Raw genomic sequence first — 61796 nt, 5'->3', positions numbered from 1 at the left:
TTTCTCATAGACTGAATTTATGGTTTTAACTTTTTGTTGAGCAGCCACATAATAGGACAAATAATCAGCATCTTGTGGTAATAGTATTATTAAAAGTGTAAAACTAAATGTTTTTCACTGAGATAATTATATAATCAAGTTATCATCTTGAGATATATCACAAGTAATCAGGAAATGTTACAAAGAACAATGGCTGCTTCTCAGGGTCTGTACTTTAAGCAGCTGTAATAAGTGATGTCTCCCTACAAAACATTTAATTTCAGCCTTTTCTTAGATTGCTATCATAAAGGATGAATTATAACATTTATATATTGTGCAACAGTTAAAGTAGAAATGTTTGTTAAAGGCTGTTGCACAAATGAGCTTGTTTGGTTTTATTTCAGTCCTTTGCAGTGTGTTCAGAGGGTTTATCAGTCTCACAACAGGTTCTTTCCACATAATTAGACTCCATCAGCTGATTTATATCAAACTAATTTATTTTCTTAACATATAAATGAGTGTTAATATAGTGATAGGCACTCATTTCATAGCAGGTGTTTCCTTTTTTGTAAAAAAAAAAAAATTATATATTTGATGTACTGTATAATTCCAACTGACGCGGTACAATTTCGTTTTTAATTACAGACTAACTTAAAACAGCAGATGAAGATGAACTAGATGAGCTGCTTTTTTATTTCATTCATCTTATTTCACATCCCATAAATGAGTCCTATATGCACAAATACATTTTTTCTCACCACTTTTGCACAATCAGGCAATTTAATGTTTGAACAAAAATAATAGTAATAATAATAATAATAATAATAATAATAATAATAAGTTCCAGACCTCTGCATATTAGTCAAAATAAATGTTCCCAACCTGTCTGTTCATGTTGGGAGGTAACCAGTAACCAGACCAGAGAGACAGTTTGGCTGTGAAGAAAGAAGACTTCAGTGTGACATAAGGAGGCGCATTAGTTGCTTTGTGCTTCCAGATGCTGAACATCGTCTCCAACATACTGGGGGCATGCGCTCAGAGAAATGTTGGTTGTCTTGCTTATTTGAAATACCTGTTCACATTCATGTCGCGACTGTGTCAGACAGGTGTTGATTGATTGATAAGTGTTTCTTAACCTGATTGTTTTTGTCTCATTTTTAAATATATCTGTAATTGACTGCTAACAGATAACACAGAGAAACTCTAAACATAAGACAAAACAACAAAAACAGATAAAATAGAACATAACATGAAACAGTAGATTAATATGGGTATCAGGGTGACATTAGTTGGGTTAAATTGTTTTACACAGATCCCAAGTCAAGAGTTAGGATTAGTGGTAGTTGTTAAGTTTTTTAGTCATTGGAGGGGAGATGCATTGTCACAAGTTTTATTTAAATGGCCCTATTTCCAGGCAACATATTGTTATTATTTAATTTCTGCACTTATGAAATGCACACAAATGGCTCATTTTCAGGATTCAAAATTGATGAAGGAAAATCAGAGGCAATAGTGTCTCTTATTTGGTCGTTATTATTTGGAGGAATAGAACAGGGCTGCAACTAATGATTATTTTCATTATTGATTAATCTGACGATTATTTTCTTTATCAATCGATCAATCATTAATGAAAAAAGGACATTCCCAATTTCTCAGAACACATGAAGATGTCTTCAGTTCAGTTCAGTTCAGCTTATTTTGTCTGACTAACAGTCCAATACCTTAAGATCTTAAGTTTACCGTCATATATGACAAAGTAAAACAGCATATTATCACATTTAAGAAGCTGGAACCTTTGGAAATGTATGGATTGGATAATGTAGCCTAAATATATGTAAAATATGTTACTTTCAAATAATGTTTTCACTGCCCATAGCACAGGTACCCTGATGCAGTGTATCTGTGGAGGTTTGATAGAGCTGTTGTTTGCTGCCAGTGACTCAATGATTATTTCACTACAGCTGAAACTTCTATTTGTTCCTGTATCCATGGATGTGCCATGGTGTTTTGGTTGAAGAGGCTAACTCTGTGTTGTTGCAATTAAAGACTGGAGAGTGTGTGTGCCTCCCTGTGTTTATTTCTAGGTGTTGTGATCTGTGTGAAGTGATACACTGTGGAAGGATGCAGAGAAAAGAGGAAATAATTGATTGCTGATCTTTTCTCTGGGGTGGCAACATTCTTCTAATTTCAAAGTCTTTGACATTTCCAAAGGTTAAATACATAACTTACAGTACTTTGTTATGACTGAACCTGGAATTTGGGGAGTAAAATACTTCTGAATAGTTTGGTTCACAGAAGGCAACAGTGGTTTTCTGCATCTGGTGGCAGAAACATTACTTAATATGAAACATGTTAAAGCAAACTAATATTTAGTCATTATTGAAAATCCATCTATTTCATTCTCTATTTTGATGTTTAAATACACTATTTCATTCTGGATCACTTTTTAAGGAAAAATATAAGAATTATAAGGTAATTTCAAGTGAAGAAAGTACACAGGAAATGAAGAAAAACTATATTTTGCATACTTTTTTTTGCACCATTCATGCACCAATTTTCGCATAGTTAAACACACAAAGACATATGATGCAAGCATGTGAGACTGGATCAGGATTGTTCCTGTCCTCAAGTTTAAACCACTTTTTTACATAAAAGTAGGATTTTGGCTTCTTGCAGCAATATTCTGGACATTCAAAATTTAATTCCTTCATTTTTTGGTGGCAATAAACAATGTTATATATTCCTATGATCTGTTAATAAAAATCTAACCATGTAATATAATATCTATTGTACATCATTTAAATCTAATATTGATGTTGAATATATATTTATATGACATACATAAACACATGCACACACACACAAATACACACACTCAGAGAGAAAGTTCTATTCTGACATCACATCTAATTGTGATTGTGACCTGTCATAGAACATTTTTATTCACCAACTGTAGAATCCAGCACTTCAGTCACTTGTAGATTGAGCTGAGAGAAAGTTCTCAAAGTGGTTTCTCCTTGTTGACAGTTTAGTGGTGTTTTTCTAATTCTCATGGATAATCGCAAGACATCGAACATGTTCCATCGATTCTGGAAGTGGGCACAGAGGAAGTGCAATGATGATGATGTAAGTAACCAACTCTACAAATCTCTGACTTTCCTCTGTTATTGTCTGAAAGTTTTCCATGGATGCATACAGAGCAGTTGATTGCTCTAAAATGTTGAAGAATTATCATCTTGTCAAGAACTGAGTCAAACTAGATGAACTCAGTGGTTATTCCTGATTTACTCAATTATATTATTGTTTTTTGTTGTTTTTTTTGCAGCAAACTGGGAGCCAAAGAAGACAGGTAGACCCTGATGGCTTCACCAGTGAGTCCAGGATCCTGGACACACAGAGGGCTAGGAGGGATGCATTGATTGAACATGCAGAAAGGCTGTGCAATATGGAGAAAGCACGTAATGATGCTGTTCTGGAGAGACTGGGACTCTCCAGACAAGACGTCACCCAGCCTTCACCTCCACCACCAGCTGCTTGCAGAGGGAACCCAAAATCCTCTCTGCATCGAAGAGGGAGACTCAGCCCTCTTCGAAATGCACCTCGCCTGAACGCAGAGCATCTCAACAGGCACCAGAGGAGTCCTGAAAGTCTGGATGAGGAGGACACCTTCTGGGATGAGGTGCTTCTTGGAAGTCAGATGGCTGTCCATGCTTTTAAAGAGGCTCAAATGGCAGACAGAGACCAAAGCCCAACTGCTTCCATCAGTTCTGTGTACAGCCTCAGCTCAGTAGATACTCACACTCCCAGTGAGCTGAGGGAGCTTTCTCTGATGGGAAACCCTGTTGAGGTGACGCCATTGAGACCTACTCCTCCTCCTCCTCGAACGACCCCTCTAACCAGAAGAAGAGTGAGTCGTCTCCCTGTGCCTTCCTTTGCAGCAGGTCAGTACTGTCAAGAAAGACTGTTGTTTTTTCTCTCAGGTTGAAAAACAGATATGGAAACATAGGTAATGATTTGAATATAGTTAAGTGGTAGTAATTTGAGTGATTTTTTTTTGTTCATTTCAACAGGTAAGGAGGCTACAAAGAAAGTTGAGGCTATCGTGGAAAGTCTAGAGCGCTTCCAACTCAGCTCCATCCTTTCACCTCGACCCCCAGCGACAGCTAAGAAGATCCCTGCGGTGGTCAAAACGGCTGCCAGGAAGATCCCTGCAGTGGTGCCAGCAGTTGCCAAGAAGACCTGTGATCCTGCAGTGGAGCCAAATTCACAACCGCAGGGGTCTTCCACGATGGCGCCTTTGGCTCCAACCACTCGAAAAGGTCCTCAAAACAAAAAAAGAGGATCTCGACCTGGGAAAATTCTGCGCCCTGCAAAGGCTTTCAGTGGAACTGGTAAGTTCCTCTATACACATCTTGAATAACTATCAAGTTTTTGTAGAGTTATGGCACCTACAGGAAGTACAATACTTTGAATGAAAACAAAGGTGAGTAACGAACAAAGTTCTGTTTACCAGGCAAGAAGACCACCAGTGACTGCAGCCGCCAGACTGTGAAGGATGAGAAGGATGAGTTTCAGCCGTTGAGTAACCCTGTGGAGAGCCTGTCTCTCTCCTTCCAGCTGCTCTCCTCAGACGACTGGTAAGGTACAGACAGAGAACAGTCTGTTGTACCAGCTCACAGAATGCTTGATCTCATGTCAGTGTTACATTGCAACTTGATAGTTTGACATGAAATCTGTCTCTAAAGTTTTAGTTTTTAGTTTGCAATGCATCAATGTCCTCTGATAACAGCTATTTTATAGAACTTTAGTGTGCAGCCAGTAAACATTGTGAGCTGAAACTTGTATCAGTTGATGCAAAACTAACCATAAAGCATAAAATTACAGTTATTTATACTTTACTTTCAAACTGAGCAACATTTGCAGTAGTATTACGGGTATTTGTGTCGTTCCTGAAGTGATGTACATTGCTGTTAATTAATTCTTGTCATGTAAACATACAGGATGAAGAAAATGGAGGGCTTGAAGACACTTCGCGTTCTGGTGAGGCACCATCCGGAGACCCTGAAGACCAAACTCCACGAAGTGTGTTTGGTCCTCATAGAGGAGGTATTGTAGACACTTTCCTTTTTCGCTCATCTTTTTTTGTTCCATGAATTTATCATGTGTCTATGAATGTGCACAATGCTGATAATGTTTATTCCCACTATACAGGTGAAAAACCTGCGCTCTGCATTGTCCTGTGCGGCTATGAACACCTTAGGTGATCTATATCTTCATCTCCAAAAGATAATGGACCCTGAGGTGGAGCGAACAGGCCGGGCCTTGCTGTTGAAACTGGCACAAACCACAAATGCTTTTATTCATCAGCAGGCCAATCTTGCACTGGACGCCATGGTGGAAAATTGCAGCTATGGTCGGACTCTCAGCGCTCTGTTGAACACAGGGCTGAGGTAGGAGGAGAGAAGAAGTGCCATTTATTTTATTGGCAGAAGCATACTGATAAATGGAATTATATGAAACCTGGTCACTTGATGTGTTTGTCTCATATTCCCCTGTATTTGTCCTTCCTCAGCCACCTTTGTGTTGCAGTAAGAGGGAGCATGGCACAACACCTGCACCAGCTGGTTGATCACTGTGGAACAGCTCACATCTTCACATCAGGGAGAATCTTCACTGAGCGATTCTTCACTGCTGTCTCCAAGATGTTTGTGGATTGTGCACCAGAAGTGAGGTGGGTCATCAAATTTTATATATGTAGTTTACAAGATTACTCTTGTTTGTTCTTTTTGAGCATTCCACTAAATGAGAAATGTATTCCACTACAGGCATCATGGACAAATAATCCTGCAGGAACTGGTCCTCCACAAGGATTTTCTGAGCCTTTGGACAAAAATCGTCCCAGAAAAGGATCGACGTGCCCTGGACAAGATCTTAAAGGCCAAGAAGTAATAATGGAAGAGATCTGCAATATTGCAATATCTCATAGATATACATGAGATATTGCAATATTGCTATTCCATTATTACTAAGATCATATTTCTCCCATTAGCTTCCTGTAAAATCCAGAATTTAATGTAAAATCCTTCCCCTCACCTACAAAGCCCTTAATGGTCAGGCACCATTATACCTCTAAGAGCTCATAGTAGCCTATTACATAACATAACTAAGGGCTGGCCAGGCTAGCCTTGGACCAGCCCTTAGTTATGCTGCAATAACCCAACCGGTCAAAGCTAGACCTGCTCTATTTGAAAAGTGCCCTTAGACTTAACTTTTATTAACTTTATTATTATATAAATAAATAAATAAATATATAAATAATATATAAATAAAACTGAATTGAATTGAATTGAATTAATAAATGCCTCATGAACAAATTTGCTGTCTTTTCAATCATTTTTGAAAGATGGTTCATGAATTGCCTTAAAAAATAACTTGCAGTACTGAGAATACAGCACAAAACAAACACATACTTAAGCTTCTCTTTAAATTGTGAATCATTCAAGAAATTGTATATGGAATAAGGCCCAACAAAAGGGATAGGGTGTACATTTAACATGGAGTCATGCAAATATTGAAAATAAATGTTCATGAATATAAATTTTCATAAAGTTGCTCATGAAAATGCAAAAACATACTTTGACAGGAAAATAACTTTCTTATAAAGTAAAGGATATAACTCCCATGTGGTTTTAAAGTCATTTGATACAAATGTGAATGATGGAGTGAGAAATTTTCAGAATCAGGGAGATCATGGCAAAGTTGATTATTCTGAGGAAAAGCATTTAAAGGTTGTAGCACATGCAAATTTGATAACATGAGGTCAAAATCAGAGAATAATGGCCAGGGCACTACTGGTTTTAGAGAGAGGTGATATTAAGTGCTGCAAAATATTGAGTGTCCAACATTTCATAACAATTCAACAGAGAATCAGTCCATTACTGATACTCATTAATTACAGTCTAAAATAGTTGGTGATTAATCAATGAATCCGCAAGGATGAGAACACAATTACAGAAAAATAAAAGTACAACAAGTACAGACAAGCTGTGAGAAGAAGAAAACTAAAGCAACACATTTCAACTGCTCGGAAGAAGTGGCAACTGATACAATGATGATGACATTTATGATATAACGATAAAAATGATAAAGTATTCAAGCTACATAAAGGGACTTAAATATATGGTATATACAGACATGTAGATATCTGGTAGGGTTGCTACAGGGTCTGCTGCCATAGCTCCAAGTTAAATACAGTCCAAAGATACAGTCCAGACATGCAATGAAGAGAATGAACAAGCTATCTAAACAAACATTTCAGATTACACTTTCAAAATCACTGAGGAGAGTCAATAAAGAGCAGCAACAGTACTGAGACAGAGAAACAAAGGTTGTTTTGTCTTCAGGAAGTAGAGGGAAGAACATGAAAGAGGATACAGTAATAGTAAAACTGAAAAAATAGGACTTGATGTGCATGCAGGAAATACGTAGCAGAGAGGCTGGACATGCAGCTGAGAAAATATGCTCTAAAAGAAACATCTGTATTGAGTTATGGAGGGAGACGGCAAGGCACAAGATGATATTTATTTAACTACATATGTATTTTGTTGCCTGTTAATTGATAGGGTTAATGGAAAAGGAAAGGGGCATCATGAGCTAATTAACTCCAGAGGGTGGCAGTAATGCAACAACATGCACGCAGAAGAAGAAGAAGAAGAAGAAGAAGAAGAGCAGGAAGAAGGCGTCTCAAATCCCTGGCAGAAAGACTGAAACACATTGCCAGCCAGTGGCTACGTGCTCTCAAAGGGACAGCACTATGGAGATTTTTGCCCACAGTAATGTAAAGAAGGAGCTTTTCTGCGCTCTGTGCGCTGCTCTCCTGCTCCTCTCCACGGTGACATCTGCAGAAGAAAGCGCTCAGGTGAAGAACTCCCAGTGTCACAACTACGCGGGAGGACACGTCTATCCTGGAGAGGCTTTCCGTGTGCCTGTGTCCGACCATTCCCTTCACCTCAGTAAAGCCAAGAGTGAGTTCATAACCTGATTTTATCCATAAGTGGCAAGTTAGTATTTGCAGAGTGAAAGTGCGCAGTGATTTTCTTGTCTTAGACGCAGCGGCCGCAGCAGCTGCTGCAGCTCCAGCGTGGTGCTGTCAGGACAATAGAAACAAACTGTCAGGGTCTGTCTGCAGCTTGTGGTATAATCTGAGTGGTTGTGTCTTATGGTTTCATTCTCATGTGATAGTTTAAGAGGTTAAGGTCACTTACACATTAGGCCTAACTTTTAATCAGATGTTTTTTGTAGGACACGTCATTCTATGAAATTCATTGGATTGTGTTCCTCCCACCGCCCCTTCAGCACATGACTGTGTGTGGCATAGCACTAACACTGGCTAATACAGACATGTTATCACCAGGTGGTGGGACTTGTAAACTATTACTAGAGGTATTCATTAAACTCCATATAATATAGGCCATATAATGTATATGCCCTGTAAACAAATGCAAGTCTTTGAGGGCTCTGTTCCTCTGCAGTTTTTTCTCTGTTTGTCATGTGTCATCATAAGTTTTGAGACTTTACCCCATGCGTCTGTGCACCAGCAGCCACTGGCCCATGCTTACAGTGTGCTGCCCATTGTATTTGAGACAAACATAATGCAAACTGATGTAATGTGTACGATGTGGGAGAGGAAATGTCATATGGCATAGAGAACAACTGAAAATAGATTTATTGATCACAATCATAGTAGTAAAATGCTTATAAGCTAATTTGTTCTTCTCAAGGACTTGCAACACTGTAAAATGCTGACTTTTAAAAAAAAAAGTACAATGTTTCAAGCTATATGGGCTCATCTTCATCAGCTAGAGAGGCAACAAAAAGGCCTCTCTACCCGATGAATATTTTAAAAGAGAATACTCTACAGTGTTGTATCCGCAGGAAGCCGAAATTATCTACAAATATTTTGGATTCTTGACAAGACAGGATGTGCATGTGTTCTGCACAATGATTGTGAAATGCTTTGTCACCATCTCCATACACTGTGCGTAGGGCATTTATGTATAATACAATTGTGAAAAATAGAGAAGACAGTGAAAACACAGTAAATCTAGGCAAAAGAAAATAATGAAAACAAAGAGCTAACGTATGTACAGAGCAGTAAATAGTACAATACATGTAAGTGATTAAATAGTGGATATGGAACATATATATAGAATATGAAATGTTGATCAATATGGTTCATGCGAATGCAAAAAAACCTGAATATAAACATTGTAATGGATAAAAATAAAGACATAAGGTGAAAAATGAATAAATTAAAGTACCTCTGAGAATTATGTTAGATATGTACACTTAACAACCTTCTGGTCTCAAAACTTATTGGAGTTAAATAGGGCTGCAACTAATGATTATTTTTATTTTTGATTCATCTATTATTTTCTCGATTTAATCAATTAGTTGTTTGGTCTGTAAAATGTCAGGAAAAGGTGAAAAATGATGATCACTGTTTACCAAAGCCCAAGGTGACGTCCACAAATGTTGTTTTGTCCCGACCAACAATCCATAAACCAAAGATATTCAGTTAGTTTAGTATTGTAGAAGACTAACGAAACCAGAAAATACTCATATTTAAGAAGGTGGATCCAGAATTTTTTTTTTCTCCTATTTTGATGATCAAAAGTCTAAAGATGCTGAAGATTATCAATCTCAATATGGCATTTAAAAGCTTAAGCACTACTGTAATCTCCCATTTACCCCCCCCCCCCCTCGGCATTTTTTTTCTGAAATACATACTGTATGTCACATTCAGTGATTTGCAGTAATCTAAAGCATGAGATTTATATTCCAAATTACATATACAGTAAGAATTCCTGGTTTGATAAATCTTTATATTTTTCCTGCTACTCTTTCCAGTTTCAAAGCCGTCACCACACTGGGAAGGAACAGCTGTGATCAACGGTGAATTCAAGGAGCTGAAGCTGTCCGACTACAGAGGCAAATATCTGGTCTTTTTCTTCTATCCTCTGGACTTGTGAGTAACATCTGAGACCCACATTACATAACCACTTCATTTGAGTTCCTGGGACTGCTGCACAACAGAGTATATTCTTCTTTAAACATGTTTGTTGTGTCTTTTGCAGCACTTTTGTCTGCCCCACTGAGATCATTGCATTCAGTGATCGTGTGCATGAGTTTCAAGCCATCAACACAGAGGTTGTCGCCTGCTCAGTTGACTCCCAGTTTACCCACCTGGCCTGGTAAGACTGCTAAGCCCATTACACCCACAAAATGCTATCAGACTTAATAACAAATGTCAAGTAATCCAAATTCTTTTTGGATTTCAATAAATACATTTTAGGGATTCAGGAGGTGATTTATTTAATTTCTGAAGGGGTGGGGGCTTTTTTCTCTTTTTGGTTAGATCATTTTGTTCTCCAGACTTTTTTATGTATTATATAAAGAGGGTGAATTAATTTACTAAACACAACAGTACAGAGCTTTGTTTTTCTCACCTTTCTTATTTTTAACAGGATCAATACACCCAGGAAGCAGGGTGGACTTGGACAAATGAAAATCCCTCTGTTGTCTGACCTCACTCACCAGATTTCAAAAGACTATGGAGTCTACCTGGAGGACCAGGGACACACACTAAGGTACAGCTTCACTTTTACATTCCTGGACGTTATCAAAGTTTTGATTAACTTAATGGAACATGTCTTGTAATATAACACGTCTTGTAATATAACACTGACGCCAAACTGACGCCACGTCAGATTGGCGTCAGTGAAAAAAAGCAGGTAAGTGACAGGAGCAGCTGTGAAAAAAACTAGTTTGGGTGGGATGTTTGTTTTCCTATAGCAGTTAAAGGACCAGTGTGTATGATTTAGTGGCATCTAGTGGTGAGGTTGCAGATTGCAACCAACTGAACTCTCCCTCCCCTTCCAAGCATGTAGGAGAACCTACGATGGCGGTGAAACTCACAGAAGGCTCTCTCTAGAGCCAGTATTTGGTTTGTCTGTTCTGGGCTACTGTAGAAATATGGTGGTGCAACATGGCGGGCTCCGTGGAAGAGGACCCGCTCCCTATGTAGATATAAAGATAGATATATAAAGGGCTCATTCTAAGGTAACGAAAACACAATTCTTATTTTCAGGTGATTATAAACTAATTGAAACATACTTATGAATATTATATTCCATTTCTGCTGAGTCCGTTCCGCTAGATCCCACTAAATTCTACACACTGGACCTTAAATTCATTTTAATGAATTAATTTAATTCCTATGACTCACATTTGATGCTTCTACAAATGTGCTTCATAAGTCATAACTCACTGGGTATTTTAACAACCACATAGACGTTAACATTAAGTCCTGCATGTATCCAACTTGTCTGTCTCTCTCAGAGGACTCTTCATCATCGATGACAAAGGCATCCTGAGGCAGATCACTATGAACGATCTTCCTGTGGGACGATCTGTGGATGAGACTCTTCGGCTGGTCCAGGCCTTCCAGTACACTGACAAACACGGAGAAGGTACAAACATCTCATCTGCTGTCAATTTTAAAACACTCACACACCTAATTTGGCATTTTTGTTATTAATTAATGTTTTTTTTTTATATATAACTATAGTGACTAAGTGGCCTTTGTACTGTCTTGACGTATCTTTGAATGCAGATTTGAAGGCTAGTTGCCCTTTGTTAAAATTAATTAATGGCTAAGATAGAATAACGCAGCAGTACCTGCTAACTAATATCTGGTCAGTGGATTCTTTGTGTTTCTTAAAGTGCTGACTGGGATTATGTAATTTTTCACAGTGTGTCCAGCAGGATGGAAGCCAGGCAGTGACACAGTGAGTATCACTGGGGTTGTGATTAATCTGGATGCTTTGTCATTAACTAGTGTTGTCCTACAGCAGATAGAAATTCCCATATAGGGTACCATGTATGTATGTGCAAATTAGTGAATGATGTCTTAGGGTTAGGCCAGTATTTGTTAAAGCACCAGCTGTGTACAGCTCTTTAAACAGATTGAAAACTAGAAAATAAAGCAATAGCGGGCTAGTTTGTTGTCAGGGATCTACATCAGTCACAGTGTGGTTTAGAGCATATTCTACTATATTTCTATTGACTACTTTATTTCATTGTATCATTGGAACTATTTATTGTGCACTAATTTAATCAATTCTTTCCCACAGATCATTCCCGACCCTTCAGGCAAGCTGAAGTATTTTGATAAACTGAACTGATTTGCGTCTCTATTTTCTGAGTCTGTGAAATCCTCCACTTACTGACAGTTCAAATAAAATGTGTTTTCCTAATTTCTGTCTGTCTTTTCCTGATGATTCATCTGACTGAGTGACTACACAAAATGGCGGTTTTAGCTTAGTTTGTACATTTGTTTCAAGCTGAAAAAAGAGCTGAAAATTTCAACCTTTGCAGCACACTGAGAATGACCAGCTGTCACTGATGTAAAATTTACTCAGTGGCTGCCAGATTCTCACAAGCAACAGCTGATTACAAAATAGTGAAGAAAGAAATATGTGTTAATTATCACCAGAGATGTTACCATACTGCCACAGAGTCTGTTCTTGAATTTGCTAGAGTGCAAACATATGAATACAACAGGTTTTACATATCCTGTCTTATAAAATAGCTTCAGGTACTGCACATCATGTGGACAGCTTAGTTTGCATCGGGAGTGGTCTGAGTGCAACCAAATTCTAGCAAAGAGTAAGTGAGGAGTGTATTCTTAAATTTAACATCACCTCAGAGGGAGTTAAGCTAGTAAACAAAGCATCCGTGTTTTGTGCTAAATAATAAAGGAACAGTAAATTGAAAATGCCATAAAAATGCAACAGTGTGTGAAACATGTCCATGCTGAGGTTTCGCATGTGGAAACATTAACTGAAAGTTTCTGATTAATGACTTGGACAGCTTGTGGAGAAAATGGTATCAGAATTTTCTGCACCTGAATTAATGTATAGCTAAATGTTCAAGAGTGTATAAATACAGATGTAGTCACTTTGAAACTGCCTGCAAACAAGGAAAGGCATGACTGACTTACTGCACAAAACGGATATGCATGCAAAAGCATAAATGTCATGTTTATGAGGGAGGTTTGTGGTTTGTCCATAGCAGCGGAAACATTGCTGTTGAGCAACTGAGATAAAGCTTGTTTAAAGGACAGATAATGAAAACTCAACACTGACTTAACTCGGTGTCCCCCTGCTGTTATTGTCATTTAACTACACCATCCTTGAAAACACTGAAAGGTCAGTATGTTTTTAAACGCCCTTGCACAGCACTGGGCAGATCACAAAGTCTCAAAACATGTGACTAAAAAAGTTCCTTTCGTGGCTTACCATCACACCAAAAGATGTCACTATGTCGCAGCCTTGTCAACCACATTAAGATCTATCCCCTGCTGACTCCTGGCAAATGATAACCTGAAATGTCCAACATTTTTTATTGGAGGTTGAACCCATTATCTACATATTATATAAAGGAGCACATCAATAGATCAATAAAAGTTTTATTTTTTCAATCTCTGTAATACAAATTAGTGCAAATGTGACCTACTGAAGAACTGTCAGTTTAGCATTTAATGTGTGAGAAATATAAATTTCACAATCATTTACTCATATAGGTTATTCTTTACACAGCTTTACAGACATTATGTGCACTTGTCGTGTTTTTTTCCAGGTCTGGTTAATTATTACCTTTTAAACAACATTCAAGTACAGAGAGATCCAACAGGACATAAATTGCTGTTTGCCCATATATGGATTAGTGAACATGTTTACGTCCTCGGGGGATACATAAAGAGAGCAGGAAAGTTACTGAAGCTACCACTCTGTGCGACACGGCCAATGCAGTTCATCATATGCTGGTTTTCTAAATTCATTGTCGGGGGGTGAGCTCCTGAGGATCGGATGAAGAAACAAATTTTGCTTTTGTTCACATTCAGAGGACTAGTAAGCAAAGGAAAAAAGGGTAAAAAGAGAAAATGGCCAGTTTTATATTACGGAAAGCTGAACCCAAGGACGTGTCTGATATCTTGCGACTCATAAAGGTAAGCAAAAAGTTATTTCGGCCATTTGATTCAAAATCTGTCATCTGTAATTGTTGTTCCAGTTAAAAACATAATTCACTGTCATTCTTTCTTTATGCCTTTAAGGAACTGGCTAAGTTTGAAGAGATGGAGGAGCAGGTCATACTGACCGAAAAAGGTGCTTCATTTTTATCTACATTATGTTTAACTGTGATTACATTTTTGACATAAAGTATCTGGATTTTCAGTAAACATTTTCAAACATTTATATAAAGTGAATGTCCCACTTGTAGAACTACTTGAAGATGGCTTTGGAGATCATCCGTTCTACCACTGTTTAGTTGCTGAAATCCCAAAAGAACAGCAGACCTCAGAAGGTAAAAACAACGCTTTTCACATTTCACAATTCAAGATTTATCCATAAATTAACAGGATTATCCTTTAAATCCAACCCTGACTCACGATCTCTTCTTCTAGGGTACACTGTGATTGGTTTTGCTATGTACTACTTCACTTATGACCCTTGGATTGGAAAGCTGCTCTACTTAGAAGACTTCTATGTCATGCAGGATTTTCGGGGTAAAGTTGTTGACAAGTGCTGTTATATGATGGTGATAAAGGTTAATCAGTTACAGAGGAAACATTTTGCAATGTTAAGAGGCATTTCTACACCAACACTAATTGCCTTCTGTACATTTAATCTTTCACCAGGTTTTGGCATTGGTTCAGAAATCCTGAAGGTTCTCAGTGAGGTACCGTAAAACTCCTTGTTTAGCAACAGGTCTCCACTGCATTCAACACTTCATGTGTACTTGTGTTTTATACTTGGATGCGTTTTGTTTTCCTCTAGACGGCAGTGAAGACGCGCTGCAGCAGCATGCACTTCATTGTAGCAGAAAACAACAAGAAGTCTATTGAGTTCTACAAGCGAAGAGGAGCAGCTGACCTCTCCTTTCAGGAGGGCTGGCGTCTTTTTGCGATCGAGAAGCAGGGGCTGCTGAAAATGACGGCCAAATAGAGTTTACTGTTAATCAACTTGTACTGACTGTTGCTGATAGCAATAATTCTGTTTTGTCTGGTCACTGATTTTAAAACACATTACATACATACATTTTAAATGCATTTATCAATCAACTGTTACCTTTGATAAACAATTTCTGCTGATCTGAAATCTAGAAAGACTTCTGCTCATTTTAAGAATGAGCAATGAGGTTTGGGAATCATATCATAATAACACTAAATATATGCTGTTAATGATTTTACTTAATGATTTTTTGCCATTGTGTGATTTAAAGGGCACATACAATGCAAACAAAAGCTCTGCATGTTTTATATATGCAACATACACTAAAATATTGTTCTAATTTCTGCTTTGTTTTCCAATGTTATGTCATGTTCAGTACAAATGGCTCAAATATGGCACCAGAAAAAAGTATAAAATTCCTAAAATATGTTTTTAACTCCAGTCAGCTTTGCTTTACTTAAAGATACATATTTGTACTTTCGTTTATACACTCAAAGTTGATACCTGATATACTGCTTGGGTAGCAGTTTGTGAATAATAAGGGCAAAGTTCCCTCATAAAGTACTTTGATGAATAAACAAAATGAGTGTGTGTTTTTTTATAAGCTTTGCGTGTATAACATGATAAGAGTATTTGTACTTGCATAACCTGATGACCTGATTTTGACACCTAAGAAAGGATTATACAACTTTGATTCATTTCCTGGTTTCTATAACCTTTCAGTTAGTCACTCTTTATAGCTGCAATGTGTTCTTGTGACCCCTCATCACTGCTTACATGAGCTATATGAGCTGTCCAACTGAAGAGTGATGTTTCCTGCTTAGATTGTTTCATTTGAATATTTTTAGAGGCCTGTAAAGGTAAAATTCTTCTAGTCTAGCAATTTTTTTGTGTGTTAAAAATATTTTGTTGTTTTTCCCTCTTCTTTCTCTAACTTATTGATCATTTTGTGATCTGTTGGAGGATATTCTGCTTTGCAACATATTTTGAATCAATTAAAACAAATCCACAATTTTGAAATAATGTCTGAAATAAGGGAACCTTGAGCTATGTTATTACAAACCATGTTACAATATGAATCCTCATGTGCCAGTAAGATTAGAATAAGTGCTGAAAGTTTTCAGATCCTTTACTTGGATAAGAGTAGTAATGCACAAACTACTCCAATAAGAGAAAAAAAAAATCCTTCTTTCAAAATGTTGCTTAAGTAAAAATTACCAGCAAAATGTACTTAAAGTACCAAAAGTAAAAGTATATATATATATATATATACTGTATTAACATGTAAGCAGCAGTTCAGTGTTGCATCTGGTTGGGGTGGAACTAATGCTAACAATTTTATACTGTTGAGTGGGTTAATTTAAAACAAATATATAGTCTGATCATTATTTTGTGTATATATATTAATTAATTAACTATCTACAAACTACAGCTGTCAGATAAATGTAGCATAAAAGATACAATATTAGTACTTATTAGTAGGCCTATATCAAACTTGCAGAACAGTAATTTATTCCAAAACTGCTCAAAACTGTACTTTAAATACAGCAGATGGGTAAATGTGGGATATGATTTTACTTACTAAAAGAAGGGTTTTCAAAATCTTATAGTCAACAATATCTCAATTTATAGCCTGGGTATAAATAAAAAATTCAAAAGCCTTATTTATCTGGAAAGTGAAGAGACTAATTTCTTAAAGTTAAACATTTGTGAAGAAACACGTAATGAAAGTGATACTGATGCAGTAATTACTTTGAATGGAAACCAGTCAGCGGTTTGTTTAAATGCTCTCCATCTATCTGGAGGTCAGAGTTTAACTACCTTTTGTATTTTGCACCTCAGTGCTGCTGTTGGTTGGAGAACTGAAGCTGTGCTCTGTCTGAAACTTGCAACCTCGGGGTACAAACTAATTAAAGTCGCCACTGCATTGCGCGTTTTGAACAGCGGGGCTTCAGATTATGGCCTGTTTGGTGCCTGCCGGTGTGATTTCCACCACAACCCTTCCGCATTTTCCTGCTGCTCTCGGGCTGTGACGTGTCGTGCTGACGGCGGCCTCGGAGCTGGAGGAGCGGGGGGCTGTAGCAGGACAAGATCTGGCTCCAGACGTCCTGCTTTGCTTTCAGCGGAGCTCCAGAAACAACCACATAACCCCTCCTTCTCTGCTCCTCTCCGGCCCGCCCAAATAACACACAATTCCCGACTGAATCGTGCCCGAGTCTGGGGGAACCAGGCGGCCTGGGAAGCCGAGGAGCGGACGGAGGCCATCCCTGCAGCATACATCTGGTACGCGGGTTGTTTTTGCCCGTTTGCAGAGCTATGTTTGCATCTGTGTGTGTCCGCGACTCTTTGTTTTTGCATGCATGTGGTATTTTAATTTATTTCTTTATTCTCACTGAGAGGCCGCAAAGGGTTGGGCCTTTTCTTCTCGGGCCCGGGCCTCAATAGAGGCCATAATTGGTAATTCAGGCCTATCCGGTTAGCTAGCCAGCCTCTTTAATGCAGGGGTTTTTACTCGCTAGTCGTCGTCGTTGGTTAACGTCGCTGTAAGTGGTTAAAGCAGTCGTTTTGTAGTGAAGTATTTACCCGCAGTGTAATTCACATTTTTTAATCGCCGAGGGGTATTTTCCAGTAAGTGTTAAAATTAGCATTCTTTCAGATACCAAGCTAACAAAATGGCGGACGCTAGTGTGGTGAAAATCGATTATGGAGGTGTGTGTATGTGTGTGTGTGTTTAGCTCCTCTCCCGCTAGCTGGCTATTACAGAAACCACAGCAGTGCAGTCCTTTCTTTTGTAGTAACATTATTACCTCCCAGCACATGTGTGTATCAGTGCAGTCAGCTGTTCCTTAAATGTATGTGTTTTGGTGGCGTCTGGACTTTGCGTGTGTAAATCTGCGGTCCGTTGAAGACGTTACTGTGACTCATCTTCATCGGGTTTTACACCTCGTGTTCAGTCTTGCATGAATGAGTAGCCTAGTAAGTCCTCCCCCCCCAAATACCTGAGTTGATATTATTGTATTTGCAGCATCTTCCAGCACATTGACGCACTATGTTGTGCGCCACATGTCCACACATCATTTTCCACCTGGAGGTGGGGGATGGTACATGCAGTGGAAATTAAATGGCACCCCGGCTGCATCGTCCACACCACTGTTTACATCTCTGCATCCCCGTGTGTGTGTGCTTCTCTGAGTGTGTGTATGTGAGAGAGATATTTGTCGCACATTGTTTCACCGTCATCTCCTCGACGAAGGTGGTGCCAGCTGGGCTGCAGGGATTGTGTTTTGTTATAAACATTTGCTTCATATTGGTAGCAGAAGTGGTGATGCAGTCACTTGCTTCCCCCTGCTGCAGACACAAGCCAACACTGCAAAAAACAATTTTCTTAATTGTAATTTAATCCATTATTGAGATTTTTCCCTCGAACAAAATCAGTAAAATTTGCAAGTGAGGCTGGACTTCTTTTCTGTGCAATCTTTTTTTTTATTAAGCTATCATATCTTGTTTGTGTGTGAAATATGTGAATAAAAGGTTAAAACAGATGATCTACACGGAGAAACTGGTCTATGGCAGCAGCTAAAACATGATGCGACAAAGTGAAATGGGATATAAAACAAAGCAATTGTATGGTTTAAGAATAATATAGTTGACAGTTTTAATATCTAAATAGGGTAGGGTTTTGTTTTGAGAAGTTTCTATACACAGTTGTACCAAAAAAGGGTACAAGTTTGATACCCAGCCTTATTTCTTATAGGAAATACCAAGTGTGCACAGTGTTTATGTGATCAAACCCACAGAAATCAATACACACAGTATTTACTGCACAATGACCTGACAACAGTCCTGTTAAGATGGATATGTGATAGTTGTGAAGGCCTCGGTCAAGCTGCAGTCCTTTAGTTGTGTAGCACAAGGCCAGTGGTCTGTATCATGTGAATCACATTTTAATGTCAAATTAACAACACACACACACAGTTTTCCCTCAACTAGCAAAGGATAAGTCTCATTGAGACTTTCTCTGTGTACGTTTGGGGAAAAGAAATGACTTGACTCTGTATAGGTTAACACTTAATGCTTGAATCATTTTTAATGTTCTGCATCATCTGTTCTGTTATATAATTCATATTGTTTAAATCAACATTAATTACCATGAACGTATGAATTTTGCTCACGTCTGGGTGCAGATTCAATTACTTGAGTTTCATAGTTGTCCATACATATAACTTATTATGCAGTTGATATATTGTTGTGTGAAAATGGACTCGGGTGACCTGCTATGCTTTGCTCCAATCTGCAGTGTAGACTAGAGCTGCAACAATTAGTTGATCACCAGAAAATTGCCAACCATTTTAATAACTGATTAAGGCAGTATGAGTCCCATTTTTCAGTCATTTTTTTAAAAGGAAAAAATACAAAGATTCTCTCATTCTAGCATCACAAATGTGAATATTTTCTGGTTTCTTTAGCTCTCCGTGATGATAAACTGAATATCTTATGGTTGTGGACTGTTGATCAGGACAAAACAAGAGATTTGAGGTTGCACCTTGGGCTTTAGGAAACAGTGATTGACATTCTTTTCACCATTTTCTGATTTCATAGACCAAATGCCTGTGGATTAATCAAGAAAATAAAAAAAACACAGATTATTCAATAATGAAAATAATCATTAATTGCAGCCCTGATGTTGACCTCATACTGAAACGAATGTCTAGTGTAAAATAATGTGTGCAGAAGATGCGCCAGACTGATTTAAGTTACTTCAGTGAGTAACAGTGTGATAACTGATAATAACTAATCAATCAGTCACGTTTATTGTTGAGATTGTCGGGGTTTACATGGTTCCTCTAATTAGCTTTATTCCTGACAATTTGGGACACCAAAGATCTAAGCTTTTTATTATTTGCTTTCAGCTCTACAGTAACAGATGCAGTGCGAGGACAATGGATGAGGATGTCACCAGGCTTGCAATACATTCTGAAGAGCCTAAAATAATATTACACGGATCGGGTAATTATATTAATGTTTGTATACATTTACTACATAAAGCTTGTGAGAGTTCTGATAAACATGGTAGTATTGGGCTATATCAAGAAGCACTATTCATTGGTTAGACAGATAACTTGAAATATTTGAATGACATAAGTAAAGTATTGTTCATAATGAGACGTTATGTCAAGCATGATGCTTAACATTTAACACACCATTTAAAACATCCACACACAATAAACAGTTGCTCTTGACTATCTGGTTAACTGGGAAATCCTGCTTCTTCCAGATGAGGGTGGTGCCGGCGGGCAGGAGTTTGTTGTGGAGCTTCAAGAGACTGTGTTGGTGTCAGAAGGCGAGGGGGAAGGAATGGCGGTTCACAGGTTCGCCCCAGACGAGTTAGTCATCCAGGATGCCGTTGAGGACGTGGTCTCAGAGTATGTGCACTGCGATGAAGACGAAGATGTTGCTGTAGAAACCTGCGTGATGGCCCTGGAGGGCGAGGAGGAAGGTGTTGCCATGGGAGACATCCCTGAAGATGGGCTGGACCCAGAGCAGCAGGACGACGACCAAGATGGCTGTGGAGATTATCTAATGATATCCTGTAAGTTTACTGCTCTGCTGTGCTGGGATTGGAATGAAATGTGCCATTGCTCCTCTGGAAGCCACGATTACATGTGGATAAAGGGTGTACAGTGCTTGAACAACACAGTTTTAAAAAGTGCATTCATTTTGATCTGTTTCATATAATTATAGGTATACAGAAATATTAAAATTAAATCCAAATTGCACTTTAAATAAGTATAAATAGCAGGGAGGTACTAAAGCATTTTATATTGATACACTAAACGGTAATAAAAATATTAAAACAGCAGCAATAACGTGTGTTGTCAGAACTTACACCGTCACCAGCTCATGGCTAGTAGATCCCACATACTTGCACGTGTTGAATGAGATGTTGCGTGTGTCGCCCTCACTAGTGGACGAAGCCGGTAAAATGGTGTCTGAGGATGGGACGGAGGTAACTGTAGAGGGAGCTGTAGAGGACCAGGAAGTGGAGAAGGATGAGGACGGACAGGAGGTGATAAAGGTTTACATCTTCAAGGCGGATTCGGGGGAGGATGACATGGGTGAGTAGCAATTAACCTTCAATCTCTTTTAGGAATAATGAAGGGTCAAATTTTAGTTGAAGTACCAGTGATTGACGCAGAATTTGTTACATCAACCTATGAAGCACAGGTTAAAAAACTAATTAAATGAGACATTTCTTTATCTTGTGAAACGTTTTTTTATAAACATTAAATCTTGATTAGAATAATTTGTTCTCTGTGGAGGTAAATACAACTTTCTCTGTCCTTGACCTGAAAAAGTTTGAAGGCTGTGTTGTATGAGCGGAGGGATTTTAAAGATGTTTTTATTCTTCAGGCGAATCTGTTGACATCAGCGACGGAGACACGGAGAGTGTGGCGTTAACGGAGTCTTCAGGCCAAACGCTCAGAGAGAAGATGGTTTACATGTCTGTCGGGGATTCTCATCATCAAGGAAACCACGGTGAGTCATTTCGATCCAGTGAGCGGGGATGTCTGTCATGAAAGTAAACGTCACTCGTTTTTTGGTTTTGTACATGTTGGGCTCATCTACAGGTGGGTCCAAGGTGACTGATGAGGTTTATATGGAGGTGGTGGTAGGAGGTGAAGAGCCAGTAACTCACGACCGCTCGTATGACAGCGTGTCTCTAAGCAAGGACTTCATGCCTGTGGCCTGGGCAGCTGCTTATGGTCAGCACCCCTGTCTATTAAATTGCTATTATTAAAAAAAAAACAACACTGGAAACCTGTGCATCAGCCACGTCTCTGAGTGTCTTGGCTTAAGCTTTACAGATGCTGGTTTTGTTTATTTTTGTTTATTTAAAGACCTTCTGTTGCTCCCACAGGCGCAGACGATAGCGAGAGTTGTGAAAACCGAAACGGTGCAGCCAGTGCACTGCTGCACATCGATGAATCGGACGGGGTTGATGAAATCAATAGACAGCGCAACAAGAGCAAGAGACGGTCGGAACCTCGGCAGGTCCAAACAGGTAAAAGCAACACAAAGTTATTGGATATGGAAGTTGCTGTTCCAGGCCAGTTTTCAATGTAATCGATCTCTGAACACACCACGAAGAAGACCTTTAGATCATTAAGGATTAAAGCTGCAGCCACATTATTTTCATTTTCATTAAGTTGATATTATTTTTATTTAATTGATCAATAACATAGGCGCATTTCAGTGATCAGAAGCCTAAAGACTGCAAGAAATTACATTTATATTTGGAAAAAGAAACAGAAGCAACACATTGCATTTGTTATAAATGGCAGTTGACTTCGCATGACTTTTGTAACCAACAGGTAGATTTAATACGTGGCAGATGATGACTGAGTTTAAGGGGCTTATTTGTTTGTCATTTGATCCTCCCCTCCATGTGCATTACATAATCGTGTGACACAGAAATTCCTGTTTTTCACTGTCAGTCATGAATTCAAACCATTCAACACTTTTTGTTTGTTAAACCCGCTTTTCCAGAAAGCGGGTTTAACAAACTGAGTCTAACCCTGAACTTTGGGATATGACTGTGTATCAGGCTGTAGCCTACGTTACATTTTAAATATATTGATTCAGCTTTAATGTGACAGGGACAAATTTACACTTGAAAAGGCGTCAAGGTTAAAATACTGATTTTTTTTTTTTTTTTTTTTTTTTAATTTCAGACATCTATTTGTATTTTGGTCCAACATCATTCAGTGATGCTGCTCGATCCTGCTCACACCAAAATATTAACATAAAATCTCCAATATTGTAGGAATTATGTTCCATCAGTGCGACCAATCACATCATGAGTGATAGAGATAATTTTTCATTGATACTACGTGTCTAAAGCTTCATACTGATTTTTTAAAAATTTAAACTGAGATTACTCATTATGTGCAATGAACGTTTCAGTGCAGGAGCTGCTCTAACAAACTGACGGCTGTCGTTAGTGCTCATAGTCACAGTGTTATAACAGAAGGACATGCAGAGGTTTTATTCTGAGCTGAGGCCGAATTCACACTGTGTAATATTTGAATATCAAGACAAAAAACACTGTTCAAAGAATTGACTGATAGCACATAAAAGCGGTAACTTTAGATAGTCCTTCAGTAACAAACTAATATCCAACTAGGATTTTGATTCTGATATACAGCAAACCTCCGCTAATTAACATGCTCCGATACGGACTAAATGAATGAGGAAATGACACGGCGTGTCTGGCTCTGTAACGAGGAAGAGACAGAGAGAAACTCAGGGTTTGTTGAAGAAAACCTGCCAGTGAGCAAGTTAGGTTCACAGAGTTTCCCTCATCTCAGGGTTAACAAACTGAGAGTTTTCACTAAACCTGCTTTCTGGAATACCGCCCAGGGCTGTGTAATATTGGCACAACGTGTTAACTGGTTTCTTTCCAACAACCCCCTCTGTGACTTGTGGAAGCAGTTGGACATGATACAGCAGCAGTTGAACTGCTGCTGTAGCTCATGTCCTTCGCACAGGCTTATCAGCAGTTTACTGTGTTCCACTCTGATGGTTTCATTAGCTTTTGGACATGTGGATAAGTAGTTTATAACTACTTTGATCACTATAACTTTATTATCTGCATGTTGGCCCTGAACAAGATTGAGAATTGGAGCAAAAAGGAAATTTTGCCCTAAAAGTTTTAGTTTTCAAAATCATGATTAGTTAATGAGTAAATGAAAGAATTCTGACAGCAAATCATAAGACCAGGACTGTGATAAACACTAAATGCTTAAAGAATGGGTTCACATTATTTCAAGTCCGTCTTACAACTATACTAACATGCCCATATGTACATAGTTATTGGTTGCTGTAATTATTTCCTGATTCCGGATTGCATGAATCTTGTACACTCTCAAGATATCTTCAGTCCCATTTGTGTTGTCTGCTCAATGCAGTGTCACACTGTTAACCTTACTGTCACCTTACATATGAACAGTGTTTGTCTGTTTCCTTAACAAACGCAATCATGGCCATGTTGTCATTTCAGTTTCCCTCTTGTCGTTTTTCTCTCCAGCCATCATCATCGGTCCATATGGTCAACCTCTGACAGTTTACCCCTGCATGCTTTGTGGTAAAAAGTTCAAATCGCGAGGCTTCCTGAAACGCCACACCAAGAATCATCACCAGGATGTTCTGACGAGGAAAAAGTACCAATGTACAGACTGTGACTTCACCACCAACAAGAAAGCCAGCCTCCACAACCACATGGAGGTGCACGCTCTGAGCAGCAAGGCCCCTTTCGAGTGTGAAATGTGTGGCAAGGAGTTCCACCAGCAGGCGGCGCTGTTCTCTCACAGACTGCAGCACCACCACAGAGAGCCCAAGAGCCAGCCGCCTCCACCTCCCACCAAGATGCATAAATGCAAGTTCTGTGACTATGAAACTGCTGAGCAAGGACTGCTCAATCGGCACTTGTTGGCTGTTCACAGTAAAAGCTTCCCCCACATCTGTGTGGAATGTGGAAAAGGCTTCCGACACCCCTCAGAGTTGAAGAAACACATGCGCACGCACACGGGCGAGAAGCCTTACTCCTGCCTGTACTGCGACTACAAGTCGGCCGATTCCTCTAATCTCAAGACACACATCAAGACTAAGCATAGCAAAGAGATGCCATACAAATGTGAGCGCTGTTTCCAGACCTTTGCAGAGGAGGAGGAGTTAATGCAGCACGGACTGACACACGAGGAGAATAAGACCCACCATTGTGCCCACTGTGATCATAAAAGTTCCAACTCCAGTGACCTGAAACGCCATATCATATCCGTTCACACCAAGGACTATCCACACAAATGCGCCGTCTGTGGTAAAGGATTCCACCGGCCGTCTGAACTGAAGAAGCACTCAGTATCCCACCGCACCAAGAAACTCCATCAGTGCCGGCACTGCAACTTCAAAATTGCAGACCCTTTTGTTCTCAGTCGCCATATCTTGTCTGTCCACACGAAGGAGCAACAGGCCTCTCCTGAAAAGGGTGAGGCCAAGAGGACAGAGACGCACACTCCCGTTGTCACACCTAAAAAGTCTGCACCTAGCGGGTCCAGCAGCTCTGGCCCGCCCGCTAGAGTGAGTGCAGCCAGCTTAGCCAGCAGCGTGACTGTAGTTATTGGTAAAGGACAAAAAGAGAGGAGAATTTACCAATGCCAGTACTGTGACTACAGCACTGGGGACGCTTCAGGGTTCAAGCGGCACGTGATTTCCATTCACACAAAAGACTATCCTCACCGCTGCGAGATCTGTTCAAAAGGCTTCCGACGACCCTCGGAGAAGAACCAGCATATCATGCGCCACCACAAGGACGTGGTGCAGGCAGAGTGACTCTGACCGAGCCAAATACTGTGCCACAACCAAGAACAATGTTGAAACAACCATCGTACCCCAATCACTGCACCCTCAGCACAACACCAGTCACATTTAAACAATGTGTCATGTGTGTGTGTGCTGCACTTAGTCTGTTCTATTGTTTTGCTCTTCTTTTTTTTTTGGTCCTCCAGCCTAATGTTTGTTCAGAAATGTATACACATGTACATAACATTAATGCTCTGTCAGAGTTGGCAACAGAACCCTCCGTAGACTTGCACTTTTAACTGCATGTCCCTTGCTGGTGACAGTGTGCATGGCAGATTGTGCAGATGTCTTTTTGTAGATACACAGTTTTAATTTTGCAGGCAGCAATCACAATGGTCCTAATTATTTGTCTCGAAACTGAAGTGTAATTTGCAAAACGTTTGTGTCATTTTGTTAAAATGTACTTAACACAGCAGTATGGATTAGCAACCTGTTCCCAGTAGCACTTGCCAACTTGGTAAAGATCATGATGAATGCAGTAATCAAGTCATGTATGGTAATTATGTATGTGTGTGTGTATGTGTGTGTGTGAGAGAGAGAGAGAGTGTGTGTGAGAGAGAGTGAGAGAATGACAAAAAAGCATCTGTTGTGCTTCCTGGTGCTCTGACCCCACCACTCTGTAACATAATGCTTTTTGTTGTGTCAACAAAACACAAGGCTGGTTGTGTACAGCACCCAGAGAAAAGAAACAATCATTCTTAGCTTCGTCCACATGCATCTACCATCATGAAATTAACACAGAATACACAGTGAAATAGTGGATGTGTCATGGTAGTGAGTTAAAGACCAGATATGCACCCATACAGCGATGCGATCATTACCCTCCCCCCATCGCTCATTTATCACACACCTGTCCATCGTTTGTTTCAAGTCAGTAACTGTACTGTAAGTTGTTCAGAATGAGCCCTGACTGACAGTACTTTTAACCCATTAATGCTACCTGGGGAGTGAAACCCCATTTATTTGACAAATCTGTGATGAGGAAAAGGTTTCTCGTTTTCAACACTATTACTGATCACAAGCAGTTCACACAGATGGCTTCTTTGTCTATGATCAAACTTGTTTTTCATATGAATTGAAATAATATCTGTTAAATCACAGAAAAAGCATAATCTACAATTACGAGTATGATACCAATATTAGTCTGGGTTTAAAAAAAAAAAAGTTGACATCAGTGTCCAAATATGACTGTCTGGCCTAAATAGGAATCTTACAGTATATCTGGTGCTGCTGTTATGAAGCTATGGACTGAACTCTTTGTTTTCGCCAACACAGATGTACTTTTGTCAGTAGAAAGGGAAAACGTATATCTTTTTTTAGATGCAACTTCAGAAGACAGGTGCTGGTGGTGTACTTGTACTATGGCTTTTTACTTTTTTTTTTTTTTCACCTGTGATTATTTCTGTTTTTATATTTATTTCATTTACAAGTTGTTGTATAGTTAAGTGTAACTAGACTTCTATGGGACGTAAATTATTGTTTTGTATACAAATCTGTACAAAGCGTGTAGATGTAAACACTTGATAAAAAGGAAATCTGAACTGTGTTGTTATGGATGTACTTCAACGTATTTGTTAAAAAAGATAATAAAAGCAAAGTATTTTAGCCGTTTGTGTTTTATTTGCCCACATTAATAAAGATTGCACTCAGTTACAACTGCAGGTTTATAAAAGAAAAGTTGTGTATATTGAAACCAGGCTTTAAAACATGTTTAGTGGTAATGGGAACATTTGAAAGAGCAGAGCAAATAAACTGGAAAAAAAAAAATTCTGTTTCCATTCATGGAAGTGACCCTTGACAGATGTTGAATGTTCAGGAGAAACATTATAGGGTCTTCAGATGACGTCTTTTAGCAGAAAATTAGGCTGCAGGGCACTCAGCTAGAGAAGGAAAAAATGAAAAGAGTAAGGTGATCAGTGTATGACGTCCCTCTATCATGAGTTAGTTTATATAAAATCTCTACATATAATAGATAAAATACCATTTTTGGGAAGTATAGCAATATTTTCTGGCAGGATGCCAGTCTCCAAGGAGAACTGCCTGAACTTCTCCAGCAGCTCAGCGCTGAGGTCCACTCCTCTGCCTGTGAAACCACATGATATTAATCTGCTATACTGAACTGCTTAACACATGTGGACAGAGTGTAAAATCATGGTTAATGATGATGTTACCGTAAAGTTTGTTGACAACGGTAGGATCACCCCCCTTGGTCTTGATGGTGTGAGTCAGGGCGTACTCGTCGTACTTGATTTCGACCATGCGCATGTCATTCTCATTCCCCCAGCCTGGCATAGAGAGGGCAATAAAACCATGTGAAAGCAGAATTATATGCATATTTAAATTGTGAATGTTGCATGCTTACCTCTATGTGTTGGTGCGCTATGTGTTTGTGTGTTTGGGTGCACTCACGCTCACTTGTGTATGTGAACTTTCCGGGCACATCGCTCTTCTTGGCCAGGTTGTTCATTCTCCAACAAGAACCGTCAGAGCTGAAGACAGAAAGAAACAATTGAAACATGATTCGCGTTGTCACCGTTTATCCACCTTTTTTAATCTCCTGTCTCCCTGTCCGTCCTCTCACACTCACCTGAGGCTGGAATACGATATGTCCAAGTCCCCGTCTGCAGTTGGGGTGAGCATGGCCGTGCCCATTTTCATGCTGCCTTTGCGGCTGACAAACCACTGGGCATTAGTGGCAAATCCAATCAGGTACCACTTCCCTGCCATCTGTGGACACACACACAAATACAGCAAAAATGAAACAAAGACATCATTAATAGTATAGTTATAGCAGCAAACACTAGAGAAAAATGTGTGTTTTAAGTAATAATCAGACTCTTGTAATGTGGAAGGCTTGAAACAATAGAAAAACCAATCTTTAAAATGGCACTCATGGTTCTTTCAAGTAATCTATGTCACTAAAACACTATCAAACTGATTTAAAAGAAACATCTACAAAGACTCCTTAATGGCTTTAATTGAAGTTAAAATGTAAGCTTAAATCTGTTAATCCATATGATTTACTTAAAAATATCATAGTAGGATAAGAAAGGTTAATTGCTCACATATTGTTTTTCTTAAATGTCTCCTTGCTCTCTAGAAATGTGCCAACCACACAACTAATTCAGGCACACAGCTGTTTAAACAAAAAATATACATGGAATCATTCTATAATACTCCATATCATACCTATTTTAGCAAATATTGTGCATGTCATCAAATAACACCATAAATCTATATTGTGATAAATAAAAAATAAGCCATAGTTGACACAGTTATGTGTCCTACCCCTTGTAAATTGAAGTCTCTTTGGGGTGTTACTTCAGAAGAAACCGTCAAGGAGCAGAGCAAGGCTCCCAGCACTGTCAGCAGTAAAGTCATAGCTTCTGAGGAGCAGGATCAGTCGCAGTAAAGATGACGGAGGAGCGCCTGGATGAAGATCTGCACATCTGGTGTTGAAGTTCTGCCCGACGTCCCTTTATATAGCGGAGGGTGAGATTACCCTTTCCCTCCCAGCAAGCACAAAAACACAGACACACACACACACACACGCACACACACGCAAGCCCTGGAGCTGGGATGGGTTCGAACACGTGAAGTTTCAGAACAGCCACAAAGTAAGCTTTTAACCCTGCCGGGGCAGAATTCAATCAACCGTGTGAGAGCGACAGCGGACAGAAATATGCCAAGAAACAACATAACCTTGCATAACAAGCGGGTAGAGATTATATCCTGTGTGTCACATAGTTCAAGTCGAGAAGCACACTGTTTGTTAGTTCCATTTTGCAGCTACCCAGTTGTGAGCATGAGCTTTAAAAAAATAGCAAACAACTAACCAAAAGTGGTAAACAAAGCAGTGGCTGCCATCCAGTGCTTTCTGTGGTGAAGACCACAGAATCAAATTCATCTGTCAGCAGTTGCAATAGTAAAACACACAGACAACACAAATGCCCTTGCAGATTGGATACCTAATCATGCAGTGGCATGTAGTGAATTGAAATGCTTCCCTGTGTCTCTGTAGGGGCTCATATGAGTCTGTGAATGCTTTCCCCTCCTCATTCTTCCTCAAATTACTGACGCAAACTAAAATAACAAATCCTGTGTACAGCTTGTGTCTCTTTCACGGTACACCAGGACAGTACTTTCACATTCAGTTCAAAAATTCACTCTAAGTTGGAAAGAGCAGTCACCTTTAGTAGCTGTTCTGGAGCTTTTGATCACATCACATGATCTTCATCATAAGTCCATCAGTTGGAAGAATTGAAGTAATAATGGTAATTCTTCTCTAGCTGCTGATAAAAAACATGTGATAATGATCGAAAGCTCCAGAGCAGCTACTAAACGGACCTTGAGGTGAGATTGTTTCATCAACTGCTTTCATATTGTTTGACTGTGCAGTAGCTGCAAAATTAGGTAAAATTATGTAACGACACACAAAATCTTTTTAGGTTCCAGGCCATCAGCCACTGCTGCATTGCAAGATATTATAAATAGATTATACATTTACATACTTGATGTAGTTAAATACAATTTTGAGGTACTCATAGGCTACTTAAATTAAGTATTTTCATTTTATGTTACTTCTGCTCTACAATATTTCAGAGGCAAATATTGCATTTTTCACTTCACTATATTTATCTGATAGCTACAGGTACTAACTACTAGATTTCACACACAAAACTTGAAATATAACACCCACTTTTTCAAATGTATTTTTCAAAACATCATCTTATACTCAGGCCAATACAGTATATAAAGTTTGTAAAATTAGCCCCACTAATTGTCAACAGTAATATGCTTTTTAAACATGAATGCACTGCATTTTTCTGCAGAAGTATTTTTTTACTGTGGATTTGTTAAGTACATTTTGCTGATAATATTTCTGTACCTTGAATAAAATGTTGCATGCCAGACATTTTTATATGTAACAGAGTATTTCTACATTATAGTATTGCTACTTTTATTTGATGATGTGAAAATGTCTTCCACCATTGGGTATTAGTTAACCTTATCACTATTTCTATACATCAGACATTGCCTCCGTTTACTTGATTCCCTTCTGCCCATTATAAGATCGCATTTTGTTCTGACTGAACTTATAAATTATTACTAGTTATTATTATACTAATCTTGTCTTGTTAAAATATAAAATATTAAAGGAAAGTTTCTTGGTTTTAATATCATCTAATCCTCTGCTACCTCCAGCTGTGTGACTCATGTCTGGCTGCGGTCCCCGCTGGCTGTCCTAGACCAGAACCATCGCTGATGAACTGCTGCAAAACAACAACTGAGCCAAAAGGTGATGCTATCCGTGATCCAAATACCAATACACTATTTCTGCCAAAACCCACACCATACAGTGAATGTTTGGTTATTCAACTAATAAGACTGAGGAATGCTGGGACGAAAATCTGTGGCAAACTATAACTTATATTAACTAGAAGTTGTTCGTGGAAATTTACAAAGGCATACAGCTCCATATAAAGTAAAGGGGTCTGAATTAAAATGTGCTGTTGAAAATCTTTCCAATACAGTTCGATATGTTTGTAATTCTGATCTCATTGTGCTCATTATACTTAAGTAGGCTGGTCATTGGGCTTAGCGCTCGACATTCTGCAGGATCTTTTCTCCGTATTAGAATATGAATCCTGGACTGATGATGTGGGAATGAATTATTGTAATGTGTTGCAAATGGACCAGTGTAGTCAGGTGCAGGCAGATACACGCCACGGTATAAAGATTCCTTCGACCTACATACCTTGCTAGTTTGAACAGGTACACCATTTGCACAGAGAAAACAAATATTGAAAGTAATATGGTGCCAGAAAAGTATTTTATAACTGCATATTTATAAAAACAGTCTCACACAAAGCCTGCCAGCTGCATAAATCTATTTAGAAAGCATTATACAAGCTAAAATCAACTGCGTCAGAAACACTCTGGGGATGGAAATGTTATGAAAGTTGTGAAATTGTGAGCTGTAGGCAAGATTGTACCCCAACTTCTAACCTTGTAATCACAGAGCATAAATCACCTAAATAAGCAATTATGTAACATATTTGCATTTTAATTATTTGTCTGTTAACAAGTGAAACCAGATACCGACAAACAATGTAGCTCCTTTTTTATGAACTTAATTGATTGAATTATGATGGTGTTTTCAACCATTTAGCCAGCGGTTTTTTAAAAGTGCTGTACTTTTTTTTTCACCAAAGAGGGAAATATCATAGCTGTCAGAAACTGTCTACACCGCTGTCTACAACTTTGAATGATAACTAGGATACAGTTTTTCCCACATGTGTGCTTGTGTGAACAATATGATGTGAACATGGCATTAATCTTGATCTGTGTTACTTTGGCTGAGTGCCCAGTAGGTGGGACTCATGAGCTGCCCCACTTTATCTGACTTTTTAAAACAGGAATAACTGACACTTCCCGCTTCAATATTGTTAACACTGTAAATCATCACAGAGAAAACATGACTGAATATTTTCTTAACAGCCCATGGCAGTCAGCGTCTCTCCTGTGTAGGCAGGTACACACACACACACGCGCACACACACACCCACCGTACATGAACACAGTATGTACTTACATGCTTTGAGGGCAAAAGAAAAAAAATGAAATTATAGTAATAGAATAACAGAAATAAAGATTATAGGATGAGTAGAACAATGGCATAAAATAGGAATAGAAGACTATGAAGAATTAGTGAATTATGATGAAGAGGATTTTTCTGTGCAATGTTTAGATCAGTTATAAATCTTTATCAGTTACAAAATATTTCAACAAGCGTCATACACATGTGATGAAACAATGACAGCAAGTTGGCTACAACTCAAGACACCTGTGTGTTTGTATTCAGGGGAAAATTTAGTAATCAGGTGACAACACTTGGAAAGTGAAGCAATGTTATGTTCATTACACCCCTCTAAATTATGAAAGTTGGCCTCAGGGTAAAAAGGCATGGATTCATTCAAATAAAAAGAGTTCATCATTTTGGGAGCGTTATCTGTTTAGATCATGAGATTTCTTGGTGATTAAAAATTCTGTATTATATATTATAGGATTAGGAATAGAGATAGAAATGTATTTAGAGTCTTCGGGGGAGAAGATTTGCTTTTGTCAGGAGCTACATGAGGTCAGGCCTACAGATTTGTTACCACTGAGAGAACCGAACTATCTGGGGTATAATGAATGCAAATCTACACCTTGTCATTCATTTTAAATAAGACAAAGGCCAAAGCTCACTAAATTGTATTGTGTCTGTAGCAATTACACTGTTGACCACCTGTATTGTAATGCTTAGTACACACCTGAAATCAAGATTGGCTGAAGGAGGAAAAATGGAAAGACAGTTTGCTACTCTTAATATCTTCAGCACTGTAGTGGAGAAAAAAAAAGAAGCAAAGATCGGCCTCAGGGTGGCACCAGAGGAAAGACCATTCGTATGGACCAGAGCCACGGGCATGGAAATAAAGGGAGAACGTAGACGCCAGATAAACCTCTCAGTTAATAGACTCAGTGATTACATGGAGGACATGTATTGATTTAAGCAGTTTGATCGATTTCTCCACCCAAGATGTGCATTAAGAGAGATGATAATGGGAAATAATGGGAGTGAATGAAAGTGAAACACTGACATTTTGCTTTGTTTATTATATTAAATAAGATTGAAAAGAGATTAACTCAACCACATCAAATGTTATACATTACAGTGGTGGGCAGGATTGTGGCCTCCATCTTAATATAAATGATCTGATATCCACTGACAACAAAAACAATCGCTGCATTTGTTTAAATGTGTAGGTCTGCGTAGTGTAAAAGGAACACCACTGGTGCTGTGAGAAAGAAATAGAAAAGCACTGTAACATTAAAAAAATCAATAATGCAGAGTGCTGTTAGCAGAATATGTGGTAAATACTGGGGAAACTAGATGGCATCGGTCATAGCAGTAAAAATGACTGAAACTGCTCCAGGAGGTTGTACGTCTCCCACTGACAGACTCCCAGGGTTCATATTGCAGTGCTCTATTATCTGCGCCAGTTTGTTCATGCCTGTTTTGTTATGTCTAATACTGAATGAACAGTCTAATAGGAGGATTTATAAAAGTGGTTGGATAGGATATATAATCTCTCCAGCATGTCCATGGGTCATCTCCCAGTTAAATGTAACCAGAATACGCAGGGAGTGTCCAGGAGGCGCATACCTGAACCAGCTGGCTCCGTCATTTCAATCATGAATCAAAAATATTCCAATCAGAGTGAGCAGGAGACATAACAGTGCAAGAGACAGTAATCTGTGAATGTATGAACATGACTCCTAGGATACTGGGCTGAGAGCTGAGCCTGACAACCTGAGTCTGACATCCTAAAATGGTTATTGGACAGAAGAACCCGTCAAGATTCCTGTTACAACTTGGGATTTCCTCTGGCGCCACTCTCAGGCCAAACTTTGTGCACCCAAGAACAGCAAAGTTGTCTTTCCATGTTTGCATCTATTCAGCAGCAGTTTTGTTCCTGCTGTGTAATGACATTTACTGCCTTAAAGAGCTTAAAGCGTGGCTGTTGTTCTTATTGTACAGAGTCACTTCTCTTTTATTGCCAGGTTTAGAGTTTTATTATGACATTAAGTCAAAAATATTTGGATTTCAGTCAGACAGCATACATTATGTTCACTTTCTACAGGTTTAGAAAATATGTACAGTAACATGGCAGTGCCTGCAGCTTATTTCCATGCATAGACTCCAAAACATGTATCAATGTGTACTTTTTTAAAGCAGTCAACACTAGCACCTTGATATTTCCCTGCAACGTATTTTTTAAAATTATACGTGTTGATATACTATAAATAAAGAGGCTGGAATGCAATAAGCATGGCAAGTCATCATTTGATAGATATCCGTATGCAAAATTAGGTAAAAAAAAAAAGAAAAATTCTAATTGATAAGAAATACAGACAAAAGCTCTGCTGTTTTGATCTGTGTTCCGATAAGAAACACATGAGAAGTGATTCTTAAAACATGCAACAGTACATTAACATTCTGTTAATGTTACCACAAAGTATAAAGTGAAACTAGACCAAGTCAGTGACACTGGAGCAAGGAGAAACCGAGGCATCTGCCATGGTGAGAAACTCAATCCAATTCTGGTAGAAGCCACGTGAAAACTCTCCTGTGTCGATGGCGAGTCCACACAAGCGGCTCTGGCCCGTTTTGTTCCTCAGAGCCAGCTGAGCCTCCCGCTCCGTCACATTGAAGCTGATATTCAGAACTTGTACCACCAACAGGTGAAGCAATCCCCCTGTGACGATGCTGCTGTACCAAGCGCAGGTGAAGCAAAGTGCTGTGCTGTAGAGAAGATTTTAAAAAAATTGAAAAGATTTTACAATGTTGACTTCACATCTATTCCTACATTTAGTTTTATAGTCACCTGTTGAAACTGAATACAAAAGAGTGCTGTACCTAGACTGACTGTAGACGCCAGGGCAGTAGAAGAGAGCTGTCATTAGATACTGTCGAGGACACAGGCTGCACAACACCAAAGTGATCCCATACAGAGAGGTCAACAGGAACACAGAGAGGGTCAGCAGGAAACTGCGGTGGTTGCCCTGTCCAACACAGCTGTTTATCCTACAACACCACACAAAACACACACACAACAATGTACCAGTCACACAAAGCTTGTTATTCTGACTCTATATTGTTACTATTCTTTACGTGAGACCATGCAGCAGCAAGGCTTTAAAGATGTTTTCAACCATTGTTGATTCAGTTATTGCTCAGAAACATTTTCACTTTTTTCACCTTTGGAAGAAAATAGTTCCCAATTAAAACTCAGTAAGATCTGTTGATTATCCTGAACAACCAGGACATTGTTCCTGTAAAGACACACTGCTCTGGAGAAAGTTTTAATGTAATTTCTCAGCCTTTTGGGCACCACAAACTAAATTTCATTCACCTCCATTGTTTTGGGGTGGCAGCAGAAATCACAGCAGCAATTATCTCAAAACCTGGCCAAATAAAACCAAAGATATCTGCATGATGTTAAAACCCTGACAAATTCAGGCTATTAACGAGAATCAGCCTGGTATTAAATGTACGAACCTTACAAAGCAGCTACTAAATTAGCCAATGGGTGTGTGATCTAATAAAGTCAAATGGTAAATTTCAACCTTTCAAGTTTTCCTACGGTGGAAAAAAACAAGAGGTTGAGTGTTTTGCTGAAGATATAATTGCTGGTGTGTAATTACAGGACAATTATCTAAATGTGAATGCACAACACTGAAAAGTATGGCTGACTTAGTTGAAGTGATTCAGAGTTCCCACAAGAAATATATGGATTTTTATGTTAGATCTGACCCACCAGATGCAGTGGTGGTCCAGCCGCTGGACGCAGGATCCACAGGTTCGACAGTGTCCTGCCCGCGGGGGTCGCATTATTTTGCACAGAGGACACCTGCTCCATTTTGCTCTCAGGGCCTCTTTTACTGTCACTGGTCCTGAGGAGGAGACTTTTGATTGGATAGATCCATCATGCTGTGGGGAGTCCTTGTTGTTCTCCTGACTCTCACTGTGTGTTTCATGCAATGTGGTCGTCACAAATCCAGGGCCCCTCTTGGTGTGAATAAGAGAGACGACAGTGAGAATCATCCCGGCTGTCACTGTGCACACCTGCAGCTGGCTGACGTCCCCGCGAGGTAAAATCTCTGTGATGAAGAGGTAATACATGTAGGCCAGAGAGTAGAGAGAAAGGGTGAGAAAGAAGAGGGTGCGCTTCTTTTTTCGGTGAGTGGCGTAGTAGTACCAGAGAACCAGGCAAGGCAGAGCTGTCAGGATGGTGACACCCAGCAGGTAGTGCAGCGCTGCAACCCGCAGCAGGACAGGCAGCAGCACCAGTACTGGGATCATGGAGATCTCCAGGTTGTTAATTATGGCCCCAAGCACAGGAGACTGACATCCACTTTTAGGTGGTTTGTCTTTCAGCCACCTGCAGGGGACAGCGGCCATCAAGTCACAGTTCAGAAAATTTTCATGTGCTTGAATACATAAAATCAGTGACTCTGCTTTCACTTAAGTGGATTTTTAATGATATTCTGCTTTTGCAAATTCAAACATCACAGCATATTTTACATTCGTGCTGTTAGGGAATAATAAGGAATATATTTCATTTAGATTTTATCTTTTTGCTTTGTGGGGCAATCTCTGCGAAAGCTGTCTTATAAAGAAAAGATGGTAAGCACTAGCAGAAGTGCTTTCATATTCAACTGGGGAAGGTCACGGCATGGGCAAAAATGAGCTGTGTGTTTCTTTAAAAGTTTATTTGAAGCTAATATGAGGATTCAACGGTCCAAATTAGTCAAATCGAGTCAATATCTTTCAAAGTTAGTCTTTTTACTGCCAAAATTCCCTCTTTTTGTAACTATATTTCCACTGCAGCTGAACAAGAAAACACTGTCGAGACACAAAGAGGGATTTTCTTTACTAAAACGACATTAACTGTGTGTATAACTTGATGTGACTAACTCAGACGGCTGAAGCATCATATTATCTTCAGATAAACCTTTAAATACATTTGGTGGTAAGCACATTTGGAGGAGATCTTCTAATGGTCAGTATGAACAGGATGAACGATTACAGCAAGAAAAATATGTTTCAATGTACACATGGCAACCTGACTATTGTTTTAAAACAGACTTTAAATATTGTGAACATATTCTTTAACTTGATTAAATTTTGACAGAAGTAATGTTGCTTCTATGTGCAACACTAGGCTTCTTGAGCTTTCCAGTACTTCAGTATACTCTAGTGGTACTTACTACTTTTTCTCAAGCCCTTCATACCTGTTAAAGGCTTCATCCAGATCTTCACAGTCACAGCAACATCCGCACGGGTCAATATCACACTCACAGCAACACATAGGATCATCTGGCTCTGGAGGCTTTAACTTCTCCCATTTCATAATGGCTTGCTAAAGATGACTTTGATGTTTACGAGCTGTCATATCAACACAAAAGGCCATCATTTTAAAACTATGTACTCTTGAGTTATGAACTACACAATTCTGGCACATATGAGGAGGTGAGGTAAATATTAAAACATGCAACTTGACTGCTGTGTAAGAATGTAATACCACAACCAGTAACAATCAACTATTGATCTCCAAGTTTTCTTAAATGGACGGTCAATATCCTGCTATTAGCATCTTAACATGCACTCACTGTATGCTGCAGCACACACACACATGCACACACAAACCTTTACTGATCTCTGCCTTGATGATGATAATAATGATAACAAATATGAAATTGAGAACCTGATAAGTTTGATTCCAGGTGTAAGTTTGTATGTGCCCTTTTATAGTATACATATAATCATCGTCATCACAGAAGAATTAACATGACACACATGGCAAAAACGCACACGTATGACCACAATGGTGAGTGGAAACAGTGGCAGCAATAATTCACTAATACTTTTACTGCTTTTAAAAGTATAATTCCTCCATAATCCTCTAAAAATCTACCATATGGGTTACTGCAAGTAGACGTGTACTGTATAATTTTCTAGCGTCTACAGGATGATCGGCTAACTGTAAGATCTTCTGTTTGTTTTAAATTATATCAAAAAAATCTTCTCTATAATCAGTCCTGTTACATCCCCAAGAGCTTCTAATGTGATTTGTTGAAACAAGGCCACTGTGTCCACAGGGACAAACTATCTGGGCCAGTGAACTCAAGTCCTCAACACTCAGAGATGTACTTGAGTTATTGTCAAGTGTATGTTATTATTTTAATCTGGTTTAAGAGTTGGGTTAAAGCCTTGTAGCACGGTGCGTAGAGCCTGACCCTGTTCTATACAGCAAGTAACACAAAAAATATTAGAAATAGAAAACAAAAAACACATTTCAGTCAGTTTTTGATTACAAGTGTCCCCTCATCTCCTAATAAACAGTATGACTTTATATCAAACTGCATTATCTCATAATCACAATCAATATTATTCACCAACAACTTATTAAACTCTATTAAAATGTTCTAGTTGTGTTAATAAGAAAACCCACCTTCACAAAGGCAAGATAAAACTTTTCTCTATTAACTTACCTTTTGTCTCCAAAAAGCAAAAACAAAATCATCAATACATGTGGGTTGAAATGTCAGATTTACTCTTTCCAGGCAAATGTTATGCAATTTTCAGCAAATGATGAAGAAAATGACCTCTTGTGAACAAGCGCTGTCTTTGAATGACTGAGAGAAAAAAAATGAAAACAGCAGCCTAGTTTCCTGTCAGTCATTTGTGTTGAAAAAGGAAACTGTCATCTCTCGGCTCTGGTGGTTCTGCAGTAACACCGTACCAGTGCAGTGAGATGGTTTTCATCTCTTGGATTCCCTCAGTGGAAGTGTCCCAACAGAAGATAACTTTGATTACTTTCGACAAGTGGTTTACACCGCCTTGATATTGCGTTGCATCTGCAAGCTCACTTTTCCAAAGTCTGTCTTCCTCACATATCATTAAATAGTTCACAAGTCGTTCTAGCATACTCAGCCTTCTTTTGCTCCACAGCTTCTATCAGTTTCCATTTTAGGTTTTTATGCTTCCATGCTCGGTAATTATAGGTGCCAGGAGTGCCAGGAGTCTTTCATACCTCTGTCCATAGCTGAGGGGCTATGATGAGGTGTTCAAAAGCTGCAACCCTGATAATCCACGCTGAGCTGAACAAAGGTGCATATGAGAAACATGACAGGCACTCATAGATGAGAGACTGAGGGATGATCCACAGGGCAGCCCCACCCTCCGGGATCATATTTCGTCCCACAAGCAAACTGACCTCGCTGCTCACACACAGAAAACTCTGGAAGAGTGTATGTGTGAGTGATTAGAGGTAAAACCTCCAGTGTTGCTGTTAATATGAGTCAGTGTTTCTACATTACACTCGGCATGACATGTCTGACAACTGTGGATTTGGATTCAGATTCCTGCTCAAGGACACTTCAGCAGAGAGACAAGACAGGAGGATGAAGCCAGTGTTTACCTTGCTGCTATATTCAGTATGTCCACTAAGCCCTTCATACCTGTTAAAGGCTTCATCCAGATCTTCACACTCACAGCAACACATTGGATCATCTGTTTCTGGAGACTTTAACTTCTCCCATTTCATAATGGCTTGCTAAAGATGACTTTGATGTTTACAAGCTGTCATATCAACACAAAAGGCCATCATTTTAAAACTATGTACTCTTGAGCTATAAACTACACAATTCTGGCACATATGAGGAGGTGAGGTAAATATTTAAAATATGCAACTTGACTGCTGTGTAAGAATGTAATACCACAACCAGTAACAGTCAACTATTGATCTCCAAGTTTTCTTAAATGCACGGTCAATATCCTGCTATTAGTATCTTAACATGCACTCACTGTATGCTGCAGCACACACACACATGCGCACACATAAAGGTCTAACCCTAATTTACTGATCTCTGCCTTGATGATGATAATAATGATGATGATGATAACAAATATGAAATTGAGAACCTGATAAGTTTAATTCCAGGTGTAAGTTTGTATGTGCTCTTTTATAGGAACAATGATCATTATCACAGAAGAATTAACATGACACATATAGCAAAAACGCACACGTATGACCGCAATGGTGAGTGGAAACAGTGGCAGCAATAATGCACTAATACTTTTACTGATTTTAAAAGTATAATTTCCCTGTAATCCTCTAAAAATCTACCATATGGGTTACTGCAAGTAGACGTGTACTGTATCATTTTCTAGCGTCTACAGGATGATCGGCTAACTGTAAGATCTTCTATTTGTTTTAAATTATATCAAAAAAATCTTCTCTATAATCAGTCCTGTTACATCCCCAAGAGCTTCTAATGTGATTTGTTGAAACAAGGCCACTGTGTCCACAGGGACAAACTATCTGGGCCAGTGAACTCAAGTCCTCAACACTCAGAGATGTACTTGAGTTATTGTCAAGTGTATGTTATTATTTTAATCTGGTTTAAGAGTTGGGTTAAAGCCTTGTAGCACGGTGCGTAGAGCCTGACCCTGTTCTATACAGCAAGTAACACAAAAAATATTAGAAATAGAAAACAAAAAATATATTTTAGTCAGTTTTTGATTGCAAGTGTCCCCTCATTCCCTAATTAATATTATGAGTTTATATCAAACTCATAATCACAATCAATATTATTCACCAACAACTTATTAAACTCTATTAAAATGTTCTAGTTGTGTTAATAAGAAAACCCACCTTCACAAAGGCAAGATAAAACTTTTCTCTATTAACTTACCTTTTGTCTCCAAAAGGAAAAACAAAATCATCAATACATGTGGGTTGAAATGTCAGATTTACTCTTTCCAGGCAAAAGTTATGCAATTTTCAGCAAATGATGAAGAAAATGACCCCTTGTGAACAAGCTCCGTCTTTGAATGACTGAGAGAAAAAAAAATGAAAACAGCAGCCTAGTTTCCTGTCAGTCATTTGTGTTGAAAAAGGAAACTGTCATCTGTCTGCTCTGGTGGTTCTGCAGTAACACCGTACCAGTGCAGTGAGATGGTTTTCATCTCTTGGATTCCCTCAGTGGAAGTGTCCCAACAGAAGGCAACTTTGATTAGTCTCGACAAGTGGTTTACACCGCCTTGATATTGCGTTGCATCTGCCAGCTCACTTTTCCAAAGTCTGTCTTCCTCACATATCATTAAATAGTTCACAAGTCGTTCTGGCATACTCAGCCTTCTTTATCTTTATAGCTTCTATCGGTTTCCATTTTAGGTTTTTATGCTGCCATGCTCGGTAATTATAGGTGCCAGGAGTGCCAGGAGTCTTTCATACCTCTGTCCACAGCTGAGGGGCTATGATGAGGTGTTAAAAAGCTGCAACCCTGATAATCCACGCTGAGCTGAACAAAGGTGCATATGAGAAACATGACAGGCACTCATAGATGAGAGACTGAGGGATGATCCACAGGGCAGCCCCACCCTCCGGGATCATATTTCGTCCCACAAGCAAACTGACCTCGCTGCTCACACACAGAAAACTCTGGAAGAGTGTATGTGTGAGTGATTAGAGGTAAAACCTCCAGTGTTGCTGTTAATATGAGTCAGTGTTTCTACATTACTGACAACTACACACTGACAACTGTGGATTTGGATTCAGATTCCTGCTCAAGGACATTTAAGCAGAGAGACAAGACAGGAGGATGAAGCCAGTGTTTATCTTGCTGCTATATTCAGTATGTCAATTAATACAGTCGGCTTTTTGAAAAATCTTCATCACAAGTGAGAGCTTAATTCACCTTTAACAAACAGGTGAACTTCAGTAGAGGCCACACAAAACATCAAACAATTTAATGACAGTGGTGTTGTGCATTTGAGGGTTGGCACGGGTGTTAACTATGAGATGAGATGGAACCTGCTCCCCTCCACTTTCACTTTCACCTGAGAGCCTTATATATAGTTTCATTAATTTATTCTTACAAACTGAAAAATGAAAGAGAGGCAGGTGCATTATAAGCTATAGGCTGGGATATTATGAGACCCCTGAAACCTCTTAATGTCCACACTGGCATGAGTCTGGATGGACTGAATCAATGCAGAGAAAAGATGCTGCTCTTGCTCCTGCGGATTGTGCCTCCATTAGTCTTGATGGAGCCAGGAACCCGAGATACCGTCTCTAATCTATTTTGGAGGAATTTATGCTGCGAGTCCTTAACAGGACATGCTGCAGATTACACATCAGCAAAGTGCAAAGATGTCGTAGTTGCATTGAACAAAGCATTAGGGATGTGCAGAGAGCCCAGTATTTGTATTTGTATCTGTATTTGTTGAGGCAGCAAAAATGATTTGTATTTGTATTCGAATAAAAGTGAACAGAGGCTTAAAAAATCCTGTTTTTGTTTTTATTACATTTTTAATTTTAGAAAATTAAAGTATTACAAAGTGTTATAAATAAACTACCTTACTAAGGAGTTCCCCACACCGGGCCTCAAAGTGGAGTTTCCCAGATCATAGACAACTGCGCTGACTACTTAGCTAAAACTTTACTCAGCGCCTCATTGCAGACAGACCTCTACTTATTTATATACCCATAACACAGAGACAGCACACCATGTAATGTGTAGGGAGGAACTTCAAAGGCGATTCTTGCTTTGCACTTTTCATTTATTGCCTATTTTTTACAGCCTAACTTTGTGGAAACAACAAGAAGTGGAACAACAGGTTATGGAGAGTCCCTTGAGAGCACTTTGCGGGAGTGATGTCCTAATAAGGAAATGTGCGTCATGTAGTAGGGGGATGTGACTCCCCTCGTTGAGACCTGCTGATAGATGTAACAGTGGACCAGAGGAGAGAGACTGAAATAGCAATGTAACTGACCTGCGTGCTGGTATCTGACATGTTTTTTTTCTTGTCGAAAACAAATAATTTTAAAAATATTTTTATGAAACAAATATTCATAAAAAAATAAAACAACAACCCACTATTTGTGCTTTGCTGAATAACATATTTGTATTGGGACACATCCCTACAAAGCATGACAAGTGAATATAGTGAACAGGGGAAACATTTTTTTATATTTCTGCGGCCTCAGACACTATGGTCTGTGTCTCAGCTGGTCTGCAGGTTTTTACTCTAACAAAACTTTATTTTAAACTCTATGTCAGGCTGAATTGTAGGGAAATAAACTTTAAAACGAGGCACATTTGGATGACATTTAGAATATTTGCTTCTGATGTAACAGTGGAACAATAAAAATATGGTTTCTTGCATTTGGAAATTTCACTCAATCAAGCAATGAGGTGTTTAAACACGTAGACACACAAATATGTCTTGTATTGCATCTTCAGTATTTGCTGTTGAAATTTAGTTGTATATGAATGTAATTTCTAAGAGACAGGGTTATGTATAGTGTCATAGTTTTATGTAGTGTAAAAAATTAAATTTTCCCTCCTTACTTTAGAACTACTAGAACAGCCTGCAGTATTAAAGCAACGTGTCTGCGCCATCTGGAGTTAAGTCTTTTGCTGACTATCTGGTGTGTTCATGAAGTTGCAGTAGTGTGCGGCAAATTTTACCCTCATGTAAAGCAGTTTCAAATGGAAAAGAGCTACAGAAGAATAATGAAAAATTTTCTCTCTCCTCTCCATCAATTGTCATCAGGAAATCATTTTAAAATGACTAAAATCTGTAATACGATTTATTGAAGTAAATAATATTAAAAGGTAAATATGTGATGTAGGGGTGATACACACTCATTCAGCTGACTCACCATGAATTAAATACAAAAGGACATAATTAAATCTTATTGACACAATGATCTTGTGTCATTTCTTTACATTTATTTCAGGAGACAGTTACATACCATGAATATAATAGTGAGACATCTGTTACAACACAACTCTAACAGACTCATTCATTCACATTTTACACATAATATCAAGTATATAGTCCACAACATTACTATCATCACGCTTTTAGAGGTAAGAGGTGGAAGAATTCTTTAACCCCCCTGATACAACACAGTGCATATGTCCCTTTAGCCATGTGCATGTTCCCATTTGATTAATAATCTGTAATGATCACTGTCACATCTGGGGGAAAGAAACCCTGTCCACTCTTTGTTGCAGCAAGTAGTTAAGTGCATGTGCAGCACCTGATTGGGTCCCACTGATTTTAACCACAACATGATGGCGTAGTGATCTATAAGTGCTATGCAGAGGGCTGAGTGAAGATTTGGGATTCCAGCACGAGTCGTCAAAAATCAACAAAATGAAATGCAGCTCATGGAATGTTTAAGGGGACGTAAACACCGAGGAATAAAAGTTCACATGACTGAGGCAGACATTCAGAACACGGGCCATTCAATCCGCACTATGTTGCACTGCACTGGGGTTTGGGTATTTGAAAGAGGGGCTTAGAGGTAAGTAACTCATTCCTCCAGGGTCCGGAAAGCGTTCTGCATGTCCTCCAGCAGCTGGGCGTAGTCTGCTTTGATCTTAGCTTCGCCGTCCTTAACAGGGTCCTGAACAATCCATCATATAGAGAGAGAATGAAACAAAACAAAAAATAAGCAATTATTAGATCAACTGAAGAACAAAATCTCTTAAATGAAAGCAGACAGAACCCCAAGCCTGTTTATTTATCTATCCTGAAATCAGACAAAAAAAAAAACCTTGATGAACCACCTGATCCCACTAAATACGATGGCGTGGAACAATCACGTACCTTGAACTTCATCGAGCTGATCTTATACAGGATCTCTCCCAAGTGCTCCCTGATCATGGCCCAGGTGATTTTGTTGTCAGTCTGAGCTGTGGACTCCACTGCGTGACGGGCCATGTCGTAAAAAGCAATCATGTTTGAGAGGATGCCAACAGTTTTGTAGAAGGGGCAGAACCTGTATGTGAAGGGACAGGAGAGACATGTGAGATGTCTGCCATTACTATCCACTGGTGACTTGTCTTAGGTCAAACTAATGTAGCATAATAGCTTTTCTGTTGTTACCACAGACATGGTGTCCTAAAATTAATTTCTAAACTGTTTAGTTTCTGGACAGTCCTTCTAAATGGCACTACAACATGAACTTCAGCTGCTGTGGAGCAAAGAGTAGCTACTTAAATGCTATTAAGATAAAAGCTAAAGTGATTGTTTTCACCTGTCGTAGGGGGTGTAACCGTTCTGCTGCAGGAAGTCATCTTTGATGAGCTTGGCAACCTCTAGAGTTATCTTGTCTGTCTCAGCCAGAGAAGCCTGTGGAGAAATAATGAGGATCAGTCTGTTTTATTTTTTCAGAGCGGCTCATGCTAACAATTGGATGATTAATTCCTCAACTCTGGGTGAATTATTTTCTTTAAGACACATTTCACAAATCAAATGCACCAATTAACAGGCTGTAAAAATGAGGGCATCTAGAAACAATACTTTAATTAAAAGGTCAGATCTACAAGTGACCAACAGTGTGTATTTTTTTTTAATCTGCTGCACCTTCAATAAGACTTTCTTTGTAGTAATTGTTTTCTGAGCCGACAGATAAAAACTTCTGAGGGAATAGTTTGTCTTATATAATCTTAACCGTCCTCACCTTGCCTACAAGCTGCACGATTTCAGCCAGGTCCTCCTCCTCCTGCAGGATCTCTTTGGCTTTTGTACGTAGAGGCACAAACTCAGGGAACTGTTTGTCGTAATATTCATCCAGAGCTCGTGTGTACTTGCTGTAACTAATCAGCCAGTTTACAGAAGGGAAATGCTTTCTCTGAGCCAGCTTCTTGTCCAATCCCCAGAACACCTGAAAATAAGAAGAAAGAAAAAAGATCACTCACACACACACACACAGAATGGTAAGCAAGAAAAACAAAAGAAAAATACATTGACTATGAGGTGAATTAAGTGAAATGTTAAGGAACAAGTGCTGAGAAGTCACTACCCATCACTTACCTGAACAATGCCCAATGTGGCTGAAGTTACAGGGTCTGAGAAGTCTCCACCAGGGGGCGACACACTGAAAGGAATTCACCATATTAATTGATAATGTACCTTTCAGGCCATGGTTCATTTTGTTATGTGGCCTTCTTTTCCCACTCTCATGAAAAAGCTTCATAGGAGAGAAAGCTTATAACAAAGCTGTCTAAGACTTTTCTCAAGACCCAATATTTTGCACAAAGCGTTAAAAAAAATAATGGAGAAAAAAATACAACTTAGAAGAGGTAGAGAGTAATTTCACCACCAAAAGGAAGTTTCAATACAAAATAGTATGTTGTGTGCATATATTTGATTTCAAAGCATCCATCATTTTCTGGTGAGCAGTTATAGTAGTAGTAAGTAAGTAATTCATAGGCATTTTCTCTCCTTATATGAAAGCCAACTCACGCTCCTACGATGCTGACGCTGCCTTCTCTCTCTGGATTTCCCAGGCACTTCACACGTCCAGCGCGCTCATAGAAGGAGGCGAGCCTGGCGCCCAGGTAAGCAGGATAACCGCTGTCTACACACAACAACATACACGACATCTTGTTTACTGTCCAACACCACCTTTAGAAATACATATAAAAAAAACACTGTATGACTATATGAACTCACCAGCAGGCATTTCAGCCAACCTTCCAGAGATTTCTCTCAGAGCTTCGGCCCATCGAGATGTCGAGTCGGCCATCATGCTCACATTATAACCCATATCTCTGAAGTATTCAGACAGTGTGATCCCTGCAGAGGCAAACGGACATTCTAAGTTTCTCCATTTCTTATAAAGAAAGAGACACTGAAATTTTGTTTTTCCGAAATTTCATTTAAAAAAATCCATGTAGTAGTGGTTAAAACTTTTAAAAAGGCTATTTTGTTGGTACCTGTGTAAATGGAAGCCTCTCTGGCAGCCACAGGCATGTTGGACGTATTAGCAACCAGTGCTGTTCTCTTCATGATGCTCTCAACCTTGCCATCGACTTCCATGGTAAGCTGTTGGGTAAGAGCAGTGTTAACATTATACAACATGAACACTATTCTGAAGATTTTCTGCTCTAAACAATATTAACCTGAATCTTTAATTCATTCATCCATCCCTTCCCTTTACTTATTTATTATTTTTTAAGATAAAAAAGGGAGCTGACGGTGGCCGAGTATGTTGTATATTGTGCAGAAATCTCAGATATGACAAATTAAAAGCTTTACGTTCTTCCACCAACCTCGGGGAAATCTCGCAGTACTTCAGACATTTCATTTCCACGCTCTCCACAGCCGACATAGATGATGACGTCACTGTTGGAGTACTTGGACAACGACTGAGAGATCACCGTCTTTCCGCATCCAAAGGCACCTGGTATAGCAGTGGTGCCGCCCTGCACGCAACTATACAGCACAAAGGTCCATGCAGTTTGATTTACAGCTTACAGATTTTATCACACAGAGTAAAATATGTGGTCAGTTCAAGATGATGTGAAGTTAAAACTGAGGCTGACGTTGCTTAACTCAGATTAGGATTACTCACGGGAAAAGGGCGTCCAGAACTCTCTGACCAGTGAGCAGCGGATAATTGGCAGGTAGCTTCTCTGTGACTGGGCGGATTTGTCGTACTGGCCACACCTGCACCATGGTGAACTTCTCCTTTACGCCTTCAAAGTCAAGCTCCAGAACCACATCCTGAATACAACGCGATCAGAGAAACACAGTGCGTCACATTCGCAGAAACACTGATTAGAACAGAAGAATGGTTATTCAGGACAAACACTCACAGAAATGTCGTAGTTTCCTTGTGGGGCCACGTAGGTGACGGTGCCTCTGCTGCGAGGTGGAAGCATCAGTTTGTGCTTTATTAAGGAGTTTTCGAACACCATGCCGTAGATATCGCCACCTGTAATGTGACTGCCAACCTGGAGAGGGGATCACATATAATTAGTCGGAACAGTTGGAGGGGAGAGACTGAGTTCACATCCATAGTTCACACATAAAAGAAAACATATTTTTCTTACCCGGAGACTCTGGACGGGGGAAAATTCCCATTTGAGGTCTCTGTTAAGGGCACCAATGTTTACTCCTCTTGGGATGTAGATACTCTGAGTGAGGTCATTGATGTCTTTAAGTGGACGCTGAATGCCGTCAAAGATGGAGCCCATGACTCCGGGCCCCAACTCTACAGAGAGGGGTTTACCTGTGCGAAGGACAGGGTCACCAACAGACACACCAGCTGTGGCATCAAGTTAGGGAAACTGCAGGCACCTTGACACACTAGACTAGCCTTAAAAGTCTCAGTCTCTAATTTACTGACTTAACAAATGCTTAAATGCCAAAATGTAACATTTATGATATTATTTGAATTTAATTTTAAGGTGAATCATGACACGGTTTGTTAAATGTTTGAATGTAGCAGCAAAAAGGATACAAGTCTCCTCGTAGACCTGGATGGTTGCCATGTCTCCCTCTAAACGGATGATTTCTCCGACCAGCTCGCTGTGACCTACACGGACAAGCTCGTACATGGCTGCTCCAGCCATCGCTGTAGCTGTCACCACTGTTGATTGGATAAGTTAAAAAAAAAAAAGAGGAGAAAAGATAGAAATTGATACAATGAACAAATCTGCTGGACAAGAAATAGGTTGAAAATCCTTGCTGGGGCTTGTGAAGTTTTGTCTTGTTTACATTTTTACATGTACTTGCATAACATTCAAACTAAGTACCATGTAAAAATAAGAAATGTATGTACATATATGTCAGTATCACAGTATAAGATGACATATGTGTGATGTGATAAAGAATTTTAACCATATTGCTCAACCCAAGAAGAGCCTATTGGGCCTGGGACCCCCCACTGATACAGACTCTATCCACCCACAAACATTACATGTTACATTATATTATATTATATACATTATAATTGTATTATATTGTTTAGGATTACTTAATTTTGTGTATATTTTTGACTGTTATATACCACAACACCAAGGCAAATTCCTTGTACGTGCAAATAAATAAATCTGTTTCTGATTTAATATCTTATTACAATAGTGTGAACGGTTGTCAAAAGACACTAACACGTTTGCAAGATAAAATGGTATACGTGGCTTTTGCTAAACAATAAAATCTATCCATTCAAAGAAAAGGCTAATAAACCAGACCTGGTCCAGAAACCCCATGAACATATCCAAATTCGCTTTCTCGGTCTTCATCCTGGATCTTAGGAAGTTTTGAGGTATCCATCGTGACAGTTTCTGTCCTGAAAAATCCCTTTAGGCATGAATATGAGACACAGATGATGTCAAGTAATGTAGATTGTTACACAGCTGAGAAAACTTTAACACACACATCATGCACTACCTCTTCTTTACCAATGACAGCGAGACTAAAGATACAGAGCAAAGGTGTCTTTCTTTTTTTTGGACACACAACAATGAGATGCACATTTATACATGAGCACCAAACCAGATATAAGATTAACTAACTGTCTAACTGGAAATGAATGGCCAAGCCTGACAGTTTAAGGTCACTACTAGCTAACTCAGCTGAAGCTGCTAAACCTTTCATCTATTTCAACCAGGGTCGAAGAAATGTTAAAGTAAGTTATCTGGTTACTACTGTTCATCGCTGAACACATGTTTGCTTGTCAAATGGAAACAATTATGTTTGTTACTACACACGCAGGGTTACAGGAGCAAAGCTGATTTGTGCGTGTGCACGTAGAAGTCAGGTGACTAGCTAGCAAACACAAGCTATATTCATCATTATCACAGATAGGTTAAAGCTGAATTAGCGATTATTCATGCAGTATTTGGGCTAAGACTGGAGGGAAATCGTAGCTTTCGGTTGTCAAAATCACCAAAAAATACCTACAGTACAAATGCCTTACCTTGTCTTTATATGTAGTACTCCAGGTTTGTCTATAACGTAGCAGGCTGAGGAGGAGCTTCACTGTGCTAATCACCTGCCTGGCACCGGACTGTCACGGGAAGAAAACATCTCCATTGTGGCTCAAGCGGCTTCCTCCGTCCGGACGTGTTGAGCTGTCTGTAGAGCCAACATGGCGTCCGCAGCTCAACAGTTTCCTAGTCGATGATAGGTTCCGCCGGTCGACACACTGCCAGCGGGCGCATTACTGACCTCTGCTGGATATAAATAATAAGTTCACCTGCAACAAACTACATTTATGCAAATGTAAGAAAATGAAGAAACCAAAGTCCAACAACTGTGACTTTACAAATATTTAGCAGTAAATACTTGAATTTTACTTGGTTTTCATATTTTACCTTGTTAGTTACCATTTTTATGTTACTAGGCTACATGGCAGGGGTGGATTTAGTGATTGGGGGCCCCAGTCAAACTCTGTCTTGCTTTATTTTCACCCTTTCTCTAACTGGGAATGTTGGTATTGGCAGTGGTAGAAGAAGTACTCAAAACATTTTTCTTACTTAGATGTTCTTAACTTGTGTCCAAGGTGGAGCTTTTAATTCTTATATAATGCTGGATAGTTTAACCAATAATAATGCATCATATTTTATTATGTTATATTTTGTGAGTAAAATCTGAATCTGCAATGTAACCAGTAATATTATCCAGTCAGGTGAATGTAGTGGTGCAATGTTTTTCTCTGAAGTAGAAGTATACAGTTGCATATTTTGGGGGTCTTTTGTAAGTTGTTTCAGGGAACAGTGAATTAGAATAGTAACTTAATTCAATATTTTTCACATCTAAACATCATAATAAATCTATAGCTGTTGTTTTAACTGGGGGCTCCCAGGCAGTTGCCTACATTGATTAATGGTAAAATATTACATATTATTACTTATTACATGGTAATACTACAGTATAACTACATTTGATACCTCTGTACCAATAATACCTCATAATTATGTGGTACATACATACCTAGTGAAATTAACTGTAAAATAAATTGTTTTATAGGTAATTTCTCTAATGGACTATTAATTTCAGCCACCGTTATGAGAAATAATAATTAACTGAAAAATGTATGCAGTATATTTACTGTAAGAGGTTGATTGACATGTTTCAAAAATGCCTTGTTGCAGTCATATGCACACCCAATGAAAAGCTTCTGCACATGAACTACACTATAGGAAGAAGAAGGTAAAATATGAGACTATCATAACATGATTTTCTGGGTAATACTAAAGAATTTACTGACATGTCAACATTTTCAGAGATGCGTCACAACAAATAATAATTTATTTGCAGAAAAAAACAAACTGTGCTCTGACTGTTCATGATACTCTATACATACCACAGGACACAAAATGAGGTAGCAATTACATTTTGGAAAATATATAATGGAATCAAACACTCACATAATGTAGGGAGGGGCACATTCAGTTAAAAATATTATCAGTTATTATAAGTTTATAACACTGAATTCATTCATAAACAATAGGGCTTTTTCAAAGCTGACATTTGTCATGGTAGGAAAAGCACAGGTCTTACTAATAACATTAACAATGGCTCGTTATATTCAAATGTCCCAGACAGTGTGACAGTAAGCTGTTATGCACAATACCAGGACCCTGAAACTGAGGCAGCTAAATGGAATTCAGGCATCATTCATTTTTATTATTTACACCTGTGTTTTTCTTACTGTGACATATCAAAATGAAAAAGGCCTATAACTGTGATGTCACTTTTAATGCTGCACATTTCATCAGTGGAGTGATAGGTACGATGCATTCAAGGTGTCAGTTTATTCTTTCAGGAGAGATCTTTGTTTAGAAGTTGAGTTCAGTTCAACAGGACACATCTTCTAAAGATTTTTAAGCTTCAGAAAACCAATGGCTCACATCACATCAGAGGTATAAAACTAAACATATATTCATCATACAAATAATCACTTTAAAAAAAAACGTATATAGTAGATCTGAAAATTCACCTGTCAATGAGAAGTGAGAAATGAATGTGGCAGCACAGTATTAACATGAGATCAACTGAAGGTACTCAGTGGGTCGGCATCCTTTAGGTCGAGGTCACAGTTTTGCTTTATTTGCACTGAAGATCCAATGAGGCAAAACTTCAGGCAGGTGCTACACTTTGTGTTTGGTCAGTCTGACCACTCGTTTTCATCCAGCTCAGAGTCATCCTCAGAGTCACTGTACTCCACCGCAATACGCCGGGACAAGATGGTCGCCACGTCGTTCCCCACTGGCTCACGCTTACTCTGCTGCTCTTGCTGCTCTTGGACTTTCTTCAGCTGGATGCCTAATAAGGGCAAAAGTATATATATTAACAATAAGATCACTCACAAATATTGTACATCGGTCAAGGTCTTGTACATAGCGGCAGGTCATTTATCTGACCAGCAGAAAACACTACATAATACATGTCTGACCGTGCCAATACTCACCCATGCGGATGGCAGACAGCAGATCACTTCTCGCATCTCTCACAGTTTTAGTCTCTGCTCTGCTGCCTTCACTGTGTCCTGATAGGTACGAGGGTGCAGCTGGGGGAGGGAGAGGTGGAGGTGGGGGACCCGGGGGAGGAGGAACCGTACGAGGCCCCAGAGGAGGTACAGGTGGGAGCGGGTAACCTGGGCCCACATGCAAAACTCCATTATGAGGTGTTGGTGGTAGTGCACCCAGGGGAAAACCAAAGGCCGTCTGTGCCGATGGAATGGCTGGACCCGGGGCAGGAGGAGGAGGGACAGAGCTGGTCGACAATGAAAAAAAGAGGATTATGTTGCAGTTGCTGGAAAAGTGATATATTTAATGCTTTCTGTGATAATGCAACAGTTGTTCTTGGAAAAAAAACATACTTATAATCTGCAGGTGGACGTATTGAACTGTTCATTCGGTCTGCAGCGTGAGGCTCTGCTACGGAGTAGGTTACTCTCTTGTAGTTGACATCAATGCTGTGGTATTCATGCTCCACAGGTGGTGAGGGGTTTGCGTTCCCAGGCACGTAATCATGAGACTTGGCATAGTTACAAGCAGCGTGGGCAGGCACTGGAGGGATGGGGTAGTCTGGGAGTTCGGGCCTGGATAAACAATGAAAGACAGACAGCTTCTCATGCAGATGCCTTCACATATCCAGATGGTGGATTTGTTGTTATAAAATCAAAACTGAAGCTTTACACAACACACATATGGCGATTTGAGTTGCAAGGTCCGCATCATGAAAATAGAATCTTACCCTGTAATACCGCCAATGTTTGTTTTTACATTTTCCTCAAACCTTTTTCTTCACTAATATTCTCTGAAATCAACTTTCTGTCTTGGTTATTATTTTTTTGCATATAATATATGATCTTTTTAAAGGTTTAAATGTTTCTTAGGTATTTAAAAGTAGAAAGTGACAGTAAACATAGGGACAAAGACATAGGGGACATCTTATGCAATATTGACAGTAATATCCTAATACTTTTCATTGTGAATAGGACTGCATGAGCATTGTGCATGACTTTCCAGAGAAGATTAAAACTAGATCAAAATATTTCATATGTAGTAGCAGAAAGATTAGATGCTCCATCAGGGATCATGCTATCACGTGAACATGCAAACACTCGCACACATGCAGAGAACTAAAACTGCACACAGATGATTTTAAATTAAAAGCCTGGTGCTTGAATATGCTTAAAAGAACAACCATGACTGCAACAGTTTTTCCAAAGCTGTGCAGTTTGTGACGTGTGAGGCGTCAAATCCATTTGAAAACACAAATTCCTTGATTGCATTTAAAAAAACACCCCCAATAAAAAAACAGGCCCTATGTAAAAGCACAAACCTGCCGTCAGGGGACAGCGAGCCCTCAGACGATGCCCCTCGTCGCAGTGTCTGTGGATGGCGGTGATCTGGACGAAGCTCTTTATCGAACGCCATCATGTTCCACTCTTGTCTGCGGTTTCGAGCCTTTCTCACCTTCTTCACTTCGCGCTGAAGGGTGCTACTTTCCACACATCGCTTCTGTTCCTGGATGGAGGGACAGAAAATGAGATGAAAACTCACATTATAAATACATATGTAAAGATAAAGAAACAAACAAACAAAAAAAACATCAGTGGTTCTCACCCTTTGCCTCCTCCTCTCTTTCCTCTTATCCTCTGTGTCCTGAAGCATTTTCTCCTTCCACAAGTCAAAAAAGTATGACGGGTCTGAGTAGTATTTCATTGCATCAGTGGAATCCTCTCTACATGTAAAAAACAAATCCCTATGTGAAATGACACATTTAACTGAGGATGTAAGCTGATCAGATGTTGCACTTACAGTACATGCAGTACCTGTAGGCAGTGAGGGTGCTGAGAGGAGGAGGCCTGTCGCTGCTGTTGTACATCTCAGACACAGAGTTCGGAGTGCTGCCCTTAGACAAAACCTGTTGGTCCTGGATGGTAGAGCTTTTAAATGCTTTCCTCATGTTTATGTCCTGAAGAGAGACTGCAAAAGAGCAAGACAGAGGTTTCAGATTTAACACTTAAACATTTGTGAGAATGAATGAGTAAGGCATAAAAGATCATTTCATTTGTCTGTTAATTCCATTGAGTGTTTTTGCAAAACTCTGCAGGTCAATCTCAGCACAGTCAGAGCGTCACTAACCCTCCTCCACACTGGAGTCCAGCTGGGTGACCTTGTCGGCCAAGCGGTCGATGCGGTCCTGGAGACAGTTTGCACGCACATAAAAGGTGTTGGCTTCATTAAAAAGTTCTCCAAAAACATTTTCTGCATGTTTACCTGCAAAAAGCCCGAATTGGGAGGAAAAGGGGGAAAAAAAGAAAAAGAAATGTATGTCAAACTTGTTAAAGACAGAATAGCAGCATACTGCATGGCACAGGACTATAATAAACAAACATGGATGAATATTTCTGAATCCATCATATTTCTCTGGATTATGTACTGAGTTATCAGTCCCTGCACATTACGGCATGAATGGCACTCAGATCCACTTAATGTGGAGACTATCAATAGACTGCCTCTGTTTGTGTCTCCGCCCACTCACTCTCTGTCTTATCTGCCTGTGATACAAAGCTTTACGGTAAGCTCTAAGCTCCTGTAACTTCACTAAATCCCAACACACACACACGCACACACACACACACATACACACACACACACACTAATCAGAGTATCCGTGGGCCAGATGTCCATGAGTAAATTTGCTTCCTAAAATAGTCTTTCCCTCTACATTTTTCTCTCTCATATTTCTGTGCACAAACTGTATGACTCATAGGACAAAACACACAGTTTTTCTAGACTTTGCAACACTTACATTCACCATTTAAACCACTCTTACTCTGCACAAATTGGCTAATTACAATGTACAGTAGACAGATGCCATTACTGACTACCACAAACAGTTTTGCTTTTAAAGTGATATTTGAGTTGTTTTTGTCTCGCTAACAGTGTAACAATCAGGTGACAATGAAGTATAAAAATATAAATAAAAAAGATGCAGCCTGTTTTTTGTGCCGTTCATATTTTGAATCTTTGTCCAAATAGATGGGACTGAATGATTACTTTAAATGACACTGCATGATAAGGAAATAATTTCTCCCAGTTGAAACCATTAAGTAATTTGGTTGTTCCTGAATGCCTTCACTGCCCATTGTCTGTCTTTTAATGAACCTGTTTAATGCTAATATGGGATGATTTTACTCATATGTTGCTGCAGTTGATCTTGCAATTTACATGCTTTAATAGCAGTGGCAACACTTGACCTTGACCTTATTTTGCTCCTGTGATGATCTCAGGTTTAAAGACGCATCTGAACATATGAGTAACCGCTAAATGTGGGTAACTGTGATCTTACTCAGACTACTGAGCTGGCGGATGATGGCGGACAGCGTGTTGTTGGTTACACATTCCAGCTCATTGCCAATTCCATCAGGTACGGCACTGTGGCACAGGTGCCGAGGCTCAATGTTTCTCTTGACCAGAGGCATGACCCCTTCTCACATCTCGGCCACGACACCTGCAGGGAGACAGAGGACAGTGTTGACAGCTCAGTGGATAAAACTTGCAGAGTAAAACTATCAATATTATTCATGAATATCTATTCATAAAGCAACATCAGTAGTAATCAAACATCGTGTCTTCCTCAAATGTCATATTTGTAGGATGTTTCACTGGTACACAGAGGTACAGTAACATGATCTTTGTCACCTGACTATAATTCCTCTATTCATTATTCATAATATAATCTCTATTCATAGCTAAAATGCTACTTAACGCAGTTTGTATATTTTCATATATCTATTTGCACAGTCTACATTAATGAGAAACTGTGCATTGTTATTGATTTTCTCATCGATAAATAGTAGAGTAATGATTCCCTGAATTTTTGTACTGTTGTCTGTAAATGAAGTTGCCAGATAAACACTATAGAAATTAACATTTCTTCGAAATCTGTTGTCATTTTTCATTTTATCTAAACTGAATTTAAATAGTTAAAAAAGACATTTAAGTTTGCAATTGGTTGGCCTGTTCTCTTTTTTTATTTTGATTATATTGGTTTAAAAATAGTGGTAAAAAAAAGCATAATGGACAGCATCAAAGTCTAAATGAAAGCTTTTATGATTTTGATATATTTGCTGTGTTGTATAATTGGGCCACTTGCTGCCGCATGTTAAAATTTATCACCACCTGTCAAATTGATACACCTATTGTGTATTATTTGGCAGTTATTTAAAGGATTAAACATGCATAGCAACTGATTGTGATTAAAGAGGTGTGAAGACATCAGATGTGGCCATTTTTAAAGTGAATTTGCAAGTCACTTTACACTTGTTTTTAAATGAACTTGAGGGATGATTGCCAGTAATGACAGGTGTGGAGGTGAGCCAGGGCTGTTGTAACAATAAGAATATCAAATTCCCATTCTTAACATAATTTTCATATTCTGTGCACCACAGCAAACAAAGGTCACATTCTAGCATTTTAGCATGTATGAAACAAAATATGACGTTATAAATCCAAAGGTCACTTTTCAGTAAAGGTGTGTTGCAAGTTCACATTCTTTGGCTTGTCTAGAAAGTGAAAGTCTCGTCAGTGTATCACTTTAGAATTTCTTTTTTTTATTTTGTCCCCCATCAACTACACTGAGATCACTCTAAAAATTGATCTCTTTGTGGCCAGTATGACCAGAAGGATCTATACAGTTTAACCCTTTTAATGTAATGTACATACATCTGAGTGGAAAAAAAAGTTCCTTAAAACAGTTACTCTTTTAAATATTTTGTCAGCTTGCCTAACTTTTATTTTTTCATGACAGAAAGTTCAAACATCTAGCAGGTAACATGTAAGTTACACCAAACATGTAATTTCTAACAGTATATACCAGCAGCACCAGAAGACGCTTAACAACACTAACAACACACCTACTTCACCACAGAGCAGCCGTGGGTTGACTTGGTTCAACGTACGTTCCTTTTTTTCCACGTCAGCACGCCAGGACGGTGCAGTGAAAGTTGGGTCCAAGCTGTCTCATCAAAATGAAACAAACTCTCTGATGGCTTCCTGTAGTGGTGTGGCGGACAGTGACGGTAGTCATCCCTGCAGGCCGGAGTTCACTCTGAAAACAAATCTCTGGTTCAAATCACAGCTTGAGCCATGAGGGGATTTGGTCAGCAGATTTACTCCTGTCATCCAATCACAGTCGTCATGCCAGCCATTTCACATGCAGGGTTTGACTTCATGATGTATTAGTCCTATTTTTGTGGATTCAAAGTCATAGCTGCCTTCTATGAACTGGATATTTATATGGTAATTATTAGGCTTAAATGTTATAGACCTAATTTTGGTTTTACGACATAATAATTAAGGCTGCAACTTTTTTCATTATTGATTGTGTTTATTAGGGCCTATTTTTCTTGATTAATTGATTAGCCAACAAGTTTAGTCAGATGATAGTGAAAATACCCATCACAAATTTCTCAGGTCCCAAGGTAAAGTCTTAAAATTACATGTTTGGTCTGACCACCAGTCCAAAACCCAGGCATTCAATCTGCAGTATGAACATTTTATGAAAATTTTTGATGATTAATTTTCTGTTTATTGACTGATTGAATAATTGACGAATCATTTCAGCACTAAAACTAAATGCTCTATCGTTTTAAATTAGCAAATTGTTCACGCTTGGTTCAAATCTTGTTCTGCAGCCTTTGAGTTTCTTTCATGTACTTTTATAATTGTATTGCATCTGATCAGAATTTTTTTTTTATTTAACCTTCTTCATCTTTTCTCAATCCTCTCTGATTCTTGTTTCAATTTACCCACTCAGCATAAACAGCAGCACGTCAGTCCCAGCCAGCCTATTAACATCTCAGCGGTGACGACCTGGATTAATAGTGAAATGAGACCCTCAGCACACACACACACACACACACACACACACATGCACTCGCTCTCTGCTCTTTTCTCACAGATGGCATCATCTGGATTGTGGGAGGGAGTGGTGTAACCCAGATATGGGGGCTTAAATCTTTATAAGTAGCACACCATGAAACTATAACTCACAGTTATTATACAGGAGTATTGCTTTTTTCACAGAGACATAGTTTAATCCAGCTATCTTGATGTAATCTGTGTTGTTGATGGGTTTAAAGGGCCAGTTAACTCTTCATTGTTTTTTCATGAGTGCCAACAGTGAACTTTAATCAGTTAAGCAGGACAAAGCAAAGGGGGAAAAAGGCAGCATATAAAAACAGGGAGAATTACGTGTACAACCCACAAATTTAAGATGCTTTTTAAAGATGTGTACAGATTTGGCTGATTACATGGTTTTAAAGAAAATATATATAATATGTTAATTATTGAGCTTTAGAGGTCCTGGATTGCAGATTTACCTTTTACTTTTGGACCAAGCTGACCATCTTCTGGGTGCAGCTTCATATTTAGTGTACAGACATGAGTGGTTTCAAACTTCTTAACTCACTCTCAGAGAGAAACTGAACAAGTGTATTTCCCAAAAATGTCAGACTATTCCTTTAAGTAAAGATTTGTTTTAACATGTTAATAGTGAAATGTAATGGCTTGTATGTCAGGATCTTTCCTGACATACAAGCCATTACATTACAGGGAGTGACAGGGAGCAAGCTAAACCCAGAGCTTGACGACTTTCCATTTTTATCGTGTGACTTTAATTATGGTGCAGAGGGTTAGTTGTGTGCTCATTGCATCCTATATTTAGGCAGGCAAAACGTATTACTGTATATTAGATTATAGCTCCAAAAACTTGGATATCACGATCAACTGACATCAAACAACTAAATAAACACTTACAATCAGACACTCAGCGTACATTGTCAAAACTCAAACAGTTGCTGTTACAGACATTATAAAAGAGACAAATTATTTGAATGTACTTGAAAATATTTTAAGAGGTTTTTAAAGTATAAAATGATAACATCATACAAGAAGCAATAGACTTCACTGACCTGAAAACAATGGTTAAGGGAGAAAAAATCCAAACTGTGCAATATTTCAACAATTGAAAAAAACATCCAGAATCCAGTAAATAACAAATCAAAACTTGATGGAGAATGACTTTTAAGAAAAGAGGTTGACAAGAACGGCTTGATATCAAAATTTCCGAAATAAATCCAAAAAGTTTCACATTGAAGAAATCATTATTAACAGTCCCCACTATTTTTAAAGCTTTATGTTAATCAGGCCAAAATCAAAGATATTGTCTGCCTGTCTTGTAGTACGTGTACTCTTGATGGTGTCATGTTAAGCCTAGGAGGAGTTCACTGAGGGGTCTTCTGTATTTTAGACAGTGCCATAATCTCTTGGCCAGCTCAGAAGTATTAACCCCAATACAGTACTTACCCTCCCCATTATCACCATCATTGACCCTGCTGGTTTCACCAACCACCAGCTTAGCCACTTACTGCACACAGCAGCCCAAACACTAACACCTCTATCATCCATTACAAACTGACACACAAACTGCCTCTCCTCTGATATTTGTCCTCCTATTATGGCTTTCTAGTCCTCCTCTATATTGATCATTGCCAATGCCTTGCCAGTTATTACCCAGTGAGAGTGAAAGCCACACACACCTCCAACACTGAGCTGTCATCATGAGCATCATTGTATAATCCCTTACCATTCAGTTTTTCCCCTTTTATTTCCATATAAATAATTTTCACGTTAGAATAATAATCTTATTCCACACTGTCTGTAATAAAGTATATCTAATGTCTGAAAGTAGCCTCCATCAAATTGAAATATTCTAGATATCTTGTGAATCATTTAATACACATTTCCCCAAAATTCAGTCTGACATACTTGATATCTTTGGAAACATTAATAGAATATAAAATAAGATGCTGTGGGTTTGATCATGTTTGGCTGCATGAGCACCGGTTTATAATGAAAGACACTCTTGTTGTGCAGTGTTTTTTTGTTAAAATCATGAATAACTTTACATAGATGCATTATTTTAGTTCAAGGTTCAGTGCTTTTAAACTAGTCACACAAGTGGCTTTCAAGTAGATGCACCTAGTGCTCATCAAGTGCTAAGTGACATGTTTGATGATGATTTAGTGGAATACAGAGTCTGAATTTGAAACTGCAGAATAATAAACCAAACACCCACAGGTGAAGAACATGTGCACAACAGTCCTGCACATATACTGACATATTGTCAAAAGGGCACTTGCACATGAAGTTCAGTCATAAGGAGTGCTGCTTTTTGTTTTATCATTTCTTTTGTGGCTCTGGAGGGAGCTCTCCAAAGTTTAAACACAAATTAGAAATGTGGAGTTTTAAAGAAGGAGTTTCAGGAGGCGGAGCGGTTTAATAGAGTTGGTTCTTCCCATTTCAAAATGTTCTTTTAGCATAGAAACACGGGACTCTCTCAGATAATTTTACAGTCACATAGGTTTATTTTTATGGTTACCAGTTTTGATTAGTTCAACTTCATTTCTGAGGAATCATATTAGTCCATCATTTTGGCAGGAGCCTATTCTAGGCTGCTGTTGCTGTTGCTATGGAGAAGAAGCCAATAAGAGGTGAGAATCAGAGAGGCGGCAAATTCAAAACGCTTTGTCGTTGAATATGTGAACAAAACATGGCGACATAGTTGTTGAATTCCTCCAAAATTGACCCAGAATTGACCCAGTAGCGTAATCTTTCTTGTCAAAATGAACCATGGGTGTTGTAGTTAACTTCTCCACCAAATTTTTTTGTGTACACAGGCTTCCATGTTCAACTTTTTATCAAAGAACTAGATATTTTCTAAGACATCTTTTGTACTGACGATTCAATGAGCTCCAACCAACATGGAACGTTGTCTATGGAAAAAAATGAATGGGACATTTATTATTGAAACCTGGACTCGCCGAAATAGATAGAAGATAGAAAAGATGCTATCAAGTTGCATATTGGAAATGTAGGTTCAAGCAATTTAAAAGCTTCACCCATACTGGGGGTAAAAATCAGGCTTTCTCAGGCTATGCTGCTTCAATTTTGACATTAAACAAACTTATATCTTGTGAGTCCCCCAGATTTATGTATGTCACGAGTGATACTAAATCACCTGAGTACCCCTTTAAAATTAACTGAAAAGGGAACTGCAGTCAAAAATTTCATAGTCCTGTAGTGTGTGACTTGCTACTTCATCTCTAACTCCTTGAGTGCCAAATTTCCTGCATCTATTAGATTATTTTTGTTTTTTTTTCCATCAAATGTTTTACACCCTTAAGTTTCACAATAGCAACAGGTTTCAGAAATGAAATTAATCTGGTTTTTGTTGTCAATTTTAGACAAAATACAGTGTAGTCCTCTGATGCTCATACCCTGATCCTCACTTCTCACTTGGTGCCATCTGTTGGTTATTGTTGGTGGCACAAGTGAATGAGCAGTTAATCTAGATTAAAATATGTCTCTTCTTCTAAA

General features: G+C 38.9%; 8 protein-coding genes across 12 annotated transcripts; 4 read left to right on the top strand and 4 right to left on the bottom strand.

Moving 5' to 3' along the window:
- The first annotated feature begins 2919 nt into the window (after positions 1 to 2919).
- On the top strand, positions 2920 to 6538 carry LOC137195532 (uncharacterized). Its single transcript, XM_067607980.1, has 8 exons — positions 2920 to 3105; positions 3305 to 3920; positions 4050 to 4370; positions 4493 to 4616; positions 4980 to 5085; positions 5191 to 5429; positions 5552 to 5710; positions 5805 to 6538. The coding sequence occupies exons 1-8, from the start codon at positions 3031 to 3033 to the stop codon at positions 5926 to 5928; spliced, it is 1764 nt and encodes a 587-aa protein (XP_067464081.1). The 5' UTR covers positions 2920 to 3030; the 3' UTR covers positions 5929 to 6538.
- Positions 6539 to 7700: 1162 nt separating this feature from the next.
- On the top strand, positions 7701 to 12296 carry prdx4 (peroxiredoxin 4). The gene is made up of 7 exons (XM_067607982.1): positions 7701 to 8003; positions 9889 to 10006; positions 10116 to 10232; positions 10506 to 10628; positions 11380 to 11510; positions 11794 to 11828; positions 12174 to 12296. The coding sequence occupies exons 1-7, from the start codon at positions 7793 to 7795 to the stop codon at positions 12222 to 12224; spliced, it is 786 nt and encodes a 261-aa protein (XP_067464083.1). The 5' UTR covers positions 7701 to 7792; the 3' UTR covers positions 12225 to 12296.
- A 1510-nt stretch (positions 12297 to 13806) lies between these two features.
- On the top strand, positions 13807 to 16076 carry LOC137195535 (diamine acetyltransferase 1-like). Of its 2 annotated transcripts, XM_067607984.1 has the most exons (6): positions 13810 to 14050; positions 14156 to 14207; positions 14323 to 14406; positions 14507 to 14608; positions 14741 to 14781; positions 14880 to 16076. In XM_067607984.1, the coding sequence occupies exons 1-6, from the start codon at positions 13985 to 13987 to the stop codon at positions 15045 to 15047; spliced, it is 513 nt and encodes a 170-aa protein (XP_067464085.1). In that variant the 5' UTR covers positions 13810 to 13984; the 3' UTR covers positions 15048 to 16076. The 2 variants fall into 2 exon arrangements, with proteins under 2 accessions (XP_067464084.1, XP_067464085.1); XM_067607983.1 differs by having other exon boundaries at positions 13807 to 14050; positions 14507 to 14781.
- Positions 16077 to 16867: 791 nt separating this feature from the next.
- Positions 16868 to 27077, top strand: LOC137195531 (zinc finger Y-chromosomal protein 1). Of its 2 annotated transcripts, XM_067607977.1 has the most exons (8): positions 16868 to 17336; positions 19964 to 20060; positions 20329 to 20643; positions 21020 to 21169; positions 21465 to 21590; positions 21683 to 21817; positions 21973 to 22116; positions 24142 to 27077. In XM_067607977.1, the coding sequence occupies exons 2-8, from the start codon at positions 19994 to 19996 to the stop codon at positions 25440 to 25442; spliced, it is 2238 nt and encodes a 745-aa protein (XP_067464078.1). In that variant the 5' UTR covers positions 16868 to 17336; positions 19964 to 19993; the 3' UTR covers positions 25443 to 27077. The 2 variants fall into 2 exon arrangements, with proteins under 2 accessions (XP_067464078.1, XP_067464079.1); XM_067607978.1 differs by lacking the exon at positions 21683 to 21817 and having other exon boundaries at positions 16869 to 17336.
- Positions 27073 to 29120, bottom strand: zgc:153704 (Lipocalin-like). Of its 2 annotated transcripts, none has more exons than XM_067607986.1 (6): positions 28761 to 29120; positions 28060 to 28199; positions 27888 to 27961; positions 27644 to 27757; positions 27454 to 27555; positions 27073 to 27352 (listed from the first exon to the last, which is right to left on the bottom strand). In XM_067607986.1, exons 1-6 carry the CDS (start codon positions 28851 to 28853, stop codon positions 27333 to 27335), a joined length of 543 nt encoding a protein of 180 aa, XP_067464087.1. In that variant the 5' UTR covers positions 28854 to 29120; the 3' UTR covers positions 27073 to 27332. The 2 variants fall into 2 exon arrangements, with proteins under 2 accessions (XP_067464087.1, XP_067464086.1); XM_067607985.1 differs by having other exon boundaries at positions 27882 to 27961; positions 28761 to 29113.
- A 2286-nt stretch (positions 29121 to 31406) lies between these two features.
- zdhhc23a (zinc finger DHHC-type palmitoyltransferase 23a) lies at positions 31407 to 41584 on the bottom strand. Its single transcript, XM_067607974.1, has 5 exons — positions 38574 to 41584; positions 37314 to 37467; positions 35837 to 36460; positions 34936 to 35103; positions 31407 to 34821 (listed from the first exon to the last, which is right to left on the bottom strand). The coding sequence occupies exons 2-5, from the start codon at positions 37430 to 37432 to the stop codon at positions 34548 to 34550; spliced, it is 1185 nt and encodes a 394-aa protein (XP_067464075.1). The 5' UTR covers positions 37433 to 37467; positions 38574 to 41584; the 3' UTR covers positions 31407 to 34547.
- A 2195-nt stretch (positions 41585 to 43779) lies between these two features.
- LOC137195528 (V-type proton ATPase catalytic subunit A-like) lies at positions 43780 to 49969 on the bottom strand. Of its 2 annotated transcripts, none has more exons than XM_067607972.1 (15): positions 49814 to 49969; positions 49086 to 49194; positions 48353 to 48481; positions 47943 to 48157; positions 47706 to 47843; positions 47462 to 47613; positions 47160 to 47322; positions 46824 to 46932; positions 46561 to 46683; positions 46351 to 46465; positions 45919 to 45982; positions 45566 to 45769; positions 45140 to 45234; positions 44710 to 44881; positions 43780 to 44506 (listed from the first exon to the last, which is right to left on the bottom strand). In XM_067607972.1, exons 2-15 carry the CDS (start codon positions 49165 to 49167, stop codon positions 44414 to 44416), a joined length of 1854 nt encoding a protein of 617 aa, XP_067464073.1. In that variant the 5' UTR covers positions 49168 to 49194; positions 49814 to 49969; the 3' UTR covers positions 43780 to 44413. The 2 variants fall into 2 exon arrangements, with proteins under 2 accessions (XP_067464073.1, XP_067464074.1); XM_067607973.1 differs by having other exon boundaries at positions 49086 to 49183; positions 49814 to 49965.
- A 1139-nt stretch (positions 49970 to 51108) lies between these two features.
- Positions 51109 to 57454, bottom strand: wasf3a (WASP family member 3a). Its single transcript, XM_067607971.1, has 9 exons — positions 57272 to 57454; positions 55705 to 55866; positions 54495 to 54629; positions 54182 to 54335; positions 53973 to 54090; positions 53689 to 53873; positions 52721 to 52942; positions 52310 to 52614; positions 51109 to 52164 (listed from the first exon to the last, which is right to left on the bottom strand). Exons 2-9 carry the CDS (start codon positions 55835 to 55837, stop codon positions 52007 to 52009), a joined length of 1410 nt encoding a protein of 469 aa, XP_067464072.1. The 5' UTR covers positions 55838 to 55866; positions 57272 to 57454; the 3' UTR covers positions 51109 to 52006.
- Between the last annotated feature and the right edge of the window lie 4342 nt (positions 57455 to 61796).

This window comes from Thunnus thynnus, chromosome 13 (genome assembly GCF_963924715.1).
Source record: "Thunnus thynnus chromosome 13, fThuThy2.1, whole genome shotgun sequence".
Taxonomy (NCBI): Eukaryota; Metazoa; Chordata; class Actinopteri; order Scombriformes; family Scombridae; genus Thunnus; species Thunnus thynnus.
Note: the sequence above shows the minus strand (reverse complement) of the source record. Positions and strands in the feature narration are given on the sequence as shown.

Coding starts and splice junctions, on each gene's coding strand:
- prdx4 (XM_067607982.1), top strand. CDS start 7,793: ATGGAGATTTTTGCCCACAGTAATGTAAAGAAGGAGCTTTTCTGCGCT. Junction 10,007..10,115: donor TTCTTCTATCCTCTGGACTT/GTGAGTAACATC, acceptor TGTCTTTTGCAG/CACTTTTGTCTGCCCCACTG. Junction 10,629..11,379: donor GACCAGGGACACACACTAAG/GTACAGCTTCAC, acceptor TGTCTCTCTCAG/AGGACTCTTCATCATCGATG.
- LOC137195532 (XM_067607980.1), top strand. CDS start 3,031: ATGGATAATCGCAAGACATCGAACATGTTCCATCGATTCTGGAAGTGG. Junction 4,617..4,979: donor CTGCTCTCCTCAGACGACTG/GTAAGGTACAGA, acceptor GTAAACATACAG/GATGAAGAAAATGGAGGGCT. Junction 5,711..5,804: donor GATTGTGCACCAGAAGTGAG/GTGGGTCATCAA, acceptor ATTCCACTACAG/GCATCATGGACAAATAATCC.
- LOC137195535 (XM_067607983.1), top strand. CDS start 13,985: ATGGCCAGTTTTATATTACGGAAAGCTGAACCCAAGGACGTGTCTGAT. Junction 14,051..14,155: donor ATATCTTGCGACTCATAAAG/GTAAGCAAAAAG, acceptor TATGCCTTTAAG/GAACTGGCTAAGTTTGAAGA. Junction 14,407..14,506: donor AGAACAGCAGACCTCAGAAG/GTAAAAACAACG, acceptor CTCTTCTTCTAG/GGTACACTGTGATTGGTTTT.
- LOC137195531 (XM_067607977.1), top strand. CDS start 19,994: ATGGATGAGGATGTCACCAGGCTTGCAATACATTCTGAAGAGCCTAAA. Junction 21,818..21,972: donor GGCCTGGGCAGCTGCTTATG/GTCAGCACCCCT, acceptor TTGCTCCCACAG/GCGCAGACGATAGCGAGAGT. Junction 22,117..24,141: donor ACCTCGGCAGGTCCAAACAG/GTAAAAGCAACA, acceptor TTTTCTCTCCAG/CCATCATCATCGGTCCATAT.
- zgc:153704 (XM_067607985.1), bottom strand. CDS start 28,853: ATGACTTTACTGCTGACAGTGCTGGGAGCCTTGCTCTGCTCCTTGACG. Junction 27,962..28,059: donor ATATCGTATTCCAGCCTCAG/GTGAGTGTGAGA, acceptor TTCTGTCTTCAG/CTCTGACGGTTCTTGTTGGA. Junction 27,758..27,881: donor GTTCACATACACAAGTGAGC/GTGAGTGCACCC, acceptor TCTCTATGCCAG/GCTGGGGGAATGAGAATGAC.
- zdhhc23a (XM_067607974.1), bottom strand. CDS start 37,432: ATGAAATGGGAGAAGTTAAAGCCTCCAGAGCCAGATGATCCTATGTGT. Junction 36,461..37,313: donor CTGGATGAAGCCTTTAACAG/GTATGAAGGGCT, acceptor TGTCCCCTGCAG/GTGGCTGAAAGACAAACCAC. Junction 34,822..34,935: donor GGCGTCTACAGTCAGTCTAG/GTACAGCACTCT, acceptor TCTTCTCTACAG/CACAGCACTTTGCTTCACCT.
- LOC137195528 (XM_067607972.1), bottom strand. CDS start 49,167: ATGGATACCTCAAAACTTCCTAAGATCCAGGATGAAGACCGAGAAAGC. Junction 48,158..48,352: donor CCAGGTCTACGAGGAGACTT/GTATCCTTTTTG, acceptor TTGATGCCACAG/CTGGTGTGTCTGTTGGTGAC. Junction 46,933..47,159: donor TACTGCGAGATTTCCCCGAG/GTTGGTGGAAGA, acceptor CTTACCCAACAG/CTTACCATGGAAGTCGATGG.
- wasf3a (XM_067607971.1), bottom strand. CDS start 55,837: ATGCCTCTGGTCAAGAGAAACATTGAGCCTCGGCACCTGTGCCACAGT. Junction 54,091..54,181: donor AGCACCCTCACTGCCTACAG/GTACTGCATGTA, acceptor TTTTACATGTAG/AGAGGATTCCACTGATGCAA. Junction 53,874..53,972: donor AAGAGAGGAGGAGGCAAAGG/GTGAGAACCACT, acceptor CCCTCCATCCAG/GAACAGAAGCGATGTGTGGA.